The sequence below is a fragment of the Paroedura picta genome, chromosome 7 (genome assembly GCF_049243985.1).
Source record: "Paroedura picta isolate Pp20150507F chromosome 7, Ppicta_v3.0, whole genome shotgun sequence".
In the NCBI taxonomy this organism is placed as follows: Eukaryota; Metazoa; Chordata; class Lepidosauria; order Squamata; family Gekkonidae; genus Paroedura; species Paroedura picta.
Window position 1 is genome coordinate 108,050,820 of NC_135375.1, and position 72,089 is coordinate 108,122,908.

Sequence of the window (72,089 nt, forward strand, 5' to 3'; positions counted from 1 at the left end):
CTTTATATATTGTTCCGGGTGGGTGTTGTATTGGTTTTTCGGAAGTGTTAGACCTGTAAGAGAAAAATTTAAATGGTTGGGATAAGCCATGGGATGTAGAAATATTTTTTTCACATTTTATTTCCTTGTAAAAACAGGTAAATCAATAGCGATTTTCGTACGCATAAGTACCCAGAGAACGGTTCGTTTAGCTTTATATATTGTTCCGGGTGGGCGTTGTATTGGTTTTTCGGAAGTGTTAGACCTGTAAGAGAAAAATTTAAATGGTTGCGATAGGCCATGGGATGTAGAAATATTTTTTTCACATTTTACTTCCTTGTAAAAACAGCTAAATCTATAGGGATTTTCGTACGGATAAGTGCCCAGTGAACGGTTCGTTTAGCTTTATATATTGTTACGGGTGGGTGTTGTATTGGTTTTTCGAAAGTGTTAGACCTGTAAGAGAAAAATTTAAATGGTTGGGAAAGGCCATGGGATGTAGAAATATTTTTTTCACATTTTATTTCCTTGTAAAAACAGGTAAATCTATAGGGATTTTCGTACGGATAAGTCCCCAGTGAACGGTTCGTTTAGCTTTATATATTGTTACGGGTGGGTGTTGTATGGGTTTTTCGGAAGTGTTAGACCTGTAAGAGAAAAATTTAAATGGTTGCGATAGGCCATGGGATGTAGAAATATTTTTTCACATTTTACTTCCTTGTAAAAACAGCTAAATCTATAGGGATTTTCGTACGGATAAGTGCCCAGTGAACGGTTCGTTTAGCTTTATATATTGTTACTGGTGGGTGTTGTATTGGTTTTTCGGAAGTGTTAGACCTGTAAGAGAAAAATTTAAATGGTTGGGAAAGGCCATGGGATGTAGAAATATTTTTTTCACATTTTATTTCCTTGTAAAAACAGGTAAATCTATAGGGATTTTCGTACGGATAAGTCCCCAGTGAACGGTTCGTTTAGCTTTATATATTGTTACGGGTGGGTGTTGTATTGGTTTTTCGGAAGTGTTAGACCTGTAAGAGAAAAATTTAAATGGTTGCGATAGGCCATGGGATGTAGAAATATTTTTTTCACATTTTACTTCCTTGTAAAAACAGCTAAATCTATAGGGATTTTCGTATGGATAAGTGCCCAGTGAACGGTTCGTTTAGCTTTATATATTGTTACGGGTGGGTGTTGTATTGGTTTTTCGGAAGTGTTAGACCTGTAAGAGAAAAATTTAAATGGTTGGGATAAGCCATGGGATGTAGAAATATTTTTTTCACATTTTATTTCCTTGTAAAAACAGGTAAATCAATAGCGATTTTCGTACGCATAAGTACCCAGAGAACGGTTCGTTTAGCTTTATATATCGTTCCGGGTGGGCGTTGTATTGGTTTTTTGGAAGTTTTAGACCTGTAAGAGAAAAATTTAAATGGTTGGGAAAGGCCATGGGATGTAGAAATATTTTTTTCACATTTTACTTCCTTGTAAAAAAAGGTAAATCAATAGGGATTTTCGTACGGATAAGTACCCAGTGAACGGTTCGTTTAGCTTTATATATTGTTCCGGGTGGGCGTTGTATTGGTTTTTTGGAAGTTTTAGACCTGTAAGAGAAAAATTTAAATGGTTGGGATAGGCCATGGGATGTAGAAATATTTTTTTCACATTTTACTTCCTTGTAAAAAAAGGTAAAACAATAGGGATTTTCGTACGGATAAGTACCCAGTGAACGGTTCGTTTAGCTTTATATATTGTTCCGGGTGGGCGTTGTATTGGTTTTTCGGAAGTGTTAGACCTGTAAGAGAAAAATTTAAATGGTTGCGATAGGCCATGGGATGTAGAAATATTTTTTTCACATTTTACTTCCTTGTAAAAACAGCTAAATCTATAGGGATTTTCGTACGGATAAGTGCCCAGTGAACGGTTCGTTTAGCTTTATATATTGTTACGTGTGGGTGTTGTATTGGTTTTTCGGAAGTGTTAGACGTGTAAGAGAAAAATTTAAATGGTTGGGAAAGGCCATGGGATGTAGAAATATTTTTTTCACATTTTATTTCCTTGTAAAAACAGGTAAATCTATAGGGATTTTCGTACGGATAAGTCCCCAGTGAACGGTTCGTTTAGCTTTATATATTGTTACGGGTGGGTGTTGTATGGGTTTTTCGGAAGTGTTAGACCTGTAAGAGAAAAATTTAAATGGTTGCGATAGGCCATGGGATGTAGAAATATTTTTTTCACATTTTACTTCCTTGTAAAAACAGCTAAATCTATAGGGATTTTCGTATGGATAAGTGCCCAGTGAACGGTTCGTTTAGCTTTATATATTGTTACGGGTGGGTGTTGTATTGGTTTTTCGCAAGTGTTAGACCTGTAAGAGAAAAATGTAAATGGTTGGGATAAGCCATGGGATGTAGAAATATTTTTTTCACATTTTATTTCCTTGTAAAAACAGGTAAATCAATAGCGATTTTCGTACGCATAAGTACCCAGAGAACGGTTCGTTTAGCTTTATATATTGTTCCGGGTGGGCGTTGTATTGGTTTTTTGGAAGTTTTAGACCTGTAAGAGAAAAATTTAAATGGTTGGGAAAGGCCATGGGATGTAGAAATATTTTTTTCACATTTTACTTCCTTGTAAAAAAAGGTAAATGAATAGGGATTTTCGTACGGATAAGTACCCAGTGAACGGTTCGTTTAACTTTATATATTGTTCCGGGTGGGTGTTGTATTGGTTTTTCGGAAGTGTTAGACCTGTAAGAGAAAAATTTAAATGGTTGGGAAAGGCCATGGGATGTAGAAATATTTTTTTCACATTTTATTTCCTTGTAAAAATAGCTAAATCTATAGGGATTTTCGTACGGATAAGTCCCCAGTGAACGGTTCGTTTAGCTTTATATATTGTTACTGGTGGGTGTTGTATTGGTTTTTCGGAAGTGTTAGACCTGTAAGAGAAAAATTTAAATGGTTGGGAAAGGCCATGGGATGTAGAAATATTTTTTTCACATTTTATTTCCTTGTAAAAACAGGTAAATCTATAGGGATTTTCGTACGGATAAGTCCCCAGTGAACGGTTCGTTTAGCTTTATATATTGTTACGGGTGGGTGTTGTATTGGTTTTTCGGAAGTGTTAGACCTGTAAGAGAAAAATTTAAATGGTTGCGATAGGCCATGGGATGTAGAAATATTTTTTTCACATTTTACTTCCTTGTAAAAACAGCTAAATCTATAGGGATTTTCGTATGGATAAGTGCCCAGTGAACGGTTCGTTTAGCTTTATATATTGTTACGGGTGGGTGTTGTATTGGTTTTTCGGAAGTGTTAGACCTGTAAGAGAAAAATTTAAATGGTTGGGAAAGGCCATGGGATGTAGAAATATTTTTTTCACATTTTATTTCCTTGTAAAAACAGCTAAATCTATAGGGATTTTCGTACGGATAAGTGCCCAGTGAACGGTTCGTTTAGCTTTATATATTGTTACTGGTGGGTGTTGTATTGGTTTTTCGGAAGTGTTAGACCTGTAAGAGAAAAATTTAAATGGTTGGGAAAGGCCATGGGATGTAGAAATATTTTTTTCACATTTTATTTCCTTGTAAAAACAGGTAAATCTATAGGGATTTTCGTACGGATAAGTCCCCAGTGAACGGTTCGTTTAGCTTTATATATTGTTACGGGTGGGTGTAGTATTGTTTTTTCGGAAGTGTTAGACCTGTAAGAGAAAAATTTAAATGGTTGCGATAGGCCATGGGATGTAGAAATATTTTTTTCACATTTTACTTCCTTGTAAAAACAGCTAAATCTATAGGGATTTTCGTATGGATAAGTGCCCAGTGAACGGTTCGTTTAGCTTTATATATTGTTACGGGTGGGTGTTGTATTGGTTTTTCGGAAGTGTTAGACCTGTAAGAGAAAAATTTAAATGGTTGGGATAAGCCATGGGATGTAGAAATATTTTTTTCACATTTTATTTCCTTGTAAAAACAGGTAAATCTATAGCGAATTTCGAACGCATAAGTACCCAGAGAACGGTTCGTTTAGCTTTATATATCGTTCCGGGTGGGCGTTGTATTGGTTTTTTGGAAGTTTTAGACCTGTAAGAGAAAAATTTAAATGGTTGGGAAAGGCCATGGGATGTAGAAATATTTTTTTCACATTTTACTTCCTTGTAAAAAAAGGTAAATCAATAGGGATTTTCGTACGGATAAGTACCCAGTGAACGGTTCGTTTAGCTTTATATATTGTTCCGGGTGGGCGTTGTATTGGTTTTTTGGAAGTTTTAGACCTGTAAGAGAAAAATTTAAATGGTTGGGATAGGCCATGGGATGTAGAAATATTTTTTTCACATTTTACTTCCTTGTAAAAAAAGGTAAATCAATAGGGATTTTCGTACGGATAAGTACCCAGTGAACGGTTCGTTTAGCTTTATATATTGTTCCGGGTGGGCGTTGTATTGGTTTTTCGGAAGTGTTAGACCTGTAAGAGAAAAATTTAAATAGTTGCGATGGGCCATGGGATGTAGAAATATTTTTTTCACATTTTACTTCCTTTTAAAAACAGCTAAATCTATAGGGATTTTCGTACGGATAAGTGCCCAGTGAACGGTTCGTTTAGCTTTATATATTGTTACGGGTGGGTGTTGTATTGGTTTTTCGGAAGTGTTAGACCTGTAAGAGAAAAATTTAAATGGTTGGGAAAGGCCATGGGATGTAGAAATATTTTTTTCACATTTTATTTCCTTGTAAAAACAGGTAAATCTATAGGGATTTTCGTACGGATAAGTACCCAGAGAACGGTTCGTTTAGCTTTATATATTGTTCCGGGTGGGCGTTGTATTGGTTTTTTGGAAGTTTTAGACCTGTAAGAGAAAAATTTAAATGGTTGGGAAAGGCCATGGGATGTAGAAATATTTTTTTCACATTTTACTTCCTTGTAAAAAAAGGTAAATGAATAGGGATTTTCGTACGGATAAGTACCCAGTGAACGGTTCGTTTAACTTTATATATTGTTCCGGGTGGGTGTTGTATTGGTTTTTCGGAAGTGTTAGACCTGTAAGAGAAAAATTTAAATGGTTGCGATAGGCCATGGGATGTAGAAATATTTTTTTCACATTTTACTTCCTTGTAAAATCAGCTAAATCTATAGGGATTTTCGTACGGATAAGTGTCCAGTGAACGGTTCGTTTAGCTTTATATATTGTTACTGGTGGGTGTTGTATTGGTTTTTCGGAAGTGTTAGACCTGTAAGAGAAAAATTTAAATGGTTGGGAAAGGCCATGGGATGTAGAAATATTTTTTTCACATTTTATTTCCTTGTAAAAACAAGTAAATCAATAGCGATTTTCGTACGCATAAGTACCCAGTGAACGGTTCGTTTAGCTTTATATGTTATTCCGGTTGGGCGTTGTATTGGTTTTTCGGAAGTGTTAGACCTGTAAGAGAAAAATTTAAATGGTTGCGATAGGCCATGGGATGTAGAAATATTTTTTTCACATTTTACTTCCTTGTAAAATCAGCTAAATCTATAGGGATTTTCGTACGGATAAGTACCCAGTGAACGGTTCGTTTAACTTTATATATTGTTCCGGGTGGGTGTTGTATTGGTTTTTCGGAAGTGTTAGACCTGTAAGAGAAAAATTTAAATGGTTGCGATAGGCCATGGGATGTAGAAATATTTTTTTCACATTTTACTTCCTTGTAAAATCAGCTAAATCTATAGGGATTTTCGTACGGATAAGTGCCCAGTGAACGGTTCGTTTAGCTTTATATATTGTTACGGGTGGGTGTTGTATTGGTTTTTCGGAAGTGTTAGACCTGTAAGAGAAAAATTTAAATGGTTGGGATAGGCCATGGGATGTAGAAATATTTTTTTCACATTTTATTTCCTTGTAAAAACAGGTAAATCAATAGCGATTTTCGTACGCATAAGTACCCAGTGAACGGTTCGTTTAGCTTTATATATTATTCCGGTTGGGCGTTGTATTGGTTTTTCGGAAGTGTTAGACCTGTAAGAGAAAAATTTAAATGGTTGGGAAAGGCCATGGGATGTAGAAAGATTTTTTTCACATTTTACTTCCTTGTAAAAAAAAGGTAAATCAATAGGGATTTTCGTACGGATAAGTACCCAGTGAACGGTTCGTTTAGCTTTATATATAGTTCGGGGTGGGTGTTGTATTGGTTTTTCGGAAGTGTTAGACCTGTAAGAGAAAAATTTAAATGGTTGGGAAAGGCCATGGGATGTAGAAAGATTTTTTTCACATTTTATTTCCTTGTAAAAACAGGTAAATCAATAGCGATTTTCGTACGGATAAGTACACAGCGAACGGTTCGTTTAGCTTTATATATTGTTCCGGGTGGGCGTTGTATTGGTTTTTTGGAAGTTTTAGACCTGTAAGAGAAAAATTTAAATGGTTGGGATAGGCCATGGGATGTAGAAATATTTTTTTCACATTTTAATTCCTTGTAAAAACAGCTAAATCTATAGGGATTTTCGTACGGATAAGTGCCCAGTGAACGGTTCGTTTAGCTTTATATATTGTTACGGGTGGGTGTTGTATTGGTTTTTCGGAAGTGTTAGACCTGTAAGAGAAAAATTTAAATGGTTGGGAAAGGCCATGGGATGTAGAAATATTTTTTTCACATTTTATTTCCTTGTAAAAACAGGTAAATCTATAGGGATTTTCGTACGGATAAGTCCCCAGTGAACGGTTCGTTTAGCTTTATATATTGTTACGGGTGGGTGTTGTATTGGTTTTTCGGAAGTGTTAAACCTGTAAGAGAAAAATTTAAATGGTTGCGATAGGCCATGGGATGTAGAAATATTTTTTTCACATTTTACTTCCTTGTAAAAACAGCTAAATCTATAGGGATTTTCGTACGGATAAGTGCCCAGTGAACGGTTCGTTTAGCTTTATATATTGTTACTGGTGGGTGTTGTATTGGTTTTTCGGAAGTGTTAGACCTGTAAGAGAAAAATTTAAATGGTTGGGAAAGGCCATGGGATGTAGAAATATTTTTTTCACATTTTATTTCCTTGTAAAAACAGGTAAATCTATAGGGATTTTCGTACGGATAAGTCCCCAGTGAACGGTTCGTTTAGCTTTATATATTGTTACGGGTGGGTGTTGTATTGGTTTTTCGGAAGTGTTAGACCTGTAAGAGAAAAATTTAAATGGTTGCGATAGGCCATGGGATGTAGAAATATTTTTTTCACATTTTATTTCCTTGTAAAAACAGGTAAATCTATAGGGATTTTCGTACGGATAAGTCCCCAGTGAACGGTTCGTTTAGCTTTATATATTGTTACGGGTGGGTGTTGTATTGGTTTTTCGGAGGTGTTAGACCTGTAAGAGAAAAATTTAAATGGTTGCGATAGGCCATGGGATGTAGAAATATTTTTTTCACATTTTACTTCCTTGTAAAAACAGCTAAATCTATAGGGATTTTCGTATGGATAAGTGCCCAGTGAACGGTTCGTTTAGCTTTATATATTGTTACGGGTGGGTGTTGTATTGGTTTTTCGGAAGTGTTAGACCTGTAAGAGAAAAATTTAAATGGTTGGGATAAGCCATGGGATGTAGAAATATTTTTTTCACATTTTATTTCCTTGTAAAAACAGGTAAATCAATAGCGATTTTCGTACGCATAAGTACCCAGAGAACGGTTCGTTTAGCTTTATATATCGTTCCGGGTGGGCGTTGTATTGGTTTTTTGGAAGTTTTAGACCTGTAAGAGAAAAATTTAAATGGTTGGGAAAGGCCATGGGATGTAGAAATATTTTTTTCACATTTTACTTCCTTGTAAAAAAAGGTAAATCAATAGGGATTTTCGTACGGATAAGTGCCCAGTGAACGGTTCGTTTAGCTTTATATATTGTTACGGGTGGGTGTTGTATTGGTTTTTCGGAAGTGTTAGACCTGTAAGAGAAAAATTTAAATGGTTGGGAAAGGCCATGGGATGTAGAAATATTTTTTTCACATTTTATTTCCTTGTAAAAACAGGTAAATCTATAGGGATTTTCGTACGGATAAGTCCCCAGTGAACGGTTCGTTTAGCTTTATATATTGTTACGGGTGGGTGTTGTATGGGTTTTTCGGAAGTGTTAGACCTGTAAGAGAAAAATTTAAATGGTTGCGATAGGCCATGGGATGTAGAAATATTTTTTTCACATTTTACTTCCTTGTAAAAACAGCTAAATCTATAGGGATTTTCGTATGGATAAGTGCCCAGTGAACGGTTCGTTTAGCTTTATATATTGTTACGGGTGGGTGTTGTATTGGTTTTTCGCAAGTGTTAGACCTGTAAGAGAAAAATGTAAATGGTTGGGATAAGCCATGGGATGTAGAAATATTTTTTTCACATTTTATTTCCTTGTAAAAACAGGTAAATCAATAGCGATTTTCGTACGCATAAGTACCCAGAGAACGGTTCGTTTAGCTTTATATATTGTTCCGGGTGGGCGTTGTATTGGTTTTTTGGAAGTTTTAGACCTGTAAGAGAAAAATTTAAATGGTTGGGAAAGGCCATGGGATGTAGAAATATTTTTTTCACATTTTACTTCCTTGTAAAAAAAGGTAAATGAATAGGGATTTTCGTACGGATAAGTACCCAGTGAACGGTTCGTTTAACTTTATATATTGTTCCGGGTGGGTGTTGTATTGGTTTTTAGGAAGTGTGAGACCTGTAAGAGAAAAATTTAAATGGTTGGGAAAGGCCATGGGATGTAGAAATATTTTTTTCACATTTTATTTCCTTGTAAAAACAGCTAAATCTATAGGGATTTTCGTACGGATAAGTCCCCAGTGAACGGTTCGTTTAGCTTTATATATTGTTACTGGTGGGTGTTGTATTGGTTTTTCGGAAGTGTTAGACCTGTAAGAGAAAAATTTAAATGGTTGGGAAAGGCCATGGGATGTAGAAATATTTTTTTCACATTTTATTTCCTTGTAAAAACAGGTAAATCTATAGGGATTTTCGTACGGATAAGTCCCCAGTGAACGGTTCGTTTAGCTTTATATATTGTTACGGGTGGGTGTTGTATTGGTTTTTCGGAAGTGTTAGACCTGTAAGAGAAAAATTTAAATGGTTGCGATAGGCCATGGGATGTAGAAATATTTTTTTCACATTTTACTTCCTTGTAAAAACAGCTAAATCTATAGGGATTTTCGTATGGATAAGTGCCCAGTGAACGGTTCGTTTAGCTTTATATATTGTTACGGGTGGGTGTTGTATTGGTTTTTCGGAAGTGTTAGACCTGTAAGAGAAAAATTTAAATGGTTGGGAAAGGCCATGGGATGTAGAAATATTTTTTTCACATTTTATTTCCTTGTAAAAACAGCTAAATCTATAGGGATTTTCGTACGGATAAGTGCCCAGTGAACGGTTCGTTTAGCTTTATATATTGTTACTGGTGGGTGTTGTATTGGTTTTTCGGAAGTGTTAGACCTGTAAGAGAAAAATTTAAATGGTTGGGAAAGGCCATGGGATGTAGAAATATTTTTTTCACATTTTATTTCCTTGTAAAAACAGGTAAATCTATAGGGATTTTCGTACGGATAAGTCCCCAGTGAACGGTTCGTTTAGCTTTATATATTGTTACGGGTGGGTGTTGTATTGGTTTTTCGGAAGTGTTAGACCTGTAAGAGAAAAATTTAAATGGTTGCGATAGGCCATGGGATGTAGAAATATTTTTTTCACATTTTACTTCCTTGTAAAAACAGCTAAATCAATAGGGATTTTCGTATGGATAAGTGCCCAGTGAACGGTTCGTTTAGCTTTATATATTGTTACGGGTGGGTGTTGTATTGGTTTTTCGGAAGTGTTAGACCTGTAAGAGAAAAATTTAAATGGTTGGGATAAGCCATGGGATGTAGAAATATTTTTTCACATTTTATTTCCTTGTAAAAACAGGTAAATCTATAGCGAATTTCGTACGCATAAGTACCCAGAAAACGGTTCGTTTAGCTTTATATATCGTTCCGGGTGGGCGTTGTATTGGTTTTTTGGAAGTTTTAGACCTGTAAGAGAAAAATTTAAATGGTTGGGAAAGGCCATGGGATGTAGAAATATTTTTTTCACATTTTACTTCCTTGTAAAAAAAGGTAAATCAATAGGGATTTTCGTACGGATAAGTACCCAGTGAACGGTTCGTTTAGCTTTATATATTGTTCCGGGTGGGCGTTGTATTGGTTTTTTGGAAGTTTTAGACCTGTAAGAGAAAAATTTAAATGGTTGGGATAGGCCATGGGATGTAGAAATATTTTTTTCACATTTTACTTCCTTGTAAAAAAAGGTAAATCAATAGGGATTTTCGTACGGATAAGTACCCAGTGAACGGTTCGTTTAGCTTTATATATTGTTCCGGGTGGGCGTTGTATTGGTTTTTCGGAAGTGTTAGACCTGTAAGAGAAAAATTTAAATAGTTGCGATGGGCCATGGGATGTAGAAATATTTTTTTCACATTTTACTTCCTTTTAAAAACAGCTAAATCTATAGGGATTTTCGTACGGATAAGTGCCCAGTGAACGGTTCGTTTAGCTTTATATATTGTTACGGGTGGGTGTTGTATTGGTTTTTCGGAAGTGTTAGACCTGTAAGAGAAAAATTTAAATGGTTGGGAAAGGCCATGGGATGTAGAAATATTTTTTTCACATTTTATTTCCTTGTAAAAACAGGTAAATCTATAGGGATTTTCGTACGGATAAGTACCCAGAGAACGGTTCGTTTAGCTTTATATATTGTTCCGGGTGGGCGTTGTATTGGTTTTTTGGAAGTTTTAGACCTGTAAGAGAAAAATTTAAATGGTTGGGAAAGGCCATGGGATGTAGAAATATTTTTTTCACATTTTACTTCCTTGTAAAAAAAGGTAAATGAATAGGGATTTTCGTACGGATAAGTACCCAGTGAACGGTTCGTTTAACTTTATATATTGTTCCGGGTGGGTGTTGTATTGGTTTTTCGGAAGTGTGAGACCTGTAAGAGAAAAATTTAAATGGTTGGGAAAGGCCATGGGATGTAGAAATATTTTTTTCACATTTTATTTCCTTGTAAAAACAGCTAAATCTATAGGGATTTTCGTACGGATAAGTCCCCAGTGAACGGTTCGTTTAGCTTTATATATTGTTACTGGTGGGTGTTGTATTGGTTTTTCGGAAGTGTTAGACCTGTAAGAGAAAAATTTAAATGGTTGGGAAAGGCCATGGGATGTAGAAATATTTTTTTCACATTTTATTTCCTTGTAAAAACAGGTAAATCTATAGGGATTTTCGTACGGATAAGTCCCCAGTGAACGGTTCGTTTAGCTTTATATATTGTTACGGGTGGGTGTTGTATTGGTTTTTCGGAAGTGTTAGACCTGTAAGAGAAAAATTTAAATGGTTGCGATAGGCCATGGGATGTAGAAATATTTTTTTCACATTTTACTTCCTTGTAAAAACAGCTAAATCTATAGGGATTTTCGTATGGATAAGTGCCCAGTGAACGGTTCGTTTAGCTTTATATATTGTTACGGGTGGGTGTTGTATTGGTTTTTCGGAAGTGTTAGACCTGTAAGAGAAAAATTTAAATGGTTGGGAAAGGCCATGGGATGTAGAAATATTTTTTTCACATTTTATTTCCTTGTAAAAACAGCTAAATCTATAGGGATTTTCGTACGGATAAGTGCCCAGTGAACGGTTCGTTTAGCTTTATATATTGTTACTGGTGGGTGTTGTATTGGTTTTTCGGAAGTGTTAGACCTGTAAGAGAAAAATTTAAATGGTTGGGAAAGGCCATGGGATGTAGAAATATTTTTTTCACATTTTATTTCCTTGTAAAAACAGGTAAATCTATAGGGATTTTCGTACGGATAAGTCCCCAGTGAACGGTTCGTTTAGCTTTATATATTGTTACGGGTGGGTGTTGTATTGGTTTTTCGGAAGTGTTAGACCTGTAAGAGAAAAATTTAAATGGTTGCGATAGGCCATGGGATGTAGAAATATTTTTTTCACATTTTACTTCCTTGTAAAAACAGCTAAATCAATAGGGATTTTCGTATGGATAAGTGCCCAGTGAACGGTTCGTTTAGCTTTATATATTGTTACGGGTGGGTGTTGTATTGGTTTTTCGGAAGTGTTAGACCTGTAAGAGAAAAATTTAAATGGTTGGGATAAGCCATGGGATGTAGAAATATTTTTTCACATTTTATTTCCTTGTAAAAACAGGTAAATCTATAGCGAATTTCGTACGCATAAGTACCCAGAGAACGGTTCGTTTAGCTTTATATATCGTTCCGGGTGGGCGTTGTATTGGTTTTTTGGAAGTTTTAGACCTGTAAGAGAAAAATTTAAATGGTTGGGAAAGGCCATGGGATGTAGAAATATTTTTTTCACATTTTACTTCCTTGTAAAAAAAGGTAAATCAATAGGGATTTTCGTACGGATAAGTACCCAGTGAACGGTTCGTTTAGCTTTATATATTGTTCCGGGTGGGCGTTGTATTGGTTTTTTGGAAGTTTTAGACCTGTAAGAGAAAAATTTAAATGGTTGGGATAGGCCATGGGATGTAGAAATATTTTTTTCACATTTTACTTCCTTGTAAAAAAAGGTAAATCAATAGGGATTTTCGTACGGATAAGTACCCAGTGAACGGTTCGTTTAGCTTTATATATTGTTCCGGGTGGGCGTTGTATTGGTTTTTCGGAAGTGTTAGACCTGTAAGAGAAAAATTTAAATAGTTGCGATGGGCCATGGGATGTAGAAATATTTTTTTCACATTTTACTTCCTTTTAAAAACAGCTAAATCTATAGGGATTTTCGTACGGATAAGTGCCCAGTGAACGGTTCGTTTAGCTTTATATATTGTTACGGGTGGGTGTTGTATTGGTTTTTCGGAAGTGTTAGACCTGTAAGAGAAAAATTTAAATGGTTGGGAAAGGCCATGGGATGTAGAAATATTTTTTTCACATTTTATTTCCTTGTAAAAACAGGTAAATCTATAGGGATTTTCGTACGGATAAGTACCCAGAGAACGGTTCGTTTAGCTTTATATATTGTTCCGGGTGGGCGTTGTATTGGTTTTTTGGAAGTTTTAGACCTGTAAGAGAAAAATTTAAATGGTTGGGAAAGGCCATGGGATGTAGAAATATTTTTTTCACATTTTACTTCCTTGTAAAAAAAGGTAAATGAATAGGGATTTTCGTACGGATAAGTACCCAGTGAACGGTTCGTTTAACTTTATATATTGTTCCGGGTGGGTGTTGTATTGGTTTTTCGGAAGTGTTAGACCTGTAAGAGAAAAATTTAAATGGTTGCGATAGGCCATGGGATGTAGAAATATTTTTTTCACATTTTACTTCCTTGTAAAATCAGCTAAATCTATAGGGATTTTCGTACGGATAAGTGCCCAGTGAACGGTTCGTTTAGCTTTATATATTGTTACTGGTGGGTGTTGTATTGGTTTTTCGGAAGTGTTAGACCTGTAAGAGAAAAATTTAAATGGTTGGGAAAGGCCATGGGATGTAGAAATATTTTTTTCACATTTTATTTCCTTGTAAAAACAAGTAAATCAATAGCGATTTTCGTACACATAAGTACCCAGTGAACGGTTCGTTTAGCTTTATATGTTATTCCGGTTGGGCGTTGTATTGGTTTTTCGGAAGTGTTAGACCTGTAAGAGAAAAATTTAAATGGTTGCGATAGGCCATGGGATGTAGATATATTTTTTTCACATTTTACTTCCTTGTAAAATCAGCTAAATCTATAGGGATTTTCGTACGGATAAGTACCCAGTGAACGGTTCGTTTAACTTTATATATTGTTCCGGGTGGGTGTTGTATTGGTTTTTCGGAAGTGTTAGACATGTAAGAGAAAAATTTAAATGGTTGCGATAGGCCATGGGATGTAGAAATATTTTTTTCACATTTTACTTCCTTGTAAAATCAGCTAAATCTATAGGGATTTTCGTACGGATAAGTGCCCAGTGAACGGTTCGTTTAGCTTTATATATTGTTACGGGTGGGTGTTGTATTGGTTTTTCGGAAGTGTTAGACCTGTAAGAGAAAAATTTAAATGGTTGGGATAGGCCATGGGATGTAGAAATATTTTTTTCACATTTTATTTCCTTGTAAAAACAGGTAAATCAATAGCGATTTTCGTACGCATAAGTACCCAGTGAACGGTTCGTTTAGCTTTATATATTATTCCGGTTGGGCGTTGTATTGGTTTTTCGGAAGTGTTAGACCTGTAAGAGAAAAATTTAAATGGTTGGGAAAGGCCATGGGATGTAGAAAGATTTTTTCACATTTTACTTCCTTGTAAAAAAAAGGTAAATCAATAGGGATTTTCGTACGGATAAGTACCCAGTGAACGGTTCGTTTAGCTTTATATATAGTTCGGGGTGGGTGTTGTATTGGTTTTTCGGAAGTGTTAGACCTGTAAGAGAAAAATTTAAATGGTTGGGAAAGGCCATGGGATGTAGAAAGATTTTTTTCACATTTTATTTCCTTGTAAAAACAGGTAAATCAATAGCGATTTTCGTACGGATAAGTACCCAGCGAACGGTTCGTTTAGCTTTATATATTGTTCCGGGTGGGCGTTGTATTGGTTTTTTGGAAGTTTTAGACCTGTAAGAGAAAAATTTAAATGGTTGGGATAGGCCATGGGATGTAGAAATATTTTTTTCACATTTTAATTCCTTGTAAAAAAAGGTAAATCAATAGGGATTTTCGTACGGATAAGTACCCAGTGAACGGTTCGTTTAGCTTTATATATTGTTCCGGGTGGGCGTTGTATTGGTTTTTCGGAAGTGTTAGACCTGTAAGAGAAAAATTTAAATGGTTGCGATAGGCCATGGGATGTAGAAATATTTTTTTCACATTTTACTTCCTTGTAAAAACAGCTAAATCTATAGGGATTTTCGTACGGATAAGTGCCCAGTGAACGGTTCGTTTAGCTTTATATATTGTTACGGGTGGGTGTTGTATTGGTTTTTCGGAAGTGTTAGACCTGTAAGAGAAAAATTTAAATGGTTGGGAAAGGCCATGGGATGTAGAAATATTTTTTTCACATTTTATTTCCTTGTAAAAACAGGTAAATCTATAGGGATTTTCGTACGGATAAGTCCCCAGTGAACGGTTCGTTTAGCTTTATATATTGTTACGGGTGGGTGTTGTATTGGTTTTTCGGAAGTGTTAAACCTGTAAGAGAAAAATTTAAATGGTTGCGATAGGCCATGGGATGTAGAAATATTTTTTTCACATTTTACTTCCTTGTAAAAACAGCTAAATATATAGGGATTTTCGTACGGATAAGTGCCCAGTGAACGGTTCGTTTAGCTTTATATATTGTTACTGGTGGGTGTTGTATTGGTTTTTCGGAAGTGTTAGACCTGTAAGAGAAAAATTTAAATGGTTGGGAAAGGCCATGGGATGTAGAAATATTTTTTTCACATTTTATTTCCTTGTAAAAACAGGTAAATCTATAGGGATTTTTGTACGGATAAGTCCCCAGTGAACGGTTTGTTTAGCTTTATATATTGTTACGGGTGGGTGTTGTATTGGTTTTTCGGAAGTGTTAGACCTGTAAGAGAAAAATTTAAATGGTTGCGATAGGCCATGGGATGTAGAAATATTTTTTTCACATTTTACTTCCTTGTAAAATTAGCTAAATCTATAGGGATTTTCGTATGGATACGTGCCCAGTGAACGGTTCATTTAGCTTTATATATTGTTACGGGTGGGTGTTGTATTGGTTTTTCGGAAGTGTTAGACCTGTAAGAGAAAAATTTAAATGGTTGGGATAAGCCATGGGATGTAGAAATATTTTTTTCACATTTTATTTCCTTGTAAAAACAGGTAAATCAATAGCGATTTTCGTACGCATAAGTACCCAGAGAACGGTTCGTTTAGCTTTATATATTGTTCCGGGTGGGCGTTGTATTGGTTTTTTGGAAGTTTTAGACCTGTAAGAGAAAAATTTAAATGGTTGGGAAAGGCCATGGGATGTAGAAATATTTTTTTCACATTTTACTTCCTTGTAAAAAAAGGTAAATGAATAGGGATTTTCGTACGGATAAGTACCCAGTGAACGGTTCGTTTAACTTTATATATTGTTCCGGGAGGGTGTTGTATTGGTTTTTCGGAAGTGTTAGACCTGTAAGAGAAAAATTTAAATGGTTGCGATAGGCCATGGGATGTAGAAATATTTTTTTCACATTTTACTTCCTTGTAAAATCAGCTAAATCTATAGGGATTTTCGTACGGATAAGTGCCCAGTGAACGGTTCGTTTAGCTTTATATATTGTTACGGGTGGGTGTTGTATTGGTTTTTTGGAAGTTTTAGACCTGTAAGAGAAAAATTTAAATGGTTGGGAAAGGCCATGGGATGTAGAAATATTTTTTTCACATTTTATTTCCTTGTAAAAACAGGTAAATCAATAGCGATTTTTGTACGCATAAGTACCCAGTGAACGGTTCGTTTAGCTTTATATATTATTCCGGTTGGGCGTTGTATTGGTTTTTCGGAAGTGTTAGACCTGCAAGAGAAAAATTTAAATGGTTGGGAAAGGCCATGGGATGTAGAAATATTTTTTTCACATTTTACTTCCTTGTAAAAAAAAGGTAAATCAATAGGGATTTTCGTACGGATAAGTACCCAGTGAACGGTTCGTTTAGCTTTATATATAGTTCCGGGTGGGCGTTGTATTGGTTTTTTGGAAGTTTTAGACCTGTAAGAGAAAAATTTAAATGGTTGGGAAAGGCCATGGGATGTAGAAATATTCTTTTCACATTTTACTTCCTTGTAAATAAGGTAAATCAATAGGGATTTTCGTACGGATAAGTACCCAGTGAACGGTTCGTTTAGCTTTATATATTGTTCCGGGTGGGTGTTGTATTGGTTTTTCGGAAGTGTTAGACCTGTAAGAGAAAAATTTAAATGGTTGGGAAAGGCCATGGGATGTAGAAATATTCTTTTCACATTTTACTTCCTTGTAAATAAGGTAAATCAATAGGGATTTTCGTACGGATAAGTACCCAGTGAACGGTTCGTTTAGCTTTATATATTGTTCCGGTTGGGCGTTGTATTGGTTTTTCGGAAGTGTTAGACCTGTAAGAGAAAAATTTAAATGGTTGGGAAAGGCCATGGGATGTAGAAAGATTTTTTTCACATTTTACTTCCTTGTAAAAAAAAGGTAAATCAATAGGGATTTTCGTACGGATAAGTACCCAGTGAACGGTTCGTTTAGCTTTATATATAGTTCGGGGTGGGTGTTGTATTGGTTTTTTGGAAGTGTTAGACCTGTAAGAGAAAAATTTAAATGGTTGGGAAAGGCCATGGGATGTAGAAATATTTTTTTCACATTTTATTTCCTTGTAAAAACAGGTAAATCAATAGCGATTTTCGTACGGATAAGTACCCAGCGAACGGTTCGTTTAGCTTTATATATTGTTCCGGGTGGGCGTTGTATTGGTTTTTTGGAAGTTTTAGACCTGTAAGAGAAAAATTTAAATGGTTGGGATAGGCCATGGGATGTAGAAATATTTTTTTCACATTTTAATTCCTTGTAAAAAAAGGTAAATCAATAGGGATTTTCGTACGGATAAGTACCCAGTGAACGGTTCGTTTAGCTTTATATATTGTTCCGGGTGGGCGTTGTATTGGTTTTTCGGAAGTGTTAGACCTGTAAGAGAAAAATTTAAATGGTTGCGATAGGCCATGGGATGTAGAAATATTTTTTTCACATTTTACTTCCTTGTAAAAACAGCTAAATCTATAGGGATTTTCGTACGGATAAGTGCCCAGTGAACGGTTCGTTTAGCTTTATATATTGTTACGGGTGAGTGTTGTATTGGTTTTTCGGAAGTGTTAGACCTGTAAGAGAAAAATTTAATGGTTGGGAAAGGCCATGGGATGTAGAAATATTTTTTTCACATTTTATTTCCTTGTAAAAACAGGTAAATCTATAGGGATTTTCGTACGGATAAGTCCCCAGTGAACGGTTCGTTTAGCTTTATATATTGTTACGGGTGGGTGTTGTATTGGTTTTTCGGAAGTGTTAGACCTGTAAGAGAAAAATTTAAATGGTTGCGATAGGCCATGGGATGTAGAAATATTTTTTTCACATTTTACTTCCTTGTAAAAACAGCTAAATCTATAGGGATTTTCGTACGGATAAGTGCCCAGTGAACGGTTCGTTTAGCTTTATATATTGTTACTGGTGGGTGTTGTATTGGTTTTTCGGAAGTGTTAGACCTGTAAGAGAAAAATTTAAATGGTTGGGAAAGGCCATGGGATGTAGAAATATTTTTTTCACATTTTATTTCCTTGTAAAAACAGGTAAATCTATAGGGATTTTTGTACGGATAAGTCCCAAGTGAACGGTTTGTTTAGCTTTATATATTGTTATGGGTGGGTGTTGTATTGGTTTTTCGGAAGTGTTAGACCTGTAAGAGAAAAATTTAAATGGTTGCGATAGGCCATGGGATGTAGAAATATTTTTTTCACATTTTACTTCCTTGTAAAATCAGCTAAATCTATAGGGATTTTCGTATGGATACGTGCCCAGTGAACGGTTCGTTTAGCTTTATATATTGTTACGGGTGGGTGTTGTATTGGTTTATCGGAAGTGTTAGACCTGTAAGAGAAAAATTTAAATGGTTGGGATAAGCCATGGGATGTAGAAATATTTTTTTCACATTTTATTTCCTTGTAAAAACAGGTAAATCAATAGCGATTTTCGTACGCATAAGTACCCAGAGAACGGTTCGTTTAGCTTTATATATTGTTCCGGGTGGGCGTTGTATTGGTTTTTTGGAAGTTTTAGACCTGTAAGAGAAAAATTTAAATGGTTGGGAAAGGCCATGGGATGTAGAAATATTTTTTTCACATTTTACTTCCTTGTAAAATCAGGTAAATCTATAGGGATTTTCGTACGGATAAGTACCCAGTGAACGGTTCGTTTAACTTTATATATTGTTCCGGGAGGGTGTTGTATTGGTTTTTCGGAAGTGTTAGACCTGTAAGAGAAAAATTTAAATGGTTGCGATAGGCCATGGGATGTAGAAATATTTTTTTCACATTTTACTTCCTTGTAAAATCAGCTAAATCTATAGGGATTTTCGTACGGATAAGTGCCCAGTGAACGGTTCGTTTAGCTTTATATATTGTTACGGGTGGGTGTTGTATTGGTTTTTTGGAAGTTTTAGACCTGTAAGAGAAAAATTTAAATGGTTGGGAAAGGCCATGGGATGTAGAAATATTTTTTTCACATTTTATTTCCTTGTAAAAACAGGTAAATCAATAGCGATTTTTGTACGCATAAGTACCCAGTGAACGGTTCGTTTAGCTTTATATATTATTCCGGTTGGGCGTTGTATTGGTTTTTCGGAAGTGTTAGACCTGCAAGAGAAAAATTTAAATGGTTGGGAAAGGCCATGGGATGTAGAAATATTTTTTTCACATTTTACTTCCTTGTAAATAAGGTAAATCAATAGCGATTTTCGTACGCATAAGTACCCAGAGAACGGTTCGTTTAGTTTTATATATTATTCCGGGTGGGCGTTGTATTGGTTTTTTGGAAGTTTTAGACCTGTAAGAGAAAAATTTAAATGGTTGGGATAGGCCATGGGATGTAGAAATATTTTTTTCACATTTTATTTCCTTGTAAAAACAGGTAAATCAATAGGGATTTTCGTACGGATAAGTACCCAGTGAACGGTTCGTTTAGCTTTATATATTGTTCCGGGTGGGCGTTGTAATGGTTTTTTGGAAGTTTTAGACCTGTAAGAGAAAAATTTAAATGGTTGGGAAAGGCCATGGGATGTAGAAATATTTTTTTCACATTTTACTTCCTTGTAAAAAAAGGTAAATCAATAGGGATTTTCGTACGGATAAGTACCCAGTGAACGGTTCGTTTAGCTTTATATATTGTTCCGGGTGGGTGTTGTATTGGTTTTTCGGAAGTGTTAGACCTGTAAGAGAAAAATTTAAATGGTTGCGATAGGCCATGGGATGTAGAAATATTTTTTTCACATTTTATTTCCTTGTAAAAACAGGTAAATCAATAGCGATTTAAGTACGCATAAGTACCCAGTGAACGGTTCGTTTAGCTTTATATATTATTCCGGTTGGGCGTTGTATTGGTTTTTCGGAAGTGTTAGACCTGTAAGAGAAAAATTTAAATGGTTGGGAAAGGCCATGGGATGTAGAAATATTTTTTTCACATTTTACTTCCTTGTAAAAAAAGGTAAATCAATAGGGAGTTTCGTACGGATAAGTGCCCAGTGAACGGTTCGTTTAGCTTTATATATTGTTACGGGTGGGTGTTGTATTGGTTTTTCGGAAGTGTTAGACCTGTAAGAGAAAAATTTAAATGGTTGGGATAGGCCATGGGATGTAGAAATATTTTTTTCACATTTTATTTCCTTGTAAAAACAGGTAAATCAATAGCGATTTTCGTACGCATAAGTACCCAGAGAACGGTTCGTTTAGTTTTATATATTGTTCCGGGTGGGGGTTGTATTGGTTTTTTGGAAGTTTTAGACCTGTAAGAGAAAAATTTAAATGGTTGGGATAGGCCATGGGATGTAGAAATATTTTTTTCACATTTTATTTCCTTGTAAAAACAGGTAAATCAATAGGGATTTTCGTACGGATAAGTACCCAGTGAACGGTTCGTTTAGCTTTATATATTGTTCCGGGTGGGCGTTGTATTGGTTTTTTGGAAGTTTTAGACCTGTAAGAGAAAAATTTAAATGGTTGGGAAAGGCCATGGGATGTAGAAATATTTTTTTCACATTTTACTTCCTTGTAAAAAAAGGTAAATCAATAGGGATTTTCGTACGGATAAGTGCCCAGTGAACGGTTCGTTTAGCTTTATATATTGTTACGGGTGGGTGTTGTATTGGTTTTTCGGAAGTGTTAGACCTGTAAGAGAAAAATTTAAATGGTTGGGAAAGGCCATGGGATGTAGAAATATTTTTTTCACATTTTATTTCCTTGTAAAAACAGGTAAATCTATAAGGATTTTCGTACGGATAAGTACCCAGTGAACGGTTCGTTTAGCTTTATATATTGTTCCGGGTGGGCGTTGTATTGGTTTTTCGGAAGTGTTAGACCTGTAAGAGAAAAATTTAAATGGTTGGGAAAGGCCATGGGATGTAGAAATAATTTTTTCACATTTTACTTCCATGTAAAAACAGGTAAATCAATAGGGATTTTCGTACGGATAAGTACCCAGTGAACGGTTCGTTTAGCTTTATATATTGTTACGGGTGGGTGTTGTATTGGTTTTTCGGAAGTGTTAGACCTGTAAGAGAAAAATTTAAATGGTTGGGATAGGCCATGGGATGTAGAAATATTTTTTTCACATTTTACTTCCTTGTAAAAACAGCTAAATCTATAGGTATTTTCGTACAGATAAGTGCCCAGTGAACGGTTCGTTTAGCTTTATATATTGTTACGGGTGGGTGTTGTATTGGTTTTTCGGAAGTGTTAGACCTGTAAGAGAAAAATTTAAATGGTTGGGATAGGCCATGGGATGTAGAAATATTTTTTTCACATTTTATTTCCTTGTAAAAACAGGTAAATCAATAGCGATTTTCGTACGCATAAGTACCCAGTGAACGGTTCGTTTAGCTTTATATATTATTCCGGTTGGGCGTTGTATTGGTTTTTCGGAAGTGTTAGACCTGTAAGAGAAAAATTTAAATGGTTGGGAAAGGCCATGGGATGTAGAAATATTTTTTTCACATTTTACTTCCTTGTAAAAAAAGGTAAATCAATAGGGATTTTCGTACGGATAAGTACCCAGTGAACGGTTCGTTTAGCTTTATATATTGTTCCGGGTGGGTGTTGTATTGGTTTTTCGGAAGTGTTAGACCTGTAAGAGAAAAATTTAAATGGTTGGGAAAGGCCATGGGATGTAGAAATATTTTTTTCACATTTTACTTCCTTGTAAAAAAAGGTAAATCAATAGGGAGTTTCGTACGGATAAGTGCCCAGTGAACGGTTCGTTTAGCTTTATATATTGTTACGGGTGGGTGTTGTATTGGTTTTTCGGAAGTGTTAGACCTGTAAGAGAAAAATTTAAATGGTTGGGATAGGCCATGGGATGTAGAAATATTTTTTTCACATTTTATTTCCTTGTAAAAACAGGTAAATCAATAGGGATTTTCGTACGGATAAGTACCCAGTGAACTGTTCGTTTAGCTTTATATATTGTTCCGGGAGGGCGTTGTAATGGTTTTTTGGAAGTTTTAGACCTGTAAGAGAAAAATTTAAATGGTTGGGAAAGGCCATGGGATGTAGAAATATTTTTTTCACATTTTACTTCCTTGTAAAAAAAGGTAAATCAATAGGGATTTTCGTACGGATAAGTACGCAGTGAACGGTTCGCTTAGCTTTATATATTGTTCCGGGTGGGTGTTATATTGGTTTTTCGGAAGTGTTAGACCTATAAGAGAAAAATTTAAATGGTTGCAATAGGCCATGGGATGTAGAAATATTTTTTTCACATTTTACTTCCTTGTAAAAACAGCTAAATCTATGGGGATTTTCGTACGGATAAGTGCCCAGTGAACGGTTCGTTTAGCTTTATATATTGTTACGGGTGGGTGTTGTATTGGTTTTTCGGAAGTGTTAGACTTGTAAGAGAAAAATTTAAATGGTTGGGAAAGGCCATGGGATGTAGAAATATTTTTTTCACATTTTATTTCCTTGTAAAAACAGGTAAATCTATAGGGATTTTCGTACGGATAAGTACCCAGTGAACGGTTTGTTTAGCTTTATATATTGTTCCGGGTGGGCGTTGTATTGGTTTTTCGGAAGTGTTAGACCTGTAAGAGAAAAATTTAAATGGTTGGGATAGGCCATGGGATGTAGAAATATTTTTTTCACATTTTATTTCCTTGTAAAAACAGGTAAATCAATAGCGATTTTCGTACGCATAAGTACCCAGTGAACGGTTCGTTTAGCTTTATATATTATTCCGGTTGGGCGTTGTATTGGTTTTTCGGAAGTGTTAGACCTGTAAGAGAAAAATTTAAATGGTTGGGAAAGGCCATGGGATGTAGAAATATTTTTTTCACATTTTACTTCCTTGTAAAAAAAGGTAAATCAATAGGGATTTTCATACGGATAAGTACCCAGTGAACGGTTCGTTTAGCTTTATATATTGTTCCGGGTGGGCGTTGTATTGGTTTTTTGGAAGTTTTAGACCTGTAAGAGAAAAATTTAAATGGTTGGGAAAGGCCATGGGATGTAGAAATATTTTTTTCACATTTTACTTCCTTGTAAAAAAAGGTAAATCAATAGGGATTTTCGTACGGATAAGTACCCAGTGAACGGTTCGTTTAGCTTTATATATTGTTCCGGGTGGGTGTTGTATTGGTTTTTCGGAAGTGTTAGACCTGTAAGAGAAAAATTTAAATGGTTGGGAAAGGCCATGGGATGTAGAAATATTTTTTTCACATTTTATTTCCTTGTAAAAACAGGTAAATCTATAGGGATTTTCGTACGGATAAGTACCCAGTGAACGGTTCGTTTAGCTTTATATATTGTTCCGGGTGGGCGTTGTATTGGTTTTTCGGAAGTGTTAGACCTGTAAGAGAAAAATTTAAATGGTTGGGATAGGCCATGGGATGTAGAAATATTTTTTTCACATTTTATTTCCTTGTAAAAACAGGTAAATCAATAGCGATTTTCGTACGCATAAGTACCCAGTGAACGGTTCGTTTAGCTTTATATATTATTCCGGTTGGGCGTTGTATTGGTTTTTCGGAAGTGTTAGACCTGTAAGAGAAAAATTTAAATGGTTGGGAAAGGCCATGGGATGTAGAAATATTTTTTTCACATTTTACTTCCTTGTAAAAAAAGGTAAATCAATAGGGATTTTCGTACGGATAAGTACCCAGTGAACGGTTCGTTTAGCTTTATATATTGTTCCGGGTGGGCGTTGTATTGGTTTTTTGGAAGTTTTAGACCTGTAAGAGAAAAATTTAAATGGTTGGGAAAGGCCATGGGATGTAGAAATATTTTTTTCACATTTTACTTCCTTGTAAAAAAAGGTAAATCAATAGGGATTTTCGTACGGATAAGTACCCAGTGAACGGTTCGTTTAGCTTTATATATTGTTCCGGGTGGGTGTTGTATTGGTTTTTCGGAAGTGTTAGACCTGTAAGAGAAAAATTTAAATGGTTGCGATAGGCCATGGGATGTAGAAATATTTTTTCACATTTTACTTCCTTGTAAAAACAGCTAAATCTATAGGGATTTTCGTACGGATAAGTGCCCAGTGAACGGTTCGTTTAGCTTTATATATTGTTACGGGTGGGTGTTGTATTGGTTTTTCGGAAGTGTTAGACCTGTAAGAGAAAAATTTAAATGGTTGGGATAGGCCATGGGATGTAGAAATATTTTTTTCACATTTTATTTCCTTGTAAAAACAGGTAAATCAATAGCGATTTAAGTACGCATAAGTACCCAGTGAACGGTTCGTTTAGCTTTATATATTATTCCGGTTGGGCGTTGTATTGGTTTTTCGGAAGTGTTAGACCTGTAAGAGAAAAATTTAAATGGTTGGGAAAGGCCATGGGATGTAGAAATATTTTTTTCACATTTTACTTCCTTGTAAAAAAAGGTAAATCAATAGGGAGTTTCGTACGGATAAGTACCCAGTGAACGGTTCGTTTAGCTTTATATATAGTTCCGGGTGGGCGTTGTATTGGTTTTTTGGAAGTTTTAGACCTGTAAGAGAAAAATTTAAATGGTTGGGAAAGGCCATGGGATGTAGAAATATTTTTTTCACATTTTACTTCCTTGTAAAAAAAGGTAAATCAATAGGGATTTTCGTACGGATAAGTACCCAGTGAACGGTTCGTTTAGCTTTATATATTGTTCCGGGTGGGTGTTGTATTGGTTTTTCGGAAGTGTTAGACCTGTAAGAGAAAAATTTAAATGGTTGCGATAGGCCATGACATGTAGAAATATTTTTTCACATTTTACTTCCTTGTAAAAACAGCTAAATCTATAGGGATTTTCGTACGGATAAGTGTCCAGTGAACGGTTCGTTTAGCTTTATATATTGTTACGGGTGGGCGTTGTATTGGTTTTTCGGAAGTGTTTGACCTGTAAGAGAAAAATTTAAATGGTTGGGAAAGGCCATGGGATGTAGAAATATTTTTTTCACATTTTACTTCCTTGTAAAAAAAGGTAAATCAATAGGGATTTTCGTACGGATAAGTACCCAGTGAACGGTTCGTTTAGCTTTATATATTGTTCCGGGTGGGTGTTGTATTGGTTTTTCGGAAGTGTTAGACCTGTAAGAGAAAAATTTAAATGGTTGCGATAGGCCATGGGATGTAGAAATATTTTTTTCACATTTTACTTCCTTGTAAAAACAGCTAAATCTATAGGGATTTTCGTACGGATAAGTGCCCAGTGAACGGTTCGTTGAGCTTTATATATTGTTACGGGTGGGTGTTGTATTGGTTTTTCGGAAGTGTTAGACCTGTAAGAGAAAAATTTAAATGGTTGGGATAGGCCATGGGATGTAGAAATATTTTTTTCACATTTTATTTCCTTGTAAAAACAGGTAAATCAATAGCGATTTTCGTACGCATAAATACCTAGTGAACGGTTCGTTTAGCTTTATATATTGTTCCGGGTGGCTGTTGTATTGGTTTTTCGGAAGTGTTAGACCTGTAAGAGAAAAATTTAAATGGTTGGGAAAGGCCATGGGATGTAGAAATATTTTTTTCACATTTTATTTCCTTGTAAAAACAGGTAAATCTATAGGGATTTTCGTACGGATAAGTGCCCAGTGAACGGTTCGTTTAGCTTTATATATTATTCCGGTTGGGCGTTGTATTGGTTTTTCGGAAGTGTTAGACCTGTAAGAGAAAAATTTAAATGGTTGGGAAAGGCCATGGGATGTAGAAATATTTTTTTCACATTTTACTTCCTTGTAAAAAAAGGTAAATCAATAGCGATTTTCGTACGGATAAGTACCCAGTGAACGGTTCGTTTAGCTTTATATATAGTTCCGGGTGGGCGTTGTATAGGTTTTTTGGAAGTTTTAGACCTGTAAGAGAAAAATTTAAATGGTTGGGAAAGGCCATGGGATGTAGAAATATTTTTTTCACATTTTACTTCCTTGTAAAAAAAGGTAAATCAATAGGGATTTTCGTACGGATAAGTACCCAGTGAACGGTTCGTTTAGCTTTATATATTGTTACGGGTGGGCGTTGTATTGGTTTTTCGGAAGTGTTAGACCTGTAAGAGAAAAATTTAAATGGTTGGGAAAGGCCATGGGATGTAGAAATAATTTTTTCACATTTTACTTCCATGTAAAAACAGGTAAATCAATAGGGATTTTCGTACGGATAAGTACCCAGTGAACGGTTCGTTTAGCTTTATATATTGTTACGGGTGGGTGTTGTATTGGTTTTTCGGAAGTGTTAGACCTGTAAGAGAAAAATTTAAATGGTTGCGATAGGCCATGGGATGTAGAAATATTTTTTTCACATTTTACTTCCTTGTAAAAACCGCTAAATCTATAGGGATTTTCGTACAGATAAGTGCCCAGTGAACGGTTCGTTTAGCTTTATATATTGTTACGGGTGGGTGTTGTATTGGTTTTTCGGAAGTGTTAGACCTGTAAGAGAAAAATTTAAATGGTTGGGATAGGCCATGGGATGTAGAAATATTTTTTTCACATTTTATTTCCTTGTAAAAACAGGTAAATCAATAGCGATTTTCGTACGCATAAGTACCCAGTGAACGGTTCGTTTAGCTTTATATATTATTCCGGTTGGGCGTTGTATTGGTTTTTCGGAAGTGTTAGACCTGTAAGAGAAAAATTTAAATGGTTGGGAAAGGCCATGGGATGTAGAAATATTTTTTTCACATTTTACTTCCTTGTAAAAAAAGGTAAATCAATAGGGATTTTCGTACGGATAAGTACCCAGTGAACGGTTCGTTTAGCTTTATATATTGTTCCGGGTGGGCGTTGTATTGGTTTTTTGGAAGTTTTAGACCTGTAAGAGAAAAATTTAAACGGTTGGGAAAGGCCATGGGATGTAGAAATATTTTTTTCACATTTTACTTCCTTGTAAAAAAAGGTAAATCAATAGGGATTTTCGTACGGATAAGTACCCAGTGAACGGTTCGTTTAGCTTTATATATTGTTCCGGGTGGGTGTTGTATTGGTTTTTCGGAAGTGTTAGACCTGTAAGAGAAAAATTTAAATGGTTGGGAAAGGCCATGGGATGTAGAAATATTTTTTTCACATTTTACTTCCTTGTAAAAAAAGGTAAATCAATAGGGATTTTCGTACGGATAAGTACCCAGTGAACGGTTCGTTTAGCTTTATATATTGTTCCGGGTGGGCGTTGTATTGGCTTTTTGGAAGTTTTAGACCTGTAAGAGAAAAATTTAAATGGTTGGGAAAGGCCATGGGATGTAGAAATATTTTTTTCACATTTTACTTCCTTGTAAAAAAAGGTAAATCAATAGGGATTTTCGTACGGATAAGTACCCAGTGAACGGTTCGTTTAGCTTTATATATTGTTCCGGGTGGGTGTTGTATTGGTTTTTCGGAAGTGTTAGACCTGTAAGAGAAAAATTTAAATGGTTGCGATAGGCCATGGGATGTAGAAATATTTTTTTCACATTTTACTTCCTTGTAAAAACAGCTAAATCTATAGGGATTTTCGTACGGATAAGAGCCCAGTGAACGGTTCGTTTAGCTTTATATATTGTTACGGGTGGGTGTTGTATTGGTTTTTCGGAAGTGTTAGCCCTGTAAGAGAAAAATTTAAATGGTTGGGAAAGGCCATGGGATGTAGAAATATTTTTTTCACATTTTACTTCCTTGTAAAAACAGGTAAATCAATAGCGATTTTCGTACGCATAAGTACCCAGAGAACGGTTCGTTTAGCTTTATATATTGTTCCGGGTGGCCGTTGTATTGGTTTTTTGGAAGTTTTAGACCTGTAAGAGAAAAATTTAGATGGTTGGGAAAGGCCATGGGATGTAGAAATATTTTTTTCACATTTTACTTCCTTGTAAAAAAAGGTAAATCAATAGGGATTTTCGTACGGATAAGTACCCAGTGAACGGTTCGTTTAGCTTTATATATTGTTCCGGGTGGGTGTTGTATTGGTTTTTCGGAAATGTTAGACCTGTAAGAGAAAAATTTAAATGGTTGGGAAAGGCCATGGGATGTAGAAATATTTTTTTCACATTTTACTTCCTTGTAAAAAAAGGTAAATCAATAGGGATTTTCGTACGGATAAGTGCCCAGTGAACGGTTCGTTTAGCTTTATATATTGTTACGGGTGGGGGTTGTATTGGTTTTTCGGAAGTGTTAGACCTGTAAGAGAAAAATTTAAATGGTTGCGATAGGCCATGGGATGTAGAAATATTTTTTTCACATTTTACTTCCTTGTAAAAACAGCTAAATCTATAGGGATTTTCGTACGGATAAGTGCCCAGTGAACGGTTCGTTTAGCTTTATATATTGTTCCGGGTGGCTGTTGTATTGGTTTTTCGGAAGTGTTAGACCTGTAAGAGAAAAATTTAAATGGTTGAGAAAGGCCATGGGATGTAGAAATATTTTTTTCACATTTTATTTCCTTGTAAAACAGGTAAATCTATAGGGATTTTCATACGGATAAGTGCCCAGTGAACGGTTCGTTTAGCTTTATATATTGTTACGGGTGGGGGTTGTATTGGTTTTTCGGAAGTGTTAGACCTGTAAGAGAAAAATTTAAATGGTTGCGATAGGCCATGGGATGTAGAAATATTTTTTTCACATTTTACTTCCTTGTAAAAACAGCTAAATCTATAGGGATTTTCGTACGGATAAGTGCCCAGTGAACGGTTCGTTTAGCTTTATATATTGTTCCGGGTGGCTGTTGTATTGGTTTTTCGGAAGTGTTAGACCTGTAAGAGAAAAATTTAAATGGTTGAGAAAGGCCATGGGATGTAGAAATATTTTTTTCACATTTTATTTCCTTGTAAAAACAGGTAAATCTATAGGGATTTTCATACGGATAAGTGCCCAGTGAACGGTTCGTTTAGCTTTATATATTATTCCGGTTGGGCGTTGTATTGGTTTTTCGGAAGTGTTAGACCTGTAAGAGAAAAATTTAAATGGTTGGGAAAGGCCATGGGATGTAGAAATATTTTTTTCACATTTTACTTCCTTGTAAAAAAAGGTAAATCAATAGGGATTTTCGTACGGATAAGTACCCAGTGAACGGTTCGTTTAGCTTTATATATTGTTCCGGGTGGGCGTTGTATTGGTTTTTTGGAAGTTTTAGACCTGTAAGAGAAAAATTTAAATGGTTGGGAAAGGCCATGGGGTGTAGAAATATTTTTTTCACATTTTATCTCCTTGTAAAAAAAGGTAAATCAATAGGGATTTTCGTACGGATAAGTACCCAGTGAACGGTTCGTTTAGCTTTATATATTGTTACGGGTGGGTGTTGTATTGGTTTTTCGGAAGTGTTAGACCTGTAAGAGAAAAATTTAAATGGTTGCGATAGGCCATGGGATGTAGAAATATTTTTTTCACATTTTACTTCCTTGTAAAAACAGCTAAATCTATAGGGATTTTCGTACGGATAAGTGCCCAGTGAACGGTTCGTTTAGCTTTATATATTGTTACGGGTGGGTGTTGTATTGGTTTTTCGGAAGTGTTAGCCCTGTAAGAGAAAAATTTAAATGGTTGGGAAAGGCCATGGGATGTAGAAATATTTTTTTCACATTTTACTTCCTTGTAAAAACAGGTAAATCAATAGCGATTTTCGTACGCATAAGTACCCAGAGAACGGTTCGTTTAGCTTTATATATTGTTCCGGGTGGCCGTTGTATTGGTTTTTTGGAAGTTTTAGACCTGTAAGAGAAAAATTTAGATGGTTGGGAAAGGCCATGGGATGTAGAAATATTTTTTTCACATTTTACTTCCTTGTAAAAAAAGGTAAATCAATAGGGATTTTCGTACGGATAAGTACCCAGTGAACGGTTCGTTTAGCTTTATATATTGTTCCGGGTGGGTGTTGTATTGGTTTTTCGGAAATGTTAGACCTGTAAGAGAAAAATTTAAATGGTTGGGAAAGGCCATGGGATGTAGAAATATTTTTTTCACATTTTACTTCCTTGTAAAAAAAGGTAAATCAATAGGGATTTTCGTACGGATAAGTGCCCAGTGAACGGTTCGTTTAGCTTTATATATTGTTACGGGTGGGGGTTGTATTGGTTTTTCGGAAGTGTTAGACCTGTAAGAGAAAAATTTAAATGGTTGCGATAGGCCATGGGATGTAGAAATATTTTTTTCACATTTTACTTCCTTGTAAAAACAGCTAAATCTATAGGGATTTTCGTACGGATAAGTGCCCAGTGAACGGTTCGTTTAGCTTTATATATTGTTCCGGGTGGCTGTTGTATTGGTTTTTCGGAAGTGTTAGACCTGTAAGAGAAAAATTTAAATGGTTGAGAAAGGCCATGGGATGTAGAAATATTTTTTTCACATTTTATTTCCTTGTAAAAACAGGTAAATCTATAGGGATTTTCATACGGATAAGTGCCCAGTGAACGGTTCGTTTAGCTTTATATATTATTCCGGTTGGGCGTTGTATTGGTTTTTCGGAAGTGTTAGACCTGTAAGAGAAAAATTTAAATGGTTGGGAAAGGCCATGGGATGTAGAAATATTTTTTTCACATTTTACTTCCTTGTAAAAAAAGGTAAATCAATAGGGATTTTCGTACGGATAAGTACCCAGTGAACGGTTCGTTTAGCTTTATATATTGTTCCGGGTGGGCGTTGTATTGGTTTTTTGGAAGTTTTAGACCTGTAAGAGAAAAATTTAAATGGTTGGGAAAGGCCATGGGATGTAGAAATATTTTTTTCACATTTTATCTCCTTGTAAAAAAAGGTAAATCAATAGGGATTTTCGTACGGATAAGTACCCAGTGAACGGTTCGTTTAGCTTTATATATTGTTACGGGTGGGTGTTGTATTGGTTTTTCGGAAGTGTTAGACCTGTAAGAGAAAAATTTAAATGGTTGGGATAGGCCATGGGATGTAGAAATATTTTTTTCACATATTACTTCCTTGTAAAAACAGCTAAATCTATAGGGATTTTCGTACGGATAAGTGCCCAGTGAACGGTTCGTTTAGCTTTATATATTGTTACGGGTGGGTGTTGTATTGGTTTTTCGGAAGTGTTAGCCCTGTAAGAGAAAAATTTAAATGGTTGGGAAAGGCCATGGGATGTAGAAATATTTTTTTCACATTTTACTTCCTTGTAAAAACAGGTAAATCAATAGCGATTTTCGTACGCATAAGTACCCAGAGAACGGTTCGTTTAGCTTTATATATTGTTCCGGGTGGCCGTTGTATTGGTTTTTTGGAAGTTTTAGACCTGTAAGAGAAAAATTTAGATGGTTGGGAAAGGCCATGGGATGTAGAAATATTTTTTTCACATTTTACTTCCTTGTAAAAAAAGGTAAATCAATAGGGATTTTCGTACGGATAAGTACCCAGTGAACGGTTCGTTTAGCTTTATATATTGTTCCGGGTGGGTGTTGTATTGGTTTTTCGGAAATGTTAGACCTGTAAGAGAAAAATTTAAATGGTTGGGAAAGGCCATGGGATGTAGAAATATTTTTTTCACATTTTACTTCCTTGTAAAAAAAGGTAAATCAATAGGGATTTTCGTACGGATAAGTGCCCAGTGTACGGTTCGTTTAGCTTTATATATTGTTACGGGTGGGGGTTGTATTGGTTTTTCGGAAGTGTTAGACCTGTAAGAGAAAAATTTAAATGGTTGCGATAGGCCATGGGATGTAGAAATATTTTTTTCACATTTTACTTCCTTGTAAAAACAGCTAAATCTATAGGGATTTTCGTACGGATAAGTGCCCAGTGAACGGTTCGTTTAGCTTTATATATTGTTCCGGGTGGCTGTTGTATTGGTTTTTCGGAAGTGTTAGACCTGTAAGAGAAAAATTTAAATGGTTGAGAAAGGCCATGGGATGTAGAAATATTTTTTTCACATTTTATTTCCTTGTAAAAACAGGTAAATCTATAGGGATTTTCATACGGATAAGTGCCCAGTGAACGGTTCGTTTAGCTTTATATATTATTCCGGTTGGGCGTTGTATTGGTTTTTCGGAAGTGTTAGACCTGTAAGAGAAAAATTTAAATGGTTGGGAAAGGCCATGGGATGTAGAAATATTTTTTTCACATTTTACTTCCTTGTAAAAAAAGGTAAATCAATAGGGATTTTCGTACGGATAAGTACCCAGTGAACGGTTCGTTTAGCTTTATATATTGTTCCGGGTGGGCGTTGTATTGGTTTTTTGGAAGTTTTAGACCTGTAAGAGAAAAATTTAAATGGTTGGGAAAGGCCATGGGATGTAGAAATATTTTTTTCACATTTTATCTCCTTGTAAAAAAAGGTAAATCAATAGGGATTTTCGTACGGATAAGTACCCAGTGAACGGTTCGTTTAGCTTTATATATTGTTACGGGTGGGTGTTGTATTGGTTTTTCGGAAGTGTTAGACCTGTAAGAGAAAAATTTAAATGGTTGGGAAAGGCCATGGGATGTAGAAATATTTTTTTCACATTTTACTTCCTTGTAAAAAAAGGTAAATCAATAGGGATTTTCGTACGGATAAGTGCCCAGTGAACGGTTCGTTTAGCTTTATATATTGTTACGGGTGGGGGTTGTATTGGTTTTTCGGAAGTGTTAGACCTGTAAGAGAAAAATTTAAATGGTTGCGATAGGCCATGGGATGTAGAAATATTTTTTTCACATTTTACTTCCTTGTAAAAACAGCTAAATCTATAGGGATTTTCGTACGGATAAGTGCCCAGTGAACGGTTCGTTTAGCTTTATATATTGTTCCGGGTGGCTGTTGTATTGGTTTTTCGGAAGTGTTAGACCTGTAAGAGAAAAATTTAAATGGTTGAGAAAGGCCATGGGATGTAGAAATATTTTTTTCACATTTTATTTCCTTGTAAAAACAGGTAAATCTATAGGGATTTTCATACGGATAAGTGCCCAGTGAACGGTTCGTTTAGCTTTATATATTATTCCGGTTGGGCGTTGTATTGGTTTTTCGGAAGTGTTAGACCTGTAAGAGAAAAATTTAAATGGTTGGGAAAGGCCATGGGATGTAGAAATATTTTTTTCACATTTTACTTCCTTGTAAAAAAAGGTAAATCAATAGGGATTTTCGTACGGATAAGTACCCAGTGAACGGTTCGTTTAGCTTTATATATTGTTCCGGGTGGGCGTTGTATTGGTTTTTTGGAAGTTTTAGACCTGTAAGAGAAAAATTTAAATGGTTGGGAAAGGCCATGGGATGTAGAAGTATTTTTTTCACATTTTATCTCCTTGTAAAAAAAGGTAAATCAATAGGGATTTTCGTACGGATAAGTACCCAGTGAACGGTTCGTTTAGCTTTATATATTGTTACGGGTGGGTGTTGTATTGGTTTTTCGGAAGTGTTAGACCTGTAAGAGAAAAATTTAAATGGTTGCGATAGGCCTTGGGATGTAGAAATATTTTTTTCACATTTTACTTCCTTGTAAAAACAGCTAAATCTATAGGGATTTTCGTACGGGTAAGTGCCCAGTGAACGGTTCGTTTAGCATTATATATTGTTACTGGTGGGTGTTGTATTGGTTTTTCGGAAGTGTTAGACCTGTAAGAGAAAAATTTAAATGGTTGGGAAAGGCCATGGGATGTAGAAATATTTTTTTCACATTTTACTTCCTTGTAAAAACAGGTAAATCAATAGCGATTTTCGTACGCATAAGTACCCAGAGAACGGTTCGTTTAGCTTTATATATTGTTCCGGGTGGCCGTTGTATTGGTTTTTTGGAAGTTTTAGACCTGTAAGAGAAAAATTTAAATGGTTGGGAAAGGCCATGGGATGTAGAAATATTTTTTTCACATTTTACTTCCTTGTAAAAAAAGGTAAATCAATAGGGATTTTCGTACGGATAAGTACCCAGTGAACGGTTCGTTTAGCTTTATATATTGTTCCGGGTGGGTGTTGTATTGGTTTTTCGGAAGTGTTAGACCTGTAAGAGAAAAATTTAAATGGTTGGGAAAGGCCATGGGATGTAGAAATATTTTTTTCACATTTTACTTCCTTGTAAAAAAAGGTAAATCTATAGGGATTTTCATACGGATAAGTGCCCAGTGAACGGTTCGTTTAGCTTTATATATTATTCCGGTTGGGCGTTGTATTGGTTTTTCGGAAGTGTTAGACCTGTAAGAGAAAAATTTAAATGGTTGGGAAAGGCCATGGGATGTAGAAATATTTTTTTCACATTTTACTTCCTTGTAAAAAAAGGTAAATCAATAGGGATTTTCGTACGGATAAGTACCCAGTGAACGGTTCGTTTAGCTTTATATATTGTTCCGGGTGGGCGTTGTATTGGTTTTTTGGAAGTTTTAGACCTGTAAGAGAAAAATTTAAATGGTTGGGAAAGGCCATGGGATGTAGAAATATTTTTTTCACATTTTATCTCCTTGTAAAAAAAGGTAAATCAATAGGGATTTTCGTACGGATAAGTACCCAGTGAACGGTTCGTTTAGCTTTATATATTGTTACGGGTGGGTGTTGTATTGGTTTTTCGGAAGTGTTAGACCTGTAAGAGAAAAATTTAAATGGTTGGGAAAGGCCATGGGATGTAGAAATATTTTTTTCACATTTTACTTCCTTGTAAAAAAAGGTAAATCAATAGGGATTTTCGTACGGATAAGTGCCCAGTGAACGGTTCGTTTAGCTTTATATATTGTTACGGGTGGGGGTTGTATTGGTTTTTCGGAAGTGTTAGACCTGTAAGAGAAAAATTTAAATGGTTGCGATAGGCCATGGGATGTAGAAATATTTTTTTCACATTTTACTTCCTTGTAAAAACAGCTAAATCTATAGGGATTTTCGTACGGATAAGTGCCCAGTGAACGGTTCGTTTAGCTTTATATATTGTTCCGGGTGGCTGTTGTATTGGTTTTTCGGAAGTGTTAGACCTGTAAGAGAAAAATTTAAATGGTTGAGAAAGGCCATGGGATGTAGAAATATTTTTTTCACATTTTATTTCCTTGTAAAAACAGGTAAATCTATAGGGATTTTCATACGGATAAGTGCCCAGTGAACGGTTCGTTTAGCTTTATATATTATTCCGGTTGGGCGTTGTATTGGTTTTTCGGAAGTGTTAGACCTGTAAGAGAAAAATTTAAATGGTTGGGAAAGGCCATGGGATGTAGAAATATTTTTTTCACATTTTACTTCCTTGTAAAAAAAGGTAAATCAATAGGGATTTTCGTACGGATAAGTACCCAGTGAACGGTTCGTTTAGCTTTATATATTGTTCCGGGTGGGCGTTGTATTGGTTTTTTGGAAGTTTTAGACCTGTAAGAGAAAAATTTAAATGGTTGGGAAAGGCCATGGGATGTAGAAGTATTTTTTTCACATTTTATCTCCTTGTAAAAAAAGGTAAATCAATAGGGATTTTCGTACGGATAAGTACCCAGTGAACGGTTCGTTTAGCTTTATATATTGTTACGGGTGGGTGTTGTATTGGTTTTTCGGAAGTGTTAGACCTGTAAGAGAAAAATTTAAATGGTTGCGATAGGCCTTGGGATGTAGAAATATTTTTTTCACATTTTACTTCCTTGTAAAAACAGCTAAATCTATAGGGATTTTCGTACGGGTAAGTGCCCAGTGAACGGTTCGTTTAGCATTATATATTGTTACTGGTGGGTGTTGTATTGGTTTTTCGGAAGTGTTAGACCTGTAAGAGAAAAATTTAAATGGTTGGGAAAGGCCATGGGATGTAGAAATATTTTTTTCACATTTTACTTCCTTGTAAAAACAGGTAAATCAATAGCGATTTTCGTACGCATAAGTACCCAGAGAACGGTTCGTTTAGCTTTATATATTGTTCCGGGTGGCCGTTGTATTGGTTTTTTGGAAGTTTTAGACCTGTAAGAGAAAAATTTAAATGGTTGGGAAAGGCCATGGGATGTAGAAATATTTTTTTCACATTTTACTTCCTTGTAAAAAAAGGTAAATCAATAGGGATTTTCGTACGGATAAGTACCCAGTGAACGGTTCGTTTAGCTTTATATATTGTTCCGGGTGGGTGTTGTATTGGTTTTTCGGAAGTGTTAGACCTGTAAGAGAAAAATTTAAATGGTTGGGAAAGGCCATGGGATGTAGAAATATTTTTTTCACATTTTACTTCCTTGTAAAAAAAGGTAAATCAATAGGGATTTTCGTACGGATAAGTACCCAGTGAACGGTTCGTTTAGCTTTATATGTTGTTACGGGTGGGTGTTGTATTGGTTTTTCGGAAGTGTTCGACCTGTAAGAGAAAAATATAAATGGTTGCGATAGGCCATGGGATGTAGAAATATTTTTTTCACATTTTACTTCCTTGTAAAAACAGCTAAATCTATAGGGATTTTCGTACGGATAAGTACCCAGTGAACGGTTCGTTTAGCTTTATATATTGTTACGGGTGGGTGTTGTATTGGTTTTTCGGAAGTGTTAGACCTGTAAGAGAAAAATTTAAATGGTTGCGATAGGCCATGGGATGTAGAAATATTTTTTTCACATTTTACTTCCTTGTAAAAACAGCTAAATCTATAGGGATTTTCGTACGGATAAGTGCCCAGTGAACGGTTCGTTTAGCTTTATATATTGTTACGGGTGGGTGTTGTATTGGTTTTTCAGAAGTGTTAGACCTGTAAGAGAAAAATTTAAATGGTTGGGAAAGGCCATGGGATGTAGAAATATTTTTTTCACATTTTATTTCCTTGTAAAAACAGGTAAATCAATAGGGATTTTCGTACGTATAAGTACCCAGTGAAAGGTTCGTTTAGCTTTATATATTGTTCCGGGTGGGCGTTGTATTGGTTCTTCGGAAGTGTTAGACCTGTAAGAGAAAAATTTAAATGGTTGGGAAAGGCAATGGGATGTAGAAATATTTTTTTCACATTTTATTTCCTTGTAAAAACAGGTAAATCTATAGGGATTTTCGTACGGATAAGTGCCCAGTGAACGGTTCGTTTAGCTTTATATATTATTCCGGTTGGGCGTTGTATTGGTTTTTCGGAAGTGTTAGACCTGTAAGAGAAAAATTTAAATGGTTGGGAAAGGCCATGGGATGTAGAAATATTTTTTTCACATTTTACTTCCTTGTAAAAAAAGGTAAATCAATAGGGATTTTCGTACGGATAAGTACCCAGTGAACGGTTCGTTTAGCTTTATATATTGTTCCGGGTGGGCGTTGTATTGGTTTTTTGGAAGTTTTAGACCTGTAAGAGAAAAATTTAAATGGTTGGGAAAGGCCATGGGATGTAGAAATATTTTTTTCACATTTTATCTCCTTGTAAAAAAAGGTAAATCAATAGGGATTTTCGTACGGATAAGTACCCAGTGAACGGTTCGTTTAGCTTTATATATTGTTACGGGTGGGTGTTGTATTGGTTTTTCGGAAGTGTTAGACCTGTAAGAGAAAAATTTAAATGGTTGCGATAGGCCATGGGATGTAGAAATATTTTTTTCACATTTTACTTCCTTGTAAAAACAGCTAAATCTATAGGGATTTTCGTACGGATAAGTGCCCAGTGAACGGTTCGTTTAGCTTTATATATTGTTACGGGTGGGTGTTGTATTGGATTTTCGGAAGTGTTAGCCCTGTAAGAGAAAAATTTAAATGGTTGGGAAAGGCCATGGGATGTAGAAATATTTTTTTCACATTTTACTTCCTTGTAAAAACAGGTAAATCAATAGCGATTTTCGTACGCATAAGTACCCAGAGAACGGTTCGTTTAGCTTTATATATTGTTCCGGGTGGCCGTTGTATTGGTTTTTTGGAAGTTTTAGACCTGTAAGAGAAAAATTTAAATGGTTGGGAAAGGCCATGGGATGTAGAAATATTTTTTTCACATTTTACTTCCTTGTAAAAAAAGGTAAATCAATAGGGATTTTCGTACGGATAAGTACCCAGTGAACGGTTCGTTTAGCTTTATATATTGTTCCGGGTGGGTGTTGTATTGGTTTTTCGGAAGTGTTAGACCTGTAAGAGAAAAATTTAAATGGTTGGGAAAGGCCATGGGATGTAGAAATATTTTTTTCACATTTTACTTCCTTGTAAAAAAAGGTAAATCAATAGGGATTTTCGTACGGATAAGTACCCAGTGAACGGTTCGTTTAGCTTTATATGTTGTTACGGGTGGGTGTTGTATTGGTTTTTCGGAAGTGTTCGACCTGTAAGAGAAAAATATAAATGGTTGCGATAGGCCATGGGATGTAGAAATATTTTTTTCACATTTTACTTCCTTGTAAAAACAGCTAAATCTATAGGGATTTTCGTACGGATAAGTACCCAGTGAACGGTTCGTTTAGCTTTATATATTGTTACGGGTGGGTGTTGTATTGGTTTTTCGGAAGTGTTAGACCTGTAAGAGAAAAATTTAAATGGTTGCGATAGGCCATGGGATGTAGAAATATTTTTTTCACATTTTACTTCCTTGTAAAAACAGCTAAATCTATAGGGATTTTCGTACGGATAAGTGCCCAGTGAACGGTTCGTTTAGCTTTATATATTGTTACGGGTGGGTGTTGTATTGGTTTTTCAGAAGTGTTAGACCTGTAAGAGAAAAATTTAAATGGTTGGGAAAGGCCATGGGATGTAGAAATATTTTTTTCACATTTTATTTCCTTGTAAAAACAGGTAAATCAATAGGGATTTTCGTACGTATAAGTACCCAGTGAAAGGTTCGTTTAGCTTTATATATTGTTCCGGGTGGGCGTTGTATTGGTTCTTCGGAAGTGTTAGACCTGTAAGAGAAAAATTTAAATGGTTGGGAAAGGCAATGGGATGTAGAAATATTTTTTTCACATTTTATTTCCTTGTAAAAACAGGTAAATCTATAGGGATTTTCGTACGGATAAGTGCCCAGTGAACGGTTCGTTTAGCTTTATATATTATTCCGGTTGGGCGTTGTATTGGTTTTTCGGAAGTGTTAGACCTGTAAGAGAAAAATTTAAATGGTTGGGAAAGGCCATGGGATGTAGAAATATTTTTTTCACATTTTACTTCCTTGTAAAAAAAGGTAAATCAATAGGGATTTTCGTACGGATAAGTACCCAGTGAACGGTTCGTTTAGCTTTATATATTGTTCCGGGTGGGCGTTGTATTGGTTTTTTGGAAGTTTTAGACCTGTAAGAGAAAAATTTAAATGGTTGGGAAAGGCCATGGGATGTAGAAATATTTTTTTCACATTTTATCTCCTTGTAAAAAAAGGTAAATCAATAGGGATTTTCGTACGGATAAGTACCCAGTGAACGGTTCGTTTAGCTTTATATATTGTTACGGGTGGGTGTTGTATTGGTTTTTCGGAAGTGTTAGACCTGTAAGAGAAAAATTTAAATGGTTGCGATAGGCCATGGGATGTAGAAATATTTTTTTCACATTTTACTTCCTTGTAAAAACAGCTAAATCTATAGGGATTTTCGTACGGATAAGTGCCCAGTGAACGGTTCGTTTAGCTTTATATATTGTTACGGGTGGGTGTTGTATTGGATTTTCGGAAGTGTTAGCCCTGTAAGAGAAAAATTTAAATGGTTGGGAAAGGCCATGGGATGTAGAAATATTTTTTTCACATTTTACTTCCTTGTAAAAACAGGTAAATCAATAGCGATTTTCGTACGCATAAGTACCCAGAGAACGGTTCGTTTAGCTTTATATATTGTTCCGGGTGGCCGTTGTATTGGTTCTTCGGAAGTGTTAGACATGTAAGAGAAAAATTTAAATGGTTGGGAAAGGCCATTGGATGTAGAAATATTTTTTTCACATTTTATTTCCTTGTAAAAACAGGTAAATCAATAGCGATTTTCGTACGCATTAGTACCCAGAGAACGGTTTGTTTAGCTTTATATATTGTTCCGGGTGGCCGTTGTATTGGTTTTTTGGAAGTTTTAGACCTGTAAGAGAAAAATTTAAATGGTTGGGAAAGGCCATGGGATGTAGAAATATTTTTTTCACATTTTACTTCCTTGTAAAAAAAGGTAAATCAATAGGGATTTTCGTACGCATAAGTACCCAGTGAACGGTTCGTTTAGCTTTATATATTGTTCCGGGTGGCTGTTGTATTGGTTTTTCGGAAGTGTTAGACCTGTAAGTGAAAAATTTAAATGGTTGAGAAAGGCCATGGGATGTAGAAATATTTTTTTCACATTTTATTTCCTTGTAAAAACAGGTAAATCTATAGGGATTTTCATACGGATAAGTGCCCAGTGAACGGTTCGTTTAGCTTTATATATTATTCCGGTTGGGCGTTGTATTGGTTTTTCGGAAGTGTTAGACCTGTAAGAGAAAAATTTAAATGGTTGGGAAAGGCCATGGGATGTAGAAATATTTTTTTCACATTTTACTTCCTTGTAAAAAAAGGTAAATCAATAGGGATTTTCGTACGGATAAGTACCCAGTGAACGGTTCGTTTAGCTTTATATATTGTTCCGGGTGGGCGTTGTATTGGTTTTTTGGAAGTTTTAGACCTGTAAGAGAAAAATTTAAATGGTTGGGAAAGGCCATGGGATGTAGAAGTATTTTTTTCACATTTTATCTCCTTGTAAAAAAAGGTAAATCAATAGGGATTTTCGTACGGATAAGTACCCAGTGAACGGTTCGTTTAGCTTTATATATTGTTACGGGTGGGTGTTGTATTGGTTTTTCGGAAGTGTTAGACCTGTAAGAGAACAATTTAAATGGTTGCGATAGGCCTTGGGATGTAGAAATATTTTTTTCACATTTTACTTCCTTGTAAAAACAGCTAAATCTATAGGGATTTTCGTACGGGTAAGTGCCCAGTGAACGGTTCGTTTAGCATTATATATTGTTACTGGTGGGTGTTGTATTGGTTTTTCGGAAGTGTTAGACCTGTAAGAGAAAAATTTAAATGGTTGGGAAAGGCCATGGGATGTAGAAATATTTTTTTCACATTTTACTTCCTAGTAAAAACAGGTAAATCAATAGCGATTTTCGTACGCATAAGTACCCAGAGAACGGTTCGTTTAGCTTTATATATTGTTCCGGGTGGCCGTTGTATTGGTTTTTTGGAAGTTTTAGACCTGTAAGAGAAAAATTTAAATGGTTGGGAAAGGCCATGGGATGTAGAAATATTTTTTTCACATTTTACTTCCTTGAAAAAAAGGTAAATCAATAGGGATTTTCGTACGGATAAGTACCCAGTGAACGGTTCGTTTAGCTTTATATATTGTTCCGGGTGGGTGTTGTATTGGTTTTTCGGAAGTGTTAGACCTGTAAGAGAAAAATTTAAATGGTTGGGAAAGGCCATGGGATGTAGAAATATTTTTTTCACATTTTACTTCCTTGTAAAAAAAGGTAAATCAATAGGGATTTTCGTACGGATAAGTACCCAGTGAACGGTTCGTTTAGCTTTATATGTTGTTACGGGTGGGTGTTGTATTGGTTTTTCGGAAGTGTTCGACCAGTAAGAGAAAAATATAAATGGTTGCGATAGGCCATGGGATGTAGAAATATTTTTTTCACATTTTACTTCCTTGTAAAAACAGCTAAATCTATAGGGATTTTCGTACGGATAAGTGCCCAGTGAACGGTTCGTTTAGCTTTATATATTGTTACGGGTGGGTGTTGTATTGGTTTTTCGGAAGTGTTAGACATGTAAGAGAAAAATTTAAATGGTTGGGATAGGCCATGGGATGTAGAAATATTTTTTTCACATTTTATTTCCTTGTAAAAACAGGTAAATCAATAGCGATTTTCGTACGCATAAGTACCCAGAGAACGGTTCGTTTAGCTTAATATATTGTTCCGGGTGGCCGTTGTATTGGTTTTTTGGAAGTTTTAGACCTGTAAGAGAAAAATTTAAATGGTTGGGAAAGGCCATGGGATGTAGAAATATTTTTTTCACATTTTACTTCCTTGTAAAAAAAGGTAAATCAATAGGGATTTTCGTACTGATAAGTACCCAGTGAATGGTTCGTTTAGCTTTATATATTGTTCCGGGTGGGTGTTGTATTGGTTTTTCGGAAGTGTTAGACCTGTAAGAGAAAAATTTAAATGATAGCGATAGGCCATGGGATGTAGAAATATTTTTTTCACATGGCCCAGTGAACGGTTCGTTTAGCTTTATATATTGTTACGGGTGGGTGTTGTATTGGTTTTTCGGAAGTGTTAGACCTGTAAGAGAAAAATTTAAATGGTTGGGAAAGGCCATGGGATGTAGAAATATTTTTTTCACATTTTATTTCCTTGTAAAAACAGGTAAATCAATAGGGATTTTCGTACGTATAAGTACCCAGTGAAAGGTTCGTTTAGCTTTATATATTGTTCCGGGTGGGCGTTGTATTGTTTCTTCGGAAGTGTTAGACCTGTAAGAGAAAAATTTAAATGGTTGGGAAAGGCCATGGGATGTAGAAACATTTTTTTCACATTTTACATCCTTGTAAAAAAAGGTAAATCAATAGGGATTTTCGTACGGATAAGTACCCAGTGAACGGTTCGTTTAGCTTTATATATTGTTACGGGTGGGTGTTGTATTGGTTTTTCGGAAGTGTTAGACCTGTAAGAGAAAAATATAAATGGTTGCGATAGGCCATGGGATGTAGAAATATTTTTTTCACATTTTATTTCCTTGTAAAAACAGGTAAATCAATAGCGATTTTCATACGCATAAGTACCCAGAGAACGGTTCGTTTAGCTTAATATATTGTTCCGGGTGGCCGTTGTATTGGTTTTTTGGAAGTTTTAGACCTGTAAGAGAAAAATTTAAATGGTTGGGAATGGCCATGGGATGTAGAAATATTTTTTTCACATTTTACATCCTTGTAAAAAAAGGTAAATCAATAGGGATTTTCGTACGGATAAGTACCCAGTGAACGGTTCGTTTAGCTTTATATGTTGTTACGGGTGGGTGTTGTATTGGTTTTTCGGAAGTGTTAGACCTGTAAGAGAAAAATATAAATGGTTGCGATAGGCCATGGGATGTAGAAATATTTTTTTCACATTTTACTTCCTTGTAAAAACAGCTAAATCTATAGGGATTGTCGTACGGATAAGTGCCCAGTGAACGGTTCGTTTAGCTTTATATATTGTTACGGGTGGGTGTTGTATTGGTTTTTCGGATGTGTTAGACCTGTAAGAGAAAAATTTAAATGGTTGGGATAGGCCATGGGATGTAGAAATATTTTTTTCACATTTTATTTCCTTGTAAAAACAGGTAAATCAATAGCGATTTTCGTACGCATAAGTACCCAGAGAACGGTTCGTTTAGCTTAATATATTGTTCCGGGTGGCCGTTGTATTGGTTTTTTGGAAGTTTTAGACCTGTAAGAGAAAAATTTAAATGGTTGGGAAAGGCCATGGGATGTAGAAATATTTTTTTCACATTTTACTTCCTTGTAAAAAAATGTAAATCAATAGGGATTTTCGTACGGATAAGTACCCAGTGAACGGTTCGTTTAGCTTTATATATTGTTCCGGGTGGGCGTTGTATTGGTTTTTCGGAAGTGTTAGACCTGTAAGAGAAAAATTTAAATGGTTGCGATAGGCCATGGGATGTAGAAATATTTTTTTCACATTTTACTTCCTTGTAAAAACAGCTAAATCTATAGGGATTTTCGTACGGATAAGTGCCCAGTGAACGGTTCGTTTAGCTTTATATATTGTTACGGGTGGGTGTTGTATTGGTTTTTCGGAAGTGTTAGACCTGTAAGAGAAAAATTTAAATGGTTGGGAAAGGCCATGGGATGTAGAAATATTTTTTTCACATTTTACTTCCTTGTAAAAAAAGGTAAAACTATAGGGATTTTCGTACGGATAAGTACCCAGTGAACGGTTCGTTTAGCTTTATATATTGTTCCAGGTGGGCGTTGTATGGGTTTTTTGGAAGTTTTAGACCTGTAAGAGAAAAATTTAAATGGTTGGGAAAGGCCATGGGATGTAGAAATATTTTTTTCACATTTTACATCCTTGTAAAAATAGGTAAATCAATAGGGATTTTCGTACGGATAAGTACCCAGTGAACGGTTCGTTTAGCTTTATATATTGTTACGGGTGGGTGTTGTATTGGTTTTTCGGAAGTGTTAGACCTGTAAGAGAAAAATATAAATGGTTGCGATAGGCCATGGGATGTAGAAATATTTTTTTCACATTTTACTTCCTTGTAAAAACAGCTAAATCTATAGGGATTTTCGTACGGATAAGTGCCCAGTAAACGGTTCGTTTAGCTTTATATATTGTTACGGGTGGGTGTTGTATTGGTTTTTCGGAAGTGTTAGACCTGTAAGAGAAAAATTTAAATGGTTGGGATAGGCCATGGGATGTAGAAATATTTTTTTCACATTTTATTTCCTTGTAAAAACAGGTAAATCAATAGCGATTTTCGTACGCATAAGTACCCAGTGAACGGTTCGTTTAGCTTTATATATTGTTCCGGGTGGCTGTTGTATTGGTTTTTCAGAAGTGTTATTCCTGTTAGAGATAAATTTAAATGGTTGGGAAAGGCCATGGGATGTAGAAATATTTTTTTCACATTTTATTTCCTTGTAAAAACAGGTAAATCTATAGGGATTTTCGTACGGATAAGTGCCCAGTGAATGGTTCGTTTAGCTTTATATATTATTCCGGTTGGGCGTTGTATTGGTTTTTCGGAAGTGTTAGACCTGTAAGAGAAAAATTTAAATGGTTGGGAAAGGCCATGCGATGTAGAAATATTTTTTTCACATTTTACTTCCTTGTAAAAAAAGGTAAATCAATAGGGATTTTCGTACGGATAAGTACCCAGTGAACGGTTCGTTTAGCTTTATATATTGTTCCGGGTGGGCGTTGTATTGGTTTTTTGGAAGTTTTAGACCTGTAAGAGAAAAATGTAAATGGTTGGGAAAGGCCATGGGATGTAGAAATATTTTTTTCACATTTTACTTCCTTGTAAAAAAAGGTAAATCAATAGGGATTTTCGTACGGATAAGTACCCAGTGAACGGTTCGTTTAGCTTTATATATTGTTCCGGGTGGGTGTTATATTGGTTTTTCGGAAGTGTTAGACCTATAAGAGAAAAATTTAAATGGTTGCGATAGGCCATGGGATGTAGAAATATTTTTTTCACATTTTACTTCCTTGTAAAAACAGCTAAATCTATAGGGATTTTCGTACGGATAAGTGCCCAGTGAACGGTTCGTTTAGCTTTATATATTGTTACGGGTGGGTGTTGTATTGGTTTTTCGGAAGTGTTAGACCTGTAATAGAAAAATTTAAATGGTTGGGAAAGGCCATGGGATGTAGAAATATTTTTTTCACATTTTACTTCCTTGTAAAAACAAGTAAATCAATAGGGATTTTCGTACGGATAAGTACCCAGTGAACGGTTCGTTTAGCTTTATATATTGTTACGGGTCGGGGTTGTATTGGTTTTTCGGAAGTGTTAGACCTGTAAGAGAAAAATTTAAATGGTTGGGATAGGCCATGGGATGTAGAAATATTTTTTTCACATTTTATTTCCTTGTTAGAACAGGTAAATCAATAGCGATTTTCGTACGCATAAGTACCCAGTGAACGGTTCGTTTAGCTTTATATATTGTTCCGGGTGGCCGTTGTATTGGTTTTTCGGAAGTGTTAGACCTGTAAGAGAAAAATTTAAATGGTTGGGAACGGCCATGGGATGTAGAAATATTTTTTTCACATTTTACTTCCTTGTAAAAACAGGTAAATCAATAGGGATTTTCGTACGGATAAGTACCCAGTGAACGGTTCGTTTAGCTTTATATATTATTCCGGTTGGGCGTTGTATTGGTTTTTCGGAAGTGTTAGACTTGTAAGAGAAAAATTTAAATGGTTGGGAAAGGCCATGGGATGTAGAAATATTTTTTTCACATTTTACTTCCTTGTAAAAACAGCTAAATCTATAGGGATTTTCGTACGGATAAGTACCCAGTGAACGGTTCGTTTAGCTTTATATATTGTTACGGGTGGGTGTTGTATTGGTTTTTCGGAAGTGTTAGACCTGTAAGAGAAAAATTTAAATGGTTGGGATAGGCCATGGGATGTAGAAATATTTTTTTCACATTTTATTTCCTTGTAAAAAAAGGTAAATCAATAGGGATTTTCCTACGGATAAGTGCCCAGTGAATGGTTCGTTTAGCTTTATATATTGTTACGGGTGGGTGTTGTATTGGTTTTTCAGAAGTGTTAGACCTGTAAGAGAAAAATTTAAATGGTTGGGAAAGGCCATGGGATGTAGAAATATTTTTTTCACATTTTATTTCCTTGTAAAAACAGGTAAATCTATAGGGATTTTCGTACGGATAAGTACCCAGTGAACGGTTCGTTTAGCTTTATATATTATTCCGGTTGGGCGTTGTATTGGTTTTTCGGAAGTGTTAGACCTGTAAGAGAAAAATTTAAATGGTTGGGAAAGGCCATGGGATGTAGAAATATTTTTTTCACATTTTACTTCCTTGTAAAAAAAGGTAAATCAATAGGGATTTTCGTACGGATAAGTACCCAGTGAACGGTTCGTTTAGCTTTATATATTGTTCCGGGTGGGCGTTGTATTGGTTTTTCGGAAGTGTTAGACCTGTAAGAAAAAAATTTAAATGGTTGGGAAAGGCCATGGGATGTAGAAATAATTTTTTCACATTTTAATTCCATGTAAAAACAGGTAAATCAATAGGGATTTTCGTACAGATAAGTACCCAGTGAACGGTTCGTTTAGCTTTATATATTGTTACGGGTGGGTGTTGTATTGGTTTTTCGGAAGTGTTAGACCTGTAAGAGAAAAATTTAAATGGTTGGGAAAGGCCATGGGATGTAGAAATATTTTTTTCACATTTTACTTCCTTGTAAAAACAGCTAAATCTATAGGGATTTTCGTACGGATAAGTGCCCAGTGAACGGTTCGTTTAGCTTTATATATTGTTACGGGTTGGTGTTGTATTGGTTTATCGGAAGTGTTAGACCTGTAAGAGAAAAATTTAAATGGTTGGGATAGGCCATGGGATGTAGAAATATTTTTTTCACATTTTATTTCCTTGTAAAAACAGGTAAATCAATACCGATTTTCGTACGCATAAGTACCCAGTGAACGGTTCGTTTAGCTTTATATATTTTTCCGGGTGGCTGTTGTATTGGTTTTTCTGAAGTGTTAGACCTGTAAGAGAAAAATTTAAATGGTTGGGAAAGGCCATGGGATGTAGAAATATTTTTTTCACATTTTATTTCCTTGTAAAAACAGGTAAATCTATAGGGATTTTCGTACGGATAAGTGCCCAGTGAACGGTTCGTTTAGCTTTATATATTATTCCGGTTGGGCGTTGTATTGGTTTTTCGGAAGTGTTAGACCTGTAAGAGAAAAATTTAAATGGTTGGGAAAGGCCATGGGATGTAGAAATATTTTTTTCACATTTTACTTCCTTGTAAAAAAAGGTAAATCAATAGGGATTTTCGTAAGGATAAGTACCCAGTGAACGGTTCGTTTAGCTTTATATATTGTTCCGGGTGGGCGTTGTATTGGTTTTTTGGAAGTTTTAGACCTGTAAGAGAAAAATGTAAATGGTTGGGAAAGGCCATGGGATGTAGAAATATTTTTTTCACATTTTACTTCCTTGTAAAAAAAGGTAAATCAATAGGGATTTTCGTACGGATAAGTACCCAGTGAACGGTTCGTTTAGCTTTATATATTGTTCCGGGTGGGTGTTATATTGGTTTTTCGGAAGTGTTAGACCTATAAGAGAAAAATTTAAATGGTTGCGATAGGCCATGGGATGTAGAAATATTTTTTTCACATTTTACTTCCTTGTAAAAACAGCTAAATCTATAAGGATTTTCGTACGGATAAGTGCCCAGTGAACGGTTCGTTTAGCTTTATATATTGTTACGGGTGGGTGTTGTATTGGTTTTTCGGAAGTGTTAGACCTGTAAGAGAAAAATTTAAATGGTTGGGAAAGGCCATGGGATGTAGAAATATTTTTTTCACATTTTATTTCCTTGTAAAAACAGGTAAATCTATAGGGATTTTCGTACGGATAAGTGCCCAGTGAACGGTTCGTTTAGCTTTATATATTATTCCGGTTGGGCGTTGTATTGGTTTTTCGGAAGTGTTAGACCTGTAATAGAAAAATTTAAATGGTTGGGAAAGGCCATGGGATGTAGAAATATTTTTTTCACATTTTACTTCCTTGTAAAAACAAGTAAATCAATAGGGATTTTCGTACGGATAAGTACCCAGTGAACGGTTCGTTTAGCTTTATATATTGTTACGGGTCGGGGTTGTATTGGTTTTTCGGAAGTGTTAGACCTGTAAGAGAAAAATTTAAATGGTTGGGATAGGCCATGGGATGTAGAAATATTTTTTTCACATTTTATTTCCTTGTTAGAACAGGTAAATCAATAGCGATTTTCGTACGCATAAGTACCCAGTAAACGGTTCGTTTAGCTTTATATATTGTTCCGGGTGGCCGTTGTATTGGTTTTTCGGAAGTGTTAGACCTGTAAGAGAAAAATTTAAATGGTTGGGAAAGGCCATGGGATGTAGAAATAATTTTTTCACATTTTATTTTCTTGTAAAAACAGGTAAATCAATAGCGATTTTCGTACGCATAAGTACCCAGTGAACGGTTCGTTTAGCTTTATATATTATTCCGGGTGGCCGTTGTATTGGTTTTTCGGAAGTGTTAGACCTGTAAGAGAAAAATTTAAATGGTTGGGAAAGGCCATGGGATGTAGAAATATTTTTTTCACATTTTATTTCCTTGTAAAAACAGGTAAATCTATAGGGATTTTCGTACGGATAAGTGCCCAGTGAACGGTTCGTTTAGCTTTATATATTATTCCGGTTGGGCGTTGTATTGGTTTTTCGGAAGTGTTAGACCTGTAAGAGAAAAATTTAAATGGTTGGGAAAGGCCATGGGATGTAGAAATATTTTTTTCACATTTTACTTCCTTGTAAAAAAAGGTAAATCAATAGGGATTTTCGTACGGATAAGTACCCAGTGAACGGTTCGTTTAGCTTTATATATTGTTCCGGGTGGGCGTTGTATTGGTTTTTTGGAAGTGTTAGACCTGTAAGAGAAAAATTTAAATGGTTGGGAACGGCCATGGGATGTAGAAATATTTTTTTCACATTTTACTTCCTTGTAAAAACAGGTAAATCAATAGGGATTTTCGTACGGATAAGTACCCAGTGAACGGTTCGTTTAGCTTTATATATTATTCCGGTTGGGCGTTGTATTGGTTTTTCGGAAGTGTTAGACCTGTAAGAGAAAAATTTAAATGGTTGGGAAAGGCCATGGGATGTAGAAATATTTTTTTCACATTTTACTTCCTTGTAAAAAAAGGTAAATCAATAGGGATTTTCGTACGGATAAGTACCCAGTGAACCGTTCGTTTAGCTTTATATATTGTTCCGGGTGGGCGTTGTATTGGTTTTTTGGAAGTTTTAGACCTGTAAGAGAAAAATTTAAATGGTTGGGAACGGCAATGGGATGTAGAAATATTTTTTTCACATTTTACTTCCTTGTAAAAACAGCTAAATCTATAGGGATTTTCGTACGGATAAGTACCCAGTGAACGGTTCGTTTAGCTTTATATATTATTCCGGGTGGCCGTTGTATTGGTTTTTCGGAAGTGTTAGACCTGTAAGAGAAAAATTTAAATGGTTGGGAAAGACCATGGGATGTAGAAATATTTTTTTCACATTTTATTTCCTTGTAAAAACAGGTAAATCTATAGGGATTTTCGTACGGATAAGTGCCCAGTGAACGGTTCGTTTAGCTTTATATATTATTCCGGTTGGGCGTTGTATTGGTTTTTCGGAAGTGTTAGACCTGTAAGAGAAAAATTTAAATGGTTGGGAAAGGCCATGGGATGTAGAAATATTTTTTTCACATTTTACTTCCTTGTAAAAAAAGGTAAATCAATAGGGATTTTCGTACGGATAAGTACCCAGTGAACGGTTCGTTTAGCTTTATATATTGTTCCGGGTGGGCGTTGTATTGGTTTTTCGGAAGTGTTAGACCTGTAAGAGAAAAATTTAAATGGTTGGGAAAGGCCATGGGATGTAGAAATATTTTTTTCACATTTTACTTCCTTGTAAAAAAAGGTAAATCAATAGGGATTTTCGTACGGATAAGTACCCAGTGAACCGTTCGTTTAGCTTTATATATTGTTCCGGGTGGGCGTTGTATTGGTTTTTTGGAAGTTTTAGACCTGTAAGAGAAAAATTTAAATGGTTGGGAACGGCAATGGGATGTAGAAATATTTTTTTCACATTTTACTTCCTTGTAAAAACAGCTAAATCTATAGGGATTTTCGTACGGATAAGTACCCAGTGAACGGTTCGTTTAGCTTTATATATTGTTACGGGTGGGTGTTGTATTGGTTTTTCGGAAGTGTTAGACCTGTAAGAGAAAAATTTAAATGGTTGGGATAGGCCATGGGATGTAGAAATATTTTTTTCACATTTTATTTCCTTGTAAAAAAAGGTAAATCAATAGGGATTTTCCTACGGATAAGTGCCCAGTGAACGGTTCGTTTAGCTTTATATATTGTTACGGGTGGGTGTTGTATTGGTTTTTCGGAAGTGTTAGACCTGTAAGAGAAAAATTTAAATGGTTGGGAAAGGCCATGGGATGTAGAAATATTTTTTTCACATTTTATTTCCTTGTAAAAATAGGTAAATCTATAGGGATTTTCGTACGGATAAGTACCCAGTGAACGGTTCGTTTAGCTTTATATATTATTCCGGTTGGGCGTTGTATTGGTTTTTCGGAAGTGTTAGACCTGTAAGAGAAAAATTTAAATGGTTGGGAAAGGCCATGGGATGTAGAAATATTTTTTTCACATTTTACTTCCTTGTAAAAAAAGGTAAATCAATAGGGATTTTCGTACGGATAAGTACCCAGTGAACGGTTCGTTTAGCTTTATATATTGTTCCGGGTGGGCGTTGTATTGGTTTTTCGGAAGTGTTAGACCTGTAAGAGAAAAATTTAAATGGTTGGGAATGGCCATGGGATGTAGAAATATTTTTTTCACATTTTACTTCCTTGTAAAAACAGGTAAATCAATAGGGATTTTCGTACGGATAAGTACCCAGTGAACGGTTCGTTTAGCTTTATATATTATTCCGGTTGGGCGTTGTATTGGTTTTTCGGAAGTGTTAGACCTGTAAGAGAAAAATTTAAATGGTTGGGAAAGGCCATGGGATGTAGAAATATTTTTTTCACATTTTACTTCCTTGTAAAAAAAGGTAAATCAATAGGGATTTTCGTACGGATAAGTACCCAGTGAACCGTTCGTTTAGCTTTATATATTGTTCCGGGTGGGCGTTGTATTGGTTTTTTGGAAGTTTTAGACCTGTAAGAGAAAAATTTAAATGGTTGGGAATGGCAATGGGATGTAGAAATATTTTTTTCACATTTTACTTCCTTGTAAAAACAGCTAAATCTATAGGGATTTTCGTACGGATAAGTACCCAGTGAACGGTTCGTTTAGCTTTATATATTGTTCCGGGTGGGTGTTGTATTGGTTTTTCGGAAGTGTTAGACCTGTAAGAGAAAAATTTTAATGGTTGGGATAGGCCATGGGATGTAGAAATATTTTTTTCACATTTTATTTCCTTGTAAAAAAAGGTAAATCAATAGGGATTTTCCTACGGATAAGTGCCCAGTGAACGGTTCGTTTAGCTTTATATATTGTTACGGGTGGGTGTTGTATTGGTTTTTCGGAAGTGTTAGACCTGTAAGAGAAAAATTTAAATGGTTGGGAAAGGCCATGGGATGTAGAAATATTTTTTTCACATTTTATTTCCTTGTAAAAATAGGTAAATCTATAGGGATTTTCGTACGGATAAGTACCCAGTGAACGGTTCGTTTAGCTTTATATATTATTCCGGTTGGGCGTTGTATTGGTTTTTCGGAAGTGTTAGACCTGTAAGAGAAAAATTTAAATGGTTGGGAAAGGCCATGGGATGTAGAAATATTTTTTTCACATTTTACATCCTTGTAAAAAAAGGTAAATCAATAGGGATTTTCGTACGGATAAGTACCCAGTGAACGGTTCGTTTAGCTTTATATATTGTTCCGGGTGGGCGTTGTATTGGTTTTTCGGAAGTGTTAGACCTGTAAGAAAAAAATTTAAATGGTTGGGAAAGGCCATGGGATGTAGAAATAATTTTTTCACATTTTACTTCCATGTAAAAACAGGTAAATCAATAGGGATTTTCGTACAGATAAGTACCCAGTGAACGGTTCGTTTAGCTTTATATATTATTCCGGTTGGGCGTTGTATTGGTTTTTCGGAAGTGTTAGACCTGTAAGAGAAAAATTTAAATGGTTGGGAAAGGCCATGGGATGTAGAAATATTTTTTTCACATTTTACTTCCTTGTAAAAAAAGGTAAATCAATAGGGATTTTCGTACGGATAAGTACCCAGTGAACCGTTCGTTTAGCTTTATATATTGTTCCGGGTGGGCGTTGTATTGGTTTTTTGGAAGTTTTAGACCTGTAAGAGAAAAATTTAAATGGTTGGGAACGGCAATGGGATGTAGAAATATTTTTTTCACATTTTACTTCCTTGTAAAAACAGCTAAATCTATAGGGATTTTCGTACGGATAAGTACCCAGTGAACGGTTCGTTTAGCTTTATATATTGTTACGGGTGGGTGTTGTATTGGTTTTTCGGAAGTGTTAGACCTGTAAGAGAAAAATTTAAATGGTTGGGATAGGCCATGGGATGTAGAAATATTTTTTTCACATTTTATTTCCTTGTAAAAAAAGGTAAATCAATAGGGATTTTCCTACGGATAAGTGCCCAGTGAACGGTTCGTTTAGCTTTATATATTGTTACGGGTGGGTGTTGTATTGGTTTTTCGGAAGTGTTAGACCTGTAAGAGAAAAATTTAAATGGTTGGGAAAGGCCATGGGATGTAGAAATATTTTTTTCACATTTTATTTCGTTGTAAAAACAGGTAAATCTATAGGGATTTTCGTACGGATAAGTACCCAGTGAACGGTTCGTTTAGCTTTATATATTATTCCGGTTGGGCGTTGTATTGGTTTTTCGGAAGTGTTAGACCTGTAAGAGAAAAATTTAAATGGTTGGGAAAGGCCATGGGATGTAGAAATATTTTTTTCACATTTTACTTCCTTGTAAAAAAAGGTAAATCAATAGGGATTTTCGTACGGATAAGTACCCAGTGAACGGTTCGTTTAGCTTTATATATTGTTCCGGGTGGGCGTTGTATTGGTTTTTCGGAAGTGTTAGACCTGTAAGAAAAAAATTTAAATGGTTGGGAAAGGCCATGGGATGTAGAAATAATTTTTTCACATTTTACTTCCATGTAAAAACAGGTAAATCAATCGGGATTTTCGTACAGATAAGTACCCAGTGAACGGTTCGTTTAGCTTTATATATTGTTACGGGTGGGTGTTGTATTGGTTTTTCGGAAGTGTTAGACCTGTAAGAGAAAAATTTAAATGGTTGGGAAAGGCCATGGGATGTAGAAATATTTTTTTCACATTTTACTTCCTTGTAAAAACAGCTAAATCTATAGGGATTTTCGTACGGATAAGTGCCCAGTGAACGGTTCGTTTAGCTTTATATATTGTTACGGGTTGGTGTTGTATTGGTTTATCGGAAGTGTTAGACCTGTAAGAGAAAAATTTAAATGGTTGGGATAGGCCATGGGATGTAGAAATATTTTTTTCACATTTTATTTCCTTGTAAAAACAGGTAAATCAATAGCGATTTTCGTACGCATAAGTACCCAGTGAACGGTTCGTTTAGCTTTATATATTTTTCCGGGTGGCTGTTGTATTGGTTTTTCTGAAGTGTTAGACCTGTAAGAGAAAAATTTAAATGGTTGGGAAAGGCCATGGGATGTAGAAATATTTTTTTCACATTTTATTTCCTTGTAAAAACAGGTAAATCTATAGGGATTTTCGTACGGATAAGTGCCCAGTGAACGGTTCGTTTAGCTTTATATATTATTCCGGTTGGGCGTTGTATTGGTTTTTCGGAAGTGTTAGACCTGTAAGAGAAAAATTTAAATGGTTGGGAAAGGCCATGGGATGTAGAAATATTTTTTTCACATTTTACGTCCTTGTAAAAAAAGGTAAATCAATAGGGATTTTCGTACGGATAAGTACCCAGTGAACCGTTCGTTTAGCTTTATATATTGTTCCGGGTGGGCGTTGTATTGGTTTTTTGGAAGTTTTAGACCTGTAAGAGAAAAATTTAAATGGTTGGGAAAGGCCATGGGACGTAGAAATATTTTTTTCACATTTTACTTCCTTGTAAAAAAAGGTAAATCAATAGGGATTTTCGTACGGATAAGTACCCAGTGAACGGTTCGTTTAGCTTTATATATTGTTCCGGGTGGGTGTTGTATTGGTTTTTCGGAAGTGTTAGACCTGTAAGAGAAAAATTTAAATGGTTGGGAAAGGCCATGGGATGTAGAAATATTTTTTTCACATTTTATTTCCTTTAAAAACAGGTAATTCTATAGGGATTTTCGTACGGATAAGTGCCCAGTGAACGGTTCGTTTAGCTTTATATATTGTTACGGGTTGGTGTTGTATTGGTTTATCGGAAGTGTTAGACCTGTAAGAGAAAAATTTAAATGGTTGGGATAGGCCATGGGATGTAGAAATATTTTTTTCACATTTTATTTCCTTGTAAAAACAGGTAAATCAATAGCGATTTTCGTACGCATAAGTACCCAGTGAACGGTTCGTTTAGCTTTATATATTTTTCCGGGTGGCTGTTGTATTGGTTTTTCTGAAGTGTTAGACCTGCAAGAGAAAAATTTAAATGGTTGGGAAAGGCCATGGGATGTAGAAATATTTTTTTCACATTTTACTTCCTTGTAAAAACAGGTAAATCAATAGGGATTTTCGTACGGATAAGTACCCAGTGAACGGTTCGTTTAGCTTTATATATTGTTCCGGGTGGGCGTTGTATTGGTTTTTTGGAAGTTTTAGACCTGTAAGAGAAAAATTTAAATGGTTGGGAAAGGCCATGGGACGTAGAAATATTTTTTTCACATTTTACTTCCTTGTAAAAAAAGGTAAATCAATAGGGATTTTCGTACGGATAAGTACCCAGTGAACGGTTCGTTTAGCTTTATATATTGTTCCGGGTGGGTGTTGTATTGGTTTTTCGGAAGTGTTAGACCTGTAAGAGAAAAATTTAAATGGTTGGGAAAGGCCATGGGATGTAGAAATATTTTTTTCACATTTTATTTCCTTTAAAAACAGGTAATTCTATAGGGATTTTCGTACGGATAAGTGCCCAGTGAACGGTTCGTTTAGCTTTATATATTATTCCGGTTGGGCGTTGTATTGGTTTTTCGGAAGTGTTAGACCTGTAAGAGAAAAATTTAAATGGTTGGGAAAGGCCATGGGATGTAGAAATATTTTTTTCACATTTTACTTCCTTGTAAAAAAAGGTAAATCAATAGGGATTTTCGTACGGATAAGTACCCAGTGAACGGTTCGTTTAGCTTTATATATTGTTCCGGGTGGGCGTTGTATTGGTTTTTCGGAAGTGTTAGACCTGTAAGAGAAAAATTTAAATGGTTGGGAAAGGCCATGGGATGTAGAAATAATTTTTTCACATTTTACTTCCATGTAAAAACAGGTAAATCAATAGGGATTTTCGTACGGATAAGTACCCAGTGAACGGTTCGTTTAGCTTTATATATTGTTCCGGTTGGACGTTGTATTGGTTTTTCGGAAGTGTTAGACCTGTAAGAGAAAAATTTAAATGGTTGGGAAAGGCCATGGGATGTAGAAATATTTTTTTCACATTTTACTTCCTTGTAAAAACAAGTAAATCAATAGGGATTTTCGTACGGATAAGTACCCAGTGAACGGTTCGTTTAGCTTTATATATTGTTACGGGTGGGGGTTGTATTGGTTTTTCGGAAGTGTTAGACCTGTAAGAGAAAAATTTAAATGGTTGGGATAGGCCATGGGATGTAGAAATATTTTTTTCACATTTTATTTCCTTGTTAGAACAGGTAAATCAATAGCGATTTTCGTACGCATAAGTACCCAGTGAACGGTTCGTTTAGCATTATATATTGTTCCGGGTGGCCGTTGTATTGGTTTTTCGGAAGTGTTAGACCTGTAAGAGAAAAATTTAAATGGTTGGAAAAGGCCATGGGATGTAGAAATAATTTTTTCACATTTTACTTCCTTGTAAAAACAGGTAAATCAATAGGGATTTTCGTACGTATAAGTACCCAGTGAAAGGTTCGTTTAGCTTTATATATTGTTACGTGTGGGTGTTGTATTGGTTTTTCGGAAGTGTTAGACCTGTAAGAGAAAAATTTAAATGGTTGGGAAAGGCCATGGGATGTAGAAATAATTTTTTCACATTTTACTTCCATGTAAAAACAGGTAAATCAATAGGGATTTTCGTACGGATAAGTACCCAGTGAACGGTTCGTTTAGCTTTATATATTGCTCCGGTTGGACGTTGTATTGGTTTTTCGGAAGTGTTAGACCTGTAAGAGAAAAATTTAAATGGTTGGGAAAGGCCATGGGATGTAGAAATATTTTTTTCACATTTTACGTCCTTGTAAAAAAAGGTAAATCAATAGGGATTTTCGTACGGATAAGTACCCAGTGAACCGTTCGTTTAGCTTTATATATTGTTCCGGGTGGGCGTTGTATTGGTTTTTTGGAAGTTTTAGACCTGTAAGAGAAAAATTTAAATGGTTGGGAAAGGCCATGGGACGTAGAAATATTTTTTTCACATTTTACTTCCTTGTAAAAAAAGGTAAATCAATAGGGATTTTCGTACGGATAAGTACCCAGTGAACGGTTCGTTTAGCTTTATATATTGTTCCGGGTGGGTGTTGTATTGGTTTTTCGGAAGTGTTAGACCTGTAAGAGAAAAATTTAAATGGTTGGGAAAGGCCATGGGATGTAGAAATATTTTTTTCACATTTTATTTCCTTTAAAAACAGGTAATTCTATAGGGATTTTCGTACGGATAAGTGCCCAGTGAACGGTTCGTTTAGCTTTATATATTGTTACGGGTTGGTGTTGTATTGGTTTATCGGAAGTGTTAGACCTGTAAGAGAAAAATTTAAATGGTTGGGATAGGCCATGGGATGTAGAAATATTTTTTTCACATTTTATTTCCTTGTAAAAACAGGTAAATCAATAGCGATTTTCGTACGCATAAGTACCCAGTGAACGGTTCGTTTAGCTTTATATATTTTTCCGGGTGGCTGTTGTATTGGTTTTTCTGAAGTGTTAGACCTGCAAGAGAAAAATTTAAATGGTTGGGAAAGGCCATGGGATGTAGAAATATTTTTTTCACATTTTACTTCCTTGTAAAAACAGGTAAATCAATAGGGATTTTCGTACGGATAAGTACCCAGTGAACGGTTCGTTTAGCTTTATATATTGTTCCGGGTGGGCGTTGTATTGGTTTTTTGGAAGTTTTAGACCTGTAAGAGAAAAATTTAAATGGTTGGGAAAGGCCATGGGACGTAGAAATATTTTTTTCACATTTTACTTCCTTGTAAAAAAAGGTAAATCAATAGGGATTTTCGTACGGATAAGTACCCAGTGAACGGTTCGTTTAGCTTTATATATTGTTCCGGGTGGGTGTTGTATTGGTTTTTCGGAAGTGTTAGACCTGTAAGAGAAAAATTTAAATGGTTGGGAAAGGCCATGGGATGTAGAAATATTTTTTTCACATTTTATTTCCTTTAAAAACAGGTAATTCTATAGGGATTTTCGTACGGATAAGTGCCCAGTGAACGGTTCGTTTAGCTTTATATATTATTCCGGTTGGGCGTTGTATTGGTTTTTCGGAAGTGTTAGACCTGTAAGAGAAAAATTTAAATGGTTGGGAAAGGCCATGGGATGTAGAAATATTTTTTTCACATTTTACTTCCTTGTAAAAAAAGGTAAATCAATAGGGATTTTCGTACGGATAAGTACCCAGTGAACGGTTCGTTTAGCTTTATATATTGTTCCGGGTGGGCGTTGTATTGGTTTTTCGGAAGTGTTAGACCTGTAAGAGAAAAATTTAAATGGTTGGGAAAGGCCATGGGATGTAGAAATAATTTTTTCACATTTTACTTCCATGTAAAAACAGGTAAATCAATAGGGATTTTCGTACGGATAAGTACCCAGTGAACGGTTCGTTTAGCTTTATATATTGTTCCGGTTGGACGTTGTATTGGTTTTTCGGAAGTGTTAGACCTGTAAGAGAAAAATTTAAATGGTTGGGAAAGGCCATGGGATGTAGAAATATTTTTTTCACATTTTACTTCCTTGTAAAAACAAGTAAATCAATAGGGATTTTCGTACGGATAAGTACCCAGTGAACGGTTCGTTTAGCTTTATATATTGTTACGGGTGGGGGTTGTATTGGTTTTTCGGAAGTGTTAGACCTGTAAGAGAAAAATTTAAATGGTTGGGATAGGCCATGGGATGTAGAAATATTTTTTTCACATTTTATTTCCTTGTTAGAACAGGTAAATCAATAGCGATTTTCGTACGCATAAGTACCCAGTGAACGGTTCGTTTAGCATTATATATTGTTCCGGGTGGCCGTTGTATTGGTTTTTCGGAAGTGTTAGACCTGTAAGAGAAAAATTTAAATGGTTGGAAAAGGCCATGGGATGTAGAAATAATTTTTTCACATTTTACTTCCTTGTAAAAACAGGTAAATCAATAGGGATTTTCGTACGTATAAGTACCCAGTGAAAGGTTCGTTTAGCTTTATATATTGTTACGTGTGGGTGTTGTATTGGTTTTTCGGAAGTGTTAGACCTGTAAGAGAAAAATTTAAATGGTTGGGAAAGGCCATGGGATGTAGAAATAATTTTTTCACATTTTACTTCCATGTAAAAACAGGTAAATCAATAGGGATTTTCGTACGGATAAGTACCCAGTGAACGGTTCGTTTAGCTTTATATATTGCTCCGGTTGGACGTTGTATTGGTTTTTCAGAAGTGTTAGACCTGTAAGAGAAAAATTTAAATGGTTGGGAAAGGCCATGGGATGTAGAAATATTTTTTTCACATTTTACGTCCTTGTAAAAAAAGGTAAATCAATAGGGATTTTCGTACGGATAAGTACCCAGTGAACCGTTCGTTTAGCTTTATATATTGTTCCGGGTGGGCGTTGTATTGGTTTTTTGGAAGTTTTAGACCTGTAAGAGAAAAATTTAAATGGTTGGGAAAGGCCATGGGACGTAGAAATATTTTTTTCACATTTTACTTCCTTGTAAAAAAAGGTAAATCAATAGGGATTTTCGTACGGATAAGTACCCAGTGAACGGTTCGTTTAGCTTTATATATTGTTCCGGGTGGGTGTTGTATTGGTTTTTCGGAAGTGTTAGACCTGTAAGAGAAAAATTTAAATGGTTGGGAAAGGCCATGGGATGTAGAAATATTTTTTTCACATTTTATTTCCTTTAAAAACAGGTAATTCTATAGGGATTTTCGTACGGATAAGTGCCCAGTGAACGGTTCGTTTAGCTTTATATATTGTTACGGGTTGGTGTTGTATTGGTTTATCGGAAGTGTTAGACCTGTAAGAGAAAAATTTAAATGGTTGGGATAGGCCATGGGATGTAGAAATATTTTTTTCACATTTTATTTCCTTGTAAAAACAGGTAAATCAATAGCGATTTTCGTACGCATAAGTACCCAGTGAACGGTTCGTTTAGCTTTATATATTTTTCCGGGTGGCTGTTGTATTGGTTTTTCTGAAGTGTTAGACCTGCAAGAGAAAAATTTAAATGGTTGGGAAAGGCCATGGGATGTAGAAATATTTTTTTCACATTTTACTTCCTTGTAAAAACAGGTAAATCAATAGGGATTTTCGTACGGATAAGTACCCAGTGAACGGTTCGTTTAGCTTTATATATTGTTCCGGGTGGGCGTTGTATTGGTTTTTTGGAAGTTTTAGACCTGTAAGAGAAAAATTTAAATGGTTGGGAAAGGCCATGGGACGTAGAAATATTTTTTTCACATTTTACTTCCTTGTAAAAAAAGGTAAATCAATAGGGATTTTCGTACGGATAAGTACCCAGTGAACGGTTCGTTTAGCTTTATATATTGTTCCGGGTGGGTGTTGTATTGGTTTTTCGGAAGTGTTAGACCTGTAAGAGAAAAATTTAAATGGTTGGGAAAGGCCATGGGATGTAGAAATATTTTTTTCACATTTTATTTCCTTTAAAAACAGGTAATTCTATAGGGATTTTCGTACGGATAAGTGCCCAGTGAACGGTTCGTTTAGCTTTATATATTATTCCGGTTGGGCGTTGTATTGGTTTTTCGGAAGTGTTAGACCTGTAAGAGAAAAATTTAAATGGTTGGGAAAGGCCATGGGATGTAGAAATATTTTTTTCACATTTTACTTCCTTGTAAAAAAAGGTAAATCAATAGGGATTTTCGTACGGATAAGTACCCAGTGAACGGTTCGTTTAGCTTTATATATTGTTCCGGGTGGGCGTTGTATTGGTTTTTCGGAAGTGTTAGACCTGTAAGAGAAAAATTTAAATGGTTGGGAAAGGCCATGGGATGTAGAAATATTTTTTTCACATTTTACTTCCATGTAAAAACAGGTAAATCAATAGGGATTTTCGTACGGATAAGTACCCAGTGAACGGTTCGTTTAGCTTTATATATTGTTCCGGTTGGACGTTGTATTGGTTTTTCGGAAGTGTTAGACCTGTAAGAGAAAAATTTAAATGGTTGGGAAAGGCCATGGGATGTAGAAATATTTTATTCACATTTTACTTCCTTGTAAAAACAAGTAAATCAATAGGGATTTTCGTACGGATAAGTACCCAGTGAACGGTTCGTTTAGCTTTATATATTGTTACGGGTGGGGGTTGTATTGGTTTTTCGGAAGTGTTAGACCTGTAAGAGAAAAATTTAAATGGTTGGGATAGGCCATGGGATGTAGAAATATTTTTTTCACATTTTATTTCCTTGTTAGAACAGGTAAATCAATAGCGATTTTCGTACGCATAAGTACCCAGTGAACGGTTCGTTTAGCATTATATATTGTTCCGGGTGGCCGTTGTATTGGTTTTTCGGAAGTGTTAGACCTGTAAGAGAAAAATTTAAATGGTTGGAAAAGGCCATGGGATGTAGAAATAATTTTTTCACATTTTACTTCCTTGTAAAAACAGGTAAATCAATAGGGATTTTCGTACGTATAAGTACCCAGTGAAAGGTTCGTTTAGCTTTATATATTGTTACGTGTGGGTGTTGTATTGGTTTTTCGGAAGTGTTAGACCTGTAAGAGAAAAATTTAAATGGTTGGGAAAGGCCATGGGATGTAGAAATAATTTTTTCACATTTTACTTCCATGTAAAAACAGGTAAATCAATAGGGATTTTCGTACGGATAAGTACCCAGTGAACGGTTCGTTTAGCTTTATATATTGTTCCGGTTGGACGTTGTATTGGTTTTTCGGAAGTGTTAGACCTGTAAGAGAAAAATTTAAATGGTTGGGAAAGGCCATGGGATGTAGAAATATTTTTTTCACATTTTACTTCCTTGTAAAAACAAGTAAATCAATAGGGATTTTCGTACGGATAAGTACCCAGTGAACGGTTCGTTTAGCTTTATATATTGTTACGGGTGGGGGTTGTATTGGTTTTTCGGAAGTGTTAGACCTGTAAGAGAAAAATTTAAATGGTTGGGATAGGCCATGGGATGTAGAAATATTTTTTTCACATTTTATTTCCTTGTTAGAACAGGTAAATCAATAGCGATTTTCGTACGCATAAGTACCCAGTGAACGGTTCGTTTAGCATTATATATTGTTCCGGGTGGCCGTTGTATTGGTTTTTCGGAAGTGTTAGACCTGTAAGAGAAAAATTTAAATGGTTGGAAAAGGCCATGGGATGTAGAAATAATTTTTTCACATTTTACTTCCTTGTAAAAACAGGTAAATCAATAGGGATTTTCGTACGTATAAGTACCCAGTGAAAGGTTCGTTTAGCTTTATATATTGTTACGTGTGGGTGTTGTATTGGTTTTTCGGAAGTGTTAGACCTGTAAGAGAAAAATTTAAATGGTTGGGATAGGCCATGGGATGTAGAAATATTTTTTTCACATTTTATTTCCTTGTAAAAACAGGTAAATCAATAGCGATTTTCGTACGCTTAAATACCCAGTGAACGGTTCGTTTAGCTTTATATATTTTTCCGGGTGGCTGTTGTATTGGTTTTTCTGAAGTGTTAGACCTGCAAGAGAAAAATTTAAATGGTTGGGAAAGGCCATGGGATGTAGAAATATTTTTTTCACATTTTATTTCCTTGTAAAAACAGGTAAATCTATAGGGATTTTCGTACGGATAAGTGCCCAGTGAACGGTTCGTTTAGCTTTATATATTATTCCGGTTGGGCGTTGTATTGGTTTTTCGGAAGTGTTAGACCTGTAAGAGAAAAATTTAAATGGTTGGGAAAGGCCATGGGATGTAGAAATATTTTTTTCACATTTTAAGTCCTTGTAAAAAAAGGTAAATCAATAGGGATTTTCGTACGGATAAGTACCCAGTGAACGGTTCGTTTAGCTTTATATATTGTTCCGGGTGGGCGTTGTATTGGTTTTTTGGAAGTTTTAGACCTGTAAGAGAAAAATTTAAATGGTTTGGAAAGGCCATGGGACGTAGAAATATTTTTTTCACATTTTACTTCCTTGTAAAAAAAGGTAAATCAATAGGGATTTTCGTACGGATAAGTACCCAGTGAACGGTTCGTTTAGCTTTATATATTGTTCCGGGTGGGTGTTGTATTGGTTTTTCGGAAGTGTTAGACCTGTAAGAGAAAAATTTAAATGGTTGTGATAGGCCATGGGATGTAGAAATATTTTTTTCACATTTTATTTCCTTGTTAGAACAGGTAAATCAATAGCGATTTTCGTACGCATAAGTACCCAGTGAACGGTTCGTTTAGCATTATATATTGTTCCGGGTGGCCGTTGTATTGGTTTTTCGGAAGTGTTAGACCTGTAAGAGAAAAATTTAAATGGTTGGAAAAGGCCATGGGATGTAGAAATAATTTTTTCACATTTTACTTCCTTGTAAAAACAGGTAAATCAATAGGGATTTTCGTACGTATAAGTACCCAGTGAAAGGTTCGTTTAGCTTTATATATTGTTACGTGTGGGTGTTGTATTGGTTTTTCGGAAGTGTTAGACCTGTAAGAGAAAAATTTAAATGGTTGGGATAGGCCATGGGATGTAGAAATATTTTTTTCACATTTTATTTCCTTGTAAAAACAGGTAAATCAATAGCGATTTTCGTACGCTTAAATACCCAGTGAACGGTTCGTTTAGCTTTATATATTTTTCCGGGTGGCTGTTGTATTGGTTTTTCTGAAGTGTTAGACCTGCAAGAGAAAAATTTAAATGGTTGGGAAAGGCCATGGGATGTAGAAATATTTTTTTCACATTTTATTTCCTTGTAAAAACAGGTAAATCTATAGGGATTTTCGTACGGATAAGTGCCCAGTGAACGGTTCGTTTAGCTTTATATATTATTCCGGTTGGGCGTTGTATTGGTTTTTCGGAAGTGTTAGACCTGTAAGAGAAAAATTTAAATGGTTGGGAAAGGCCATGGGATGTAGAAATATTTTTTTCACATTTTAAGTCCTTGTAAAAAAAGGTAAATCAATAGGGATTTTCGTACGGATAAGTACCCAGTGAACGGTTCGTTTAGCTTTATATATTGTTCCGGGTGGGCGTTGTATTGGTTTTTTGGAAGTTTTAGACCTGTAAGAGAAAAATTTAAATGGTTTGGAAAGGCCATGGGACGTAGAAATATTTTTTTCACATTTTACTTCCTTGTAAAAAAAGGTAAATCAATAGGGATTTTCGTACGGATAAGTACCCAGTGAACGGTTCATTTAGCTTTATATATTGTTCCGGGTGGGTGTTGTATTGGTTTTTCGGAAGTGTTAGACCTGTAAGAGAAAAATTTAAATGGTTGGGAAAGGCCATGGGATGTAGAAATAATTTTTTCACATTTTACTTCCATGTAAAAACAGGTAAATCAATAGGGATTTTCGTACGGATAAGTACCCAGTGAACGGTTCGTTTAGCTTTATATATTGTTCCGGTTGGGCGTTGTATTGGTTTTTCGGAAGTTTTAGACCTGTAAGAGAAAAATTTAAATGGTTGGGAAAGGCCATGGGATGTAGAAATATTTTTTTCACATTTTACTTCCTTGTAAAAACAAGTAAATCAATAGGGATTTTCGTACGGATAAGTACCCAGTGAACGGTTCGTTTAGCTTTATATATTGTTACGGGTGGGGGTTGTATTGGTTTTTCGGAAGTGTTAGACCTGTAAGAGAAAAATTTAAATGGGTGGGATAGGCCATGGGATGTAGAAATATTTTTTTCACATTTTATTTCCTTGTTAGAACAGGTAAATCAATAGCGATTTTCGTACGCATAAGTACCCAGTGAACGGTTCGTTTAGCATTATATATTGTTCCGGGTGGCCGTTGTATTGCTTTTTCGGAAGTGTTAGACCTGTAAGAGAAAAATTTAAATGGTTGGGAAAGGCCATGGGATGTAGAAATAATTTTTTCACATTTTACTTCCTTGTAAAAACAGGTAAATCAATAGGGATTTTCGTACGTATAAGTACCCAGTGAAAGGTATGTTTAGCTTTATATATTGTTACGGGTGGGTGTTGTATTGGTTTTTCGGAAGTGTTAGACCTGTAAGAGAAAAATTTAAATGGTTGGGATAGGCCATGGGATGTAGAAATATTTTTTTCACATTTTATTTCCTTGTTAGAATAGGTAAATCAATAGCGATTTTCGTACGCATAAGTACCAGTGAACGGTTCGTTTAGCTTTATATATTGTTCCGGGTGGCCGTTGTATTGGTTTTTCGGAAGTGTTAGACCTGTAAGAGAAAAGTTTAAATGGTTGGGATAGGCCATGGGATGTAGAAATAATTTTTTCACATTTTACTTCCTTGTAAAAACAGGTAAATCAATAGGGATTTTCGAACGTATAAGTATCCAGTGAAAGGTTCGTTTAGCTTTATATATTGTTACGGGTGGGTGTTGTATTGGTTTTTCGGAAGTGTTAGACCTGTAAGAGAAAAATTTAAATGGTTGGGAAAGGCCATGGGATGTAGAAATATTTTTTTCACATTTTATTTCCTTGTAAAAACAGGTAAATCTATAGGGATTTTCGTACGGATAAGTGCCCAGTGAACGGTTCGTTTAGCTTTATATATTGTTCCGGTTGGGCGTTGTATAGGTTTTTTGGAAGTGTTAGACCTGTAAGAGAAAAATTTGAATGGTTGGGAAAGGCCATGGGATATAGAAATATTTTTTTCACATTTTACTTCCTAGTACAAACAAGTAAATCAATAGGGATTTTCGTACGGATAAGTACCCAGTGAATGGTTCGTTTAGCTTTATATATTGTTACGGGTGGGCGTTGTATTGGTTTTTCGGAAGTGTTAGACCTGTAAGAGAAAAATTTAAATGGTTGGGAAAGGCCATGGGATGTAGAAATATTTTTTTCACATTTTACTTCCTTGTAAAAAAAGGTAGATCAATAGGGATTTTCGTACGCATAAGTACCCAGTGAACGGTTCGTTTAGCTTTATATATTGTTCCGGTTGGGCGTTGTATTGGTTTTTCGGAAGTGTTAGACCTGTAAGAGAAAAATTTAAATGGTTGGGAAAGGCCATGGGATGTAGAAATAATTTTTTCACATTTTACTTCCTTGTAAAAACAGGTAAATCAATAGGGATTTTCGAACCTATAAGTACCCAGTGAAAGGTTCGTTTAGCTTTATATATTGTTATGGGTGGGTGTTGTATTGGTTTTTCGGAAGTGTTAGACCTGTAAGAGAAAAATTTAAATGGTTGGGAAAGGCCATGGGATGTAGAAATATTTTTTCACATTTTATTTCCTTGTAAAAACAGGTAAATCAATAGCGGTTTTCGTACGCATAAGTACCAAGTGAACGGTTCGTTTAGCTTTATATATTGTTCCGGGTGGGCGTTGTATTGGTTTTTCGGAAGTGTTAGACCTGTAAGAGAAAAATTTAAATGGTTGGGAAAGGCCATGGGATGTAGAAATAATTTTTTCACATTTTACTTCCATGTAAAAACAGGTAAATCAATAGGGATTTTCGTACGGATAAGTACCCAGTGAACGGTTCGTTTAGCTTTATATATTGTTCCGGTTGGGCGTTGTATTGGTTTTTCGGAAGTTTTAGACCTGTAAGAGAAAAATTTAAATGGTTGGGAAAGGCCATGGGATGTAGAAATATTTTTTTCACATTTTACTTCCTTGTAAAAACAAGTAAATCAATAGGGATTTTCGTACGGATAAGTACCCAGTGAACGGTTCGTTTAGCTTTATATATTGTTACGGGTGGGGGTTGTATTGGTTTTTCGGAAGTGTTAGACCTGTAAGAGAAAAATTTAAATGGTTGGGATAGGCCATGGGATGTAGAAATATTTTTTTCACATTTTATTTCCTTGTTAGAACAGGTAAATCAATAGCGATTTTCGTACGCATAAGTACCCAGTGAACGGTTCGTTTAGCATTATATATTGTTCCGGGTGGCCGTTGTATTGGTTTTTCGGAAGTGTTAGACCTGTAAGAGAAAAATTTAAATGGTTGGGAAAGGCCATGGGATGTAGAAATAATTTTTTCACATTTTACTTCCTTGTAAAAACAGGTAAATCAATAGGGATTTTCGTACGTATAAGTACCCAGTGAAAGGTATGTTTAGCTTTATATATTGTTACGGGTGGGTGTTGTATTGGTTTTTCGGAAGTGTTAGACCTGTAAGAGAAAAATTTTAATGGTTGGGATAGGCCATGGGATGTAGAAATATTTTTTTCACATTTTATTTCCTTGTTAGAATAGGTAAATCAATAGCGATTTTCGTACGCATAAGTACCAGTGAACGGTTCGTTTAGCTTTATATATTGTTCCGGGTGGCCGTTGTATTGGTTTTTCGGAAGTGTTAGACCTGTAAGAGAAAAGTTTAAATGGTTGGGATAGGCCATGGGATGTAGAAATAATTTTTTCACATTTTACTTCCTTGTAAAAACAGGTAAATCAATAGGGATTTTCGAACGTATAAGTATCCAGTGAAAGGTTCGTTTAGCTTTATATATTGTTACGGGTGGGTGTTGTATTGGTTTTTCGGAAGTGTTAGACCTGTAAGAGAAAAATTTAAATGGTTGGGAAAGGCCATGGGATGTAGAAATATTTTTTTCACATTTTATTTCCTTGTAAAAACAGGTAAATCTATAGGGATTTTCGTACGGATAAGTGCCCAGTGAACGGTTCGTTTAGCGTTATATATTGTTCCGGTTGGGCGTTGTATAGGTTTTTTGGAAGTGTTAGACCTGTAAGAGAAAAATTTGAATGGTTGGGAAAGGCCATGGGATATAGAAATATTTTTTTCACATTTTACTTCCTAGTACAAACAAGTAAATCAATAGGGATTTTCGTACCGATAAGTACCCAGTGAATGGTTCGTTTAGCTTTATATATTGTTACGGGTGGGGGTTGTATTGGTTTTTCGGAAGTGTTAGACCTGTAAGAGAAAAATTTAAATGGTTGGGATAGGCCATGGGATGTAGAAATATTTTTTTCACATTTTATTTCCTTGTTAGAACAGGTAAATCAATAGCGATTTTCGTACGCATAAGTACCAGTGAACGGTTCGTTTAGCTTTATATATTGTTCCGGGTGGCCGTTGTATTGGTTTTTCGGAAGTGTTAGACCTGTAAGAGAAAAGTTTAAATGGTTGGGATAGGCCATGGGATGTAGAAATAATTTTTTCACATTTTACTTCCTTGTAAAAACAGGTAAATCAATAGGGATTTTCGAACGTATAAGTATCCAGTGAAAGGTTCGTTTAGCTTTATATATTGTTACGGGTGGGTGTTGTATTGGTTTTTCGGAAGTGTTAGACCTGTAAGAGAAAAATTTAAATGGTTGGGAAAGGCCATGGGATGTAGAAATATTTTTTTCACATTTTATTTCCTTGTAAAAACAGGTAAATCTATAGGGATTTTCGTACGGATAAGTGCCCAGTGAACGGTTCGTTTAGCTTTATATATTGTTCCGGTTGGGCGTTGCATAGGTTTTTTGGAAGTGTTAGACCTGTAAGAGAAAAATTTGAATGGTTGGGAAAGGCCATGGGATATAGAAATATTTTTTTCACATTTTACTTCCTAGTACAAACAAGTAAATCTATAGGGATTTTCGTACCGATAAGTACCCAGTGAATGGTTCGTTTAGCTTTATATATTGTTACGGGTGGGGGTTGTATTGGTTTTTCGGAAGTGTTAGACCTGTAAGAGAAAAATTTAAATGGTTGGGATAGGCCATGGGATGTAGAAATATTTTTTTCACATTTTATTTCCTTGTTAGAACAGGTAAATCAATAGCGATTTTCGTACGCATAAGTACCCAGTGAACGGTTCGTTTAGCATTATATATTGTTCCGGGTGGCCGTTGTATTGGTTTTTCGGAAGTGTTAGACCTGTAAGAGAAAAATTTAAATGGTTGGGAAAGGCCATGGGATGTAGAAATAATTTTTTCACATTTTACTTCCTTGTAAAAACAGGTAAATCAATAGGGATTTTCGTACGTATAAGTACCCAGTGAAAGGTATGTTTAGCTTTATATATTGTTACGGGTGGGTGTTGTATTGGTTTTTCGGAAGTGTTAGACCTGTAAGAGAAAAATTTTAATGGTTGGGATAGGCCATGGGATGTAGAAATATTTTTTTCACATTTTATTTCCTTGTTAGAATAGGTAAATCAATAGCGATTTTCGTACGCATAAGTACCAGTGAACGGTTCGTTTAGCTTTATATATTGTTCCGGGTGGCCGTTGTATTGGTTTTTCGGAAGTGTTAGACCTGTAAGAGAAAAGTTTAAATGGTTGGGATAGGCCATGGGATGTAGAAATAATTTTTTCACATTTTACTTCCTTGTAAAAACAGGTAAATCAATAGGGATTTTCGAACGTATAAGTATCCAGTGAAAGGTTCGTTTAGCTTTATATATTGTTACGGGTGGGTGTTGTATTGGTTTTTCGGAAGTGTTAGACCTGTAAGAGAAAAATTTAAATGGTTGGGAAAGGCCATGGGATGTAGAAATATTTTTTTCACATTTTATTTCCTTGTAAAAACAGGTAAATCTATAGGGATTTTCGTACGGATAAGTGCCCAGTGAACGGTTCGTTTAGCTTTATATATTGTTCCGGTTGGGCGTTGTATAGGTTTTTTGGAAGTGTTAGACCTGTAAGAGAAAAATTTGAATGGTTGGGAAAGGCCATGGGATATAGAAATATTTTTTTCACATTTTACTTCCTAGTACAAACAAGTAAATCAATAGGGATTTTCGTACCGATAAGTACCCAGTGAATGGTTCGTTTAGCTTTATATATTGTTACGGGTGGGCGTTGTATTGGTTTTTCGGAAGTGTTAGACCTGTAAGAGAAAAATTTAAATGGTTGGGAAAGGCCATGGGATGTAGAAATATTTTTTTCACATTTTACTTCCTTGTAAAAAAAGGTAGATCAATAGGGATTTTCGTACGCATAAGTACCCAGTGAACGGTTCGTTTAGCTTTATATATTGTTCCGGTTGGGCGTTGTATTGGTTTTTCGGAAGTGTTAGACCTGTAAGAGAAAAATTTAAATGGTTGGGAAAGGCCATGGGATGTAGAAATAATTTTTTCACATTTTACTTCCTTGTAAAAACAGGTAAATCAATAGGGATTTTCGAACCTATAAGTACCCAGTGAAAGGTTCGTTTAGCTTTATATATTGTTATGGGTGGGTGTTGTATTGGTTTTTCGGAAGTGTTAGACCTGTAAGAGAAAAATTTAAATGGTTGGGAAAGGCCATGGGATGTAGAAATATTTTTTTCACATTTTATTTCCTTGTAAAAACAGGTAAATCAATAGCGGTTTTCGTACGCATAAGTACCAAGTGAACGGTTCGTTTAGCTTTATATATTGTTCCGGGTGGGCGTTGTATTGGTTTTTCGGAAGTGTTAGACCTGTAAGAGAAAAATTTAAATGGTTGGGAAAGGCCATGGGATGTAGAAATATTTTTTTCACATTTTATTTCCTTTAAAAACAGGTAAATCTATAGGGATTTTCGTACGGATAAGTGCCCAGTGAACGGTTCGTTTAGCTTTATATATTATTCCGGTTGGGCGTTGTATTGGTTTTTCGGAAGTGTTAGACCTGTAAGAGAAAAATATAATGGTTGGGAAAGGCCATGGGATGTAGAAATATTTTTTTCACATTTTACTTCCTTGTAAATAAAGGTAAATCAATAGGGATTTTCGTACGGATAAGTACCCAGTGAACGGTTCGTTTAGCTTTATATATTGTTCCGGGTGGGCGTTGTATTGGTTTTTCGGAAGTGTTAGACCTGTAAGAGAAAAATTTAAATGGTTGGGAAAGGCCATGGGATGTAGAAATAATTTTTTCACATTTTACTTCCATGTAAAAACAGGTAAATCAATAGGGATTTTCGTACGGATAAGTACCCAGTGAACGGTTCGTTTAGCTTTATATATTGTTCCTGTTGGGCGTTGTATTGGTTTTTCGGAAGTGTTAGACCTGTAAGAGAAAAATTTAAATGGTTGGGAAAGGCCATGGGATGTAGAAATATTTTTTTCACATTTTACTTCCTTGTAGAAACAAGTAAATCAATAGGGATTTTCGTACGGATAAGTACCCAGTGAACGGTTCATTTAGCTTTATATATTGTTACAGGTGGGGGTTGTATTGGTTTTTCGGAAGTGTTAGACCTGTAAGAGAAAAATTTAAATGGTTGGGAAAGGCCATGGGATGTAGAAATGTTTTTTTCACATTTTACTTCCTTGTAAAAAAAGGTAGATCAATAGGGATTTTCGTACGGATAAGTACCCAGTGAACGGTTCGTTTAGCTTTATATATTGTTCCGGTTGGGCGTTGTATTGGTTTTTCGGAAGTGTTAGACCTGTAAGAGAAAAATTTAAATGGTTGGGAAAGGCCATGGTATGTAGAAATATTTTTTTCACATTTTATTTCCTTGTAAAAACAGGTAAATCTATAGGGATTTTCGTACGGATAAGTGCCCAGTGAACGGTTCGTTTAGCTTTATATATTATTCCGGTTGGGCGTTGTATTGGTTTTTCGGAAGTGTTAGACCTGTAAGAGAAAAATTTAAATGGTTGGGAAAGGCCATGGGATGTAGAAATATTTTTTTCACATTTTACTTCCTTGTAAAAAAAGGTAAATCAATGGGGATTTTCGTACGGATAAGTACCCAGTGAACGGTTCGTTTACCTTTATATATTGTTCCGGGTGGGCGTTGTATTGGTTTTTCGGAAGTGTTAGACCTGTAAGAGAAAAATTTAAATGGTTGGGAAAGGCCATGGGATTTAGAAATAATTTTTTCACATTTTACTTCCTTGTAAAAACAGGTAAATCAATAGGGATTTTCGAACGTATAAGTACCCAGTGAAAGGTTCGTTTAGCTTTATATATTGTTATGGGTGGGTGTTGTATTGGTTTTTCGGAAGTGTTAGACCTGTAAGAGAAAAATTTAAATGGTTGGGAAAGGCCATGGGATGTAGAAATATTTTTTTCACATTTTATTTCCTTGTAAAAACAGGTAAATCAATAGCGGTTTTCGTACGCATAAGTACCAAGTGAACGGTTCGTTTAGCTTTATATATTGTTCCGGGTGGGCGTTGTATTGGTTTTTCGGAAGTGTTAGACCTGTAAGAGAAAAATTTAAATGGTTGGGAAAGGCCATGGGATGTAGAAATATTTTTTTCACATTTTATTTCCTTTAAAAACAGGTAAATCTATAGGGATTTTTGTACGGTTAAGTGCCCAGTGAACGGTTCGTTTAGCTTTATATATTATTCCGGTTGGGCGTTGTATTGGTTTTTCGGAAGTGTTAGACCTGTAAGAGAAAAATTTAAATGGTTGGGAAAGGCCATGGGATGTAGAAATATTTTTTTCACATTTTACTTCCTTGTAGAAACAAGTAAATAAATAGGGATTTT